Source organism: Arachis hypogaea, chromosome 20 (assembly GCF_003086295.3).
Source record: "Arachis hypogaea cultivar Tifrunner chromosome 20, arahy.Tifrunner.gnm2.J5K5, whole genome shotgun sequence".
Taxonomy (NCBI): domain Eukaryota; kingdom Viridiplantae; phylum Streptophyta; class Magnoliopsida; order Fabales; family Fabaceae; genus Arachis; species Arachis hypogaea.
Window position 1 is genome coordinate 16,063,554 of NC_092055.1, and position 72,089 is coordinate 16,135,642.

Sequence of the window (72,089 nt, forward strand, 5' to 3'; positions counted from 1 at the left end):
AACGTAAGTTTTGGCTCCGTTTTCCTCAGTGAAGATATCTCGACATCCTGCTTTTCGGGTTCCGGAGGGCATATGTAAGAAACAGAAGAGATAAAACTTACAATTAAAGCATGTAATGAAATGAAAATTATCGGAATTTGTATAAGCAGTAAAACTTACACATTAAGATGTACTTCTTCTTCCGATTGCTATGTTGTTGCTTATTTGTTGAGCAGCTGTTGCGGTTCCAGAGGGTTGCTGCATTAAATAGTAAATATTTCAATAATTATCCCAAACTATTATCATATTCCATTAAAAAAATAAAAAGTATTTTATGAGGCCACCAAATCGAATCCCATTGATGCACTGAATAAAACATGATAAATAATGAAACAACTAGAAAAGCATTGCTGCATGCAATCAGAATAACCTAAATCCTGAACACACTAGCAAGTGATTTAAAATAACCAAGCCCACTGAACCGAAACTAAACAATATGGTGAATAATGGTAAAACTTACAATTCAGGTTGTGCTTCTTGTTGTTGTTGTTTGGGATGGCTGCTGCATTAAACAAAAAAGATTTCAATAATGATACAGATTTTTCTAATAAAAAGAATTTTAATTACCAACTAGACCAAAAATTATAAAAATGATATTAATTAAAACTTACACATTAATTAAAGGTTCTGGCTCTGTATTCCTTGGTGAAGATTCCTCAGCAGCCTGCTTTTGTTGTTCAGTTTGTTGCGCCGCTGGTTCTTTGCTGGGTTGCTGTTGTGTTTTCTAAGGGCTGCTGCATTAAAGAGGAAGCAGTTCAATCATGATCCCAAACTATTATCATATTCTATTAAAAATAATAAAAAGTATTTTATGAGCCTACCGAACCGAACAAGATTCATGTGGTGAATAAATATTTATAAACTTGCTCTTCATTGAAGGTTTGTTGTGTTTGACTTTCTGGAGGGACATAGATAAAGTCATCATTGATCAACTCTTCCTGAAGAGAACTTGGAAGAGACAACGCAAGAGAATTTCTAAGGAATGTAAACAAGGAAGAAGTTAATGTTGAATAATTAGAATTTGTTCTAAGAAACGAGAATCTGCACATTCAAAAACTCACATTTTCAAAGGTTCAGAATGAGTTTCTTGTTGAACCTCAATGATTTGTAGCTTAGAATTGGGTGTAGCGCTAGTGACATTTAAACACATTTTCCGTGAGATTAATTAAACAAAATATAATTACCTAAATCTAAAAGAGTAACATAAATATTTTTAACTTACACTGGAGAACTTTTAAAAGTCTTTCTTGGATGGATTTTCTTTTTTCTAAAATATTTTACCGTGATTTTCAAGGTATTTTTCCTAAAAAAAAAGATAACAAATTAAAATTAGAAACCAAGATTAAAAGCAGAGTTCTAGAAACACATGAAATTCATTTTTGAAAACCACCGAACCGAAAATAAAGAGTATAACGAACCAATTTACCAATTTTTGGAAACCTTTCGAATTTTCCTTAATCATAATTGAATCCAGAGGAATTAGAAAAGGTTCTATCAATAGTTAGCAAAGAAAGAAAAATAACTCGGTAAAAGAAGCCGAATCTTACGTCTCAGACAAATCATTTTGTGGCTCCATCGAGTCAAACTGATCCGGAGCAACCTTCGCTGTCTAAGCTCCATCATTTCTTTTCTTTGACCTCTTTTCTCTTATTGTCTCCAATGTTTGTCATCTTCTTTCTACAGCGCTGTCTTTTATTTGTTCATATTTGAAAGTCCATAAAAAAAGTTTGAAGGAACCTAGAACGAAAGCATCAATAAAGTAAAAGAAAATATGATTCGAGAAACTTACTGCTTGTCAGATTGTATTTGCTTTTTTGCCACCCTTTACGGTTGTTTTCTTTTTATTATGGGTATTTTCTCAATTTCTTTTTCTCTGCAACACAAACAAAGACATTGAATTTATACCGAAGAAAAATATAAGCAAGAAAAAGACACTAACAATCAAGTGAACGAAACTAACAGACACCATCGAACCGAAAGAAATTCATACGCTGAACAAAACGTGATAGGCATTCAATCATCAAGAAAAATATTTCCGGATAAAAAAGAACTCAACTTGAGCAACTGCAGTGAACAATATCACATTTGTAATTTACTTTTACTTAACTAGCATACATAAACAATTTTAAGTAAGGAAATGCAAAAAATAAACCAGATGAATATCATACAATCATATAAATGAACATCACCTAATACTTTCTGGCTTTCAGATTTGCTTGTGCCCTCTGAATCTGTCGGTACATGCCTTCTTTTTTTGCTTTGTTTTTTAACCACCTTTTGTGGTTGTTTTCTTTTCTTAGTGCCAGTTTTTTCAATTTCTTCTTCTCTGTAATACATAAGAACAAATACATAAGAACAACTTTAAGCAAATACAAGTTAAATGAAATCAATATGAAGATCAAACTTACTGGTTTTCAGATTCACTTTTGCTTTCTGAATCCGTTGGAGTGCTTTCATTTTCAGTTGTTGTTTCTGAATTTTTGTCTTGTTCTCTTTGCTGGTGGTATTTTGTCAGATTCGGATTCAGTTTCAGATTCAGAAAATCTTTCTTCTTCTGAAGAAGAATCCAGATCAACAATTTTCTTTTTTTTTTCTTTCTTTCCTTTTTCCTTCTTATCTAACTTCTTTGTTTTTTCTTCCTTCTTTATATTTTTCCTGTACAGAAGTCCCTAAAACAAAAATTTATTTAATGAGAAATACAGTAACAATCAGCTGAATCAACGTTGGCAACCAACTAAATCTAACAATAGTAATGTGCTGAATAAAATGCCATAAAACGTGATAATTATTTAACGATCAAAAAATATTTTTGCATGCATAAGAACTCAATTGAAGACACTAACAATCAGGTGAACCAAACGAATCAGACCCACCGAACCGAATAAGATTCATATGGTGAATAAAACGTGACAAATATTTAATAATGAAGAATAGTATTTTTGAATGCACAAAGATTCAAATGAACACACTAACAATTGCAAGTAGGAGAAATAAATTAATTATAACCTAAAACACAAGTTTATTTAGTTAGTAGATTATTTTAGAAGCATTTGAAATGAAATTTTAGGGGGAATTTTTTGTTTAATTTACCAATGGGTCAGTTGCTTCCCTCGAAATTCGGTCAAGCATCTTTTGCTTTGTCCAATGGGCCACCCACGGTGCTGGGGGAGCATCAGGTCCGAATGGGCGAGAGAACTTAGTTTCATGGAAGTATATCAGCATCAAAACAAAAACACAGCCATCAACGGACTGTTTCGTTCCCTTTCTCTTGTTTTCTATTCCTTTTATCAAGAAGTTGAGCACATGTTTTGCCCAATCCCACTCTTGGATGTTGTCCACGTGAAAGATAAGCGGCTTATGTATCGGGGAGGCCACGCTTACCGTGGTCGGCAACAAGAAGTACTTTTGTAAGAAGACAACAAAAGTACTTTTGAATTTTTGCCGATTCTCCTCCCCTTCAATGCTCATATCCAGCACATTCCTTGTCAAAGTCGCCAACGAAATATTTTTAACGCTGTCAAATATTTTCTTGTCTTCTGGATTTAGTTTTGTGTAATCAACCTTGTCATAAAAAAGATTCTCTACAATATTTTAATAGCAAAAAATCAGCCAAAAAGGTATAGCAATGAACGGAAAATAAGCAAGAAGTGGAAAGTGTATTACCGCCGTTGTTTATGCCTAGGGCAGCCGTTACCTTGCGAGAAGTTATTTTAATGTTCCCTTGGAAAGTTTTCAAGCATCCCTTATAGTCATCAAAGCAATCAATCAATTCTCTTAACAGGGCGTGAGAGACATTCATTTCTAGGACATGTGCCAGGGCACCAAATCCCATTTGTTCAATTATATCTCTATTTTCTTGACTCATATTCCTAAATACTATTGCTATTGCCTTTGTTTGGCATCTGCAATCATAAGTTTCTGCAAGTTTTGAAACAGAATGTGAGGATATTTTTATAATACAAAATAGATATTATTTGAACGAAAGCGGATAAATTTATTTAATGCTCTCACATCATAATGTGGCTCCTCATTTTTTGTCACCATTGTCTTGTTGTGTTTTGCTGTAATGAAAAAATTTGGTCAATACTTCAGTCAATACACTGAAAAGCACAAGCATGTAGTAAATATCAAGTTCAAATCCCTAGTTATATTGTAAAAATACAATCAGAATAAAGCCTAAATCCTTAACACACAAAATAACTAGTGAATGAGAATAACCAAGCCCATCGAACCGAATACAGTCCATGTGGTAAATAAATCATTATAAGCTTTCAATTATTATGAATAGTATTTTCTCATGCAATAGAAGTTAACTGAATAGAGTAACAATCAATTTCAAAGACCTAGTTACACTATCCACTGAATTGAATTAAATAAGAACAAATTTGATTCAAAGCCCTAGTTATATTATAAAAATACAATCAGAATAAAGACTAAACCCTTAACACACTAAATATCAAGTGAATGAGAATAACTAAGCCCACTGAACCGAATACAATCCATGTGGTGAATATATTATTATAAGCTTTCAATTATTATGAATAGTATTTCTTCAAGCAATAGAAGTAACTGAATAGAGTAACAATCAAGTTCAAAGACCTAGTTACACTATGCACTGAACTGAATAAAAATAAGAACAATTTTGATTCAAAATCCTAGTTATATTGTAAAAATATAATCAGAATAAAGCCTAAACCCTGAACACACTAAATAACTAGTGAATGAGAATAACCAAGCCCACCGAACTAAATACAATCCATGTGGTGAATAAATCATTATAAGCTTTCAATTATTATGAATAGTATTTTCTCATGCAGCAGAAGTTAACTAATAGAGTAACAATCAAGTTCAAAGACCTAGTTACACTATCCACTGAAGTGAATGAAAACAAGAACAAATTTGATTCAAATCCCTAGTTATATTGTAAAAATACAATCAGAATAAAGCCTAAACCCTGAATACACTAAATAACTAGTGAATGAAATAACCAAGCCCACCAAATCGAATACAATCCATGTGGTGAATAAATCATTATAGGCTTTCAATTATTATGAATAGTATTTCCTCATGCAATAGAAGTTAACTGAATAGAGTAACAATCAAGTTCAAAGACCTAGTTACACTATCCACTGAACTAAATGAAAATAAGAACAAATTTGATTCAAAGCCCTAGTTATGTTATAAAAATGCAATCAGAATAAAGTCTAAACCCTGAACACACTAAATAACTAGTGAATGAGAATAATCAAGCCCACCGAACCGAATACAATCCATGTGGTGAATAAATCATTATAAGCTTTCAATTATTATGAATAGTATTTCTTCATACAATAGAAGTTAACTGAATAGAGTAACAATCATGTTCAAAGACCTAGTTACACTATTCACTGAACTGAATGAAAATAAGAACAAATTTGATTCAAAGCCCTAGTTATATTGTAAAAATGCAATCAGAATAAAGCCTAAACCCTGAACACACTGAATATCAAGTGAATGAGAATAACCAGCTCACCAAACCGAATACAATCCATGTGGTGAATAAATCATTATAAGCTTTAAATTATTATGAATAGTATTTCTTCATGCAAAATCCTAGTTATACTGTAAAAATGCAATCACAATACGTTGATCTACTGAACGAAGCAAATCAATCTAGTAATCCTAAAATACAACTAGGAGAAATGCTAGATTGCAAAATTTCAAATGAACAGTAGTTTTTCTCATACCTTTAGTAGTTTTTGTTGCTGTTTTCGTTCGTTTTTGCTTGTTCGTGGCGAAATCTTGTCGCGATTTTTCTCTAGTAGTGATTTTCGCAGAGAATCTGAATGAAGTTTGAGTGATTTTGAGAGAAATTCGAAGAGAATAAGTGTTTTTGTGTAACGGTTTTGTGTTGAGGAAGAAGTAACGTTTCTTCATAATGAGCGCGAAATAACAAAGGAATTTTCGGGCGCGTATTTTCATGCTTTATTAATGCGCGTGATTCTATTTAAGTTTGAGTGAACTTAGTTATATGGTTACATAGATGTATAGCAGACCTGTTATTAATTAAGGCTAGTACTATTAATTATCCTAGTTTGATTTTGGTTTCTATAGATAGAAAGGATTAGGCTCTTGTAACGTGCATGAAAGTGCACATCTAAATTATCCATTGAAAATCAACCGCTGTGGGGATTATTTAGTAGTACATACAATATGAATAATTAATTTGTCGTTGACTTATACGCACCTTGATTTGATTGATAGAATAAATTAGTTCAACGTTTTAAAATTTGAGTAAAGTATCGTTTTTGTTTTTAACGTTTGGGGTTAGTTATAAAGTTGTCTCTAACATTTTAATCGTTCAATTTAAGTCCCTAATATCTTAAAATTGGCTCAATGTTTTGTCCTGCCATTAGGAATTCGTTAACAGAATTGACAGCGGGATAAAATTGAGACAATTTTGAAACATTAGGAACTTAAATAGAACGAAAACGTTGAGGACAAAAATGATACATAGAAATACATTTTAATTTTATCCATCAATAATATCAATTTTTTACTTAACATAGTATTCAATTATTTTTTAATTACATCTAAGTAAATTATACTTAATCACATTACTTTCATTCCAAATAAATTTATTTTTTTATAATTTTATACTTAAAAGATTTTTAGTCATCATGAAATATTTGTAAAATAACTAGTACATAAATTTGCGAAAAAATAATATATATACAATAAAATATAAATTGTAATTTTTATCTCTAATGTATCAAAATTTTTTAATGTTTAACTTAATTAAACTTTATTTTTAATTTTATTCTTTAATAATATCAAATTTTTACGATAAATAATTGTTTAATTATTTTTTAATTTTATTTCTAATCACATTATTTTTTCTAAGTGAATTTATTTTTTATTAAAAGCAAAATTAAAAAATAAATTAAGTAATTATTTGTCGTAAAAAAATTAAAATTATCGAAGAAAAACTTAAAATTTATTAAAAATTAAAATTATTGAAATTATTATCTCACATGTTTTACATATATTATATAGTTAAATATATAAGATAAAGTTTAATTTATATAGCATTTTATTAAATTTAAAATTTACAATTTGATCAATATTTTATCGATTAAATTAAATCTATCACTTCAATATTTTTCTCCAACTACAAGAAGTATGTAAATTATAATAGTACAATACAATATAGCAATCGAATCATAATAATTGCACGACGTGATTTAATTAGTTGTTATTATTACCATAATTATTTTTTCAAGTTTATTAAAAATTAAAATTATTGAAATTATTTAATTTTACTCTTAATAAAAAATAAATTTACTTTAAAAAAAATATGATTAAAAATAAAATTTAAAAAATAATTAAATAATTATCTACCGTAAAAATTTGATATCATTGAAGAATAAAATTAAAAATAAAGTTTAACTAAATTAAATATTAAAGAATTTTGATAAATTAGAGACAAAAGGTACAATTTATATTTTAATATATATATATATATATATATATATTTTTTTTTTCTTTTTCGCGAGTTTATGTACCAGTCATTCTATAAATATTTTATGATAACTAAAAATCTTTATGTTCGGTTGCTCGGGTCCGAAGCGGATCTGGTTCTACGGAATTCAAGAGTTGGTGGGTGGTTGGATGCTTGGCTTGGGCGAGCTCCGAAGGGCAGGTAGACGAGACTCTTCCGAGCTGACGAGGAGGGGATGCCACCTGCAAGGACTCTAATGCTCAAGTCAGTGTACGTACAAGAGGCGGCAATTGGGGTAATGTGAGTGATGTACCTGCGGGAGGGGTAGGACCCTCCCCTTATATAGTTTATACTCGTGTGGGTCCCACATGGGGCAGACGCTCTTTCTTGGAAGTTTTCTTTATAGCTGTCCAGGTTCATGCAGGAGGGGGTGTCGTCCGGGTCACCCCCCGGTTGGAGCTCGGTAAACCATCGGGTCAGGCGAACGCCCAAACTCAAGTCTTTGGTTAGATAGGCTGGGTCAGAACAGTGACCCCAACGTGTCAGCTATAGATGCGAGCGTCGTGGCTGGCGCGTTCTCCTCAACTCCTTTAGCGTGGTTCTCGACATGTCGGCCGCACGTGATAGGGGCGTGCCCCTACGCGCGGGTAATGTTCGTCTGTTTCTGGGGGATGTCAAACGTCGCCTCATTCTTCGCGCGGGAAATTTAATGCCTATTATGACCGATTTAAAAGGCCAGGGGGAAAGACTATTATGCCCCTGTCTTTTTGCGCTTCCCCTTTTAATGGTTATCATTCTGCTTCTCTCAAAACCTCATTTTCTTCCTTTCCTTTCTCATTTTTCACATATTCTTGTTCTTGCTTCTACTTATTGCTTCGTACCTTGGATTACTCTCGAGGAAATTCTCGCTCACATACTTCTTTCGCGTTCTTTCTGATTATCACGTTCTTTCTGCTTACTTTTCCTGTAAGTGCTTCATGTTCCTTTGCTGCTCCATCGTCTTGTTCTGTGATTGTTACTTTTGCAATGCATGCTGCTTTCCTTTTAGTTCATGCTTGTTTGAATGAACGTAATCCATGCTAGATAGTTGCTAGAGGGGGTACCATTTAGGAGTTTATTTTTTCATCCTAGGCTCTGGACATTAGCGTGATCATCGCAGATTATTAGCCATAGCTTTGTTTTGCTTATCCTCCATCTTTACGACTTCACGAATTAACTCGAGTGGTGCCCCAACTGTAGGTATGGCCCGAACACCAGCATCAAATATTGATTTTTACACTTGGGTGACCTCGGACGTGAAGGACACCCCATCTCAGGTAACCAGAGAGGATCTCCAGGCTCTTCGGGATCCTGGTTCCTGGTGCACGAATTGTGAATTACACTTTTCACAACTCGTACCACTAACCAGCAAGTGCACTGGGTCGTCCAAGTAATACCTTACGTGAGTAAGGGTCGAATCCCACGGAGATTGTTGGTTTGAAGCAATCTATGGTTACCTTGTAAATCTTAGTCAGGAAGTCAATTATGTTTATCAGTTGAGTTGCGAATAAACAGGAGAGCATGAATTAAAAGTTACTTGTTATGCAGTAATGGAGAATATGTTGGAGTTTTGGAGATGCTTTGTCTTCTGAATCTCTATTTTCCTCTGTCTTGTGATTCACGCACGCACGTCCTCCCATGGCAAGCTGTGTGTAGGTGGATCACCGTTGTCAATGGCTACCATCCATCCTTCCAGTGAAAAGATTCCAAGTGCGCTGTCACCGCACGACTAATCATCTGCAGGTTCTCAGTCATACCGGAATAGGATCTGCTATCCTTTTGCTTCTGTCACTACGCCCAGCACTCGTGAGTTTGAAGTTCGTCACAGCCATCCAATCCCAGAATCCTACTCGGAATACCACAGACAAGGTTTAGACTTTCCGGATTCTCATGAATGCCGCCATCAGTTCTAGCTTATACCACGAAGATTCTGATTAAGGAATCTAAGAGATATTCATTCAATCGGATATAGAACGGAGGTGGTTATCAGGCACACGTTCATGGTTTGAGGAAGGTGATGAGTGTCACAGATCATCACCTCCATCACAGTTAAGCGCGAATGAACATCTTAGATAGGAACAAGCGTGTTTGAATGGAAAACAGAAATACTTGCATTAATTCATCGAGACACAGCAGAGCTCCTCACCCCCAACAATGGATTTTAGAGACTCATGCCGTCAAAGAGTACAAAGTTTTGATCTAAAATGTCATGAGATACAAAACAAGTCTCTAAAAGTTGTTTAAATACTAAACTAGTAGCCTAGGTTTACAAAAAATGAGTAAACTATGATGGATGGTGCAGAGATCCACTTCTGGGGCCCACTTGGTGTGTGCTGGGGCTGAGACTTAAGCAATTCACGTGCATAAGGCCATTTTGGGCGTTCAACGCCAGGTTTGGATCCATTTCTGGCGTTGAACTCCAACTTTTAATCCTTTTCTAGCGCTGGACGCCAGAATTGGGCAGAGAACTGGCGTTGAACGCCAGTTTATGTCATCTATCCTTAAGCAAAGTATAGACTATTATATATTGATGGAAAGCCCTGGATGTCTACTTTCCAACGCAATTGGAAGCACGCCATTTAGAGTTCTGTAGCTCCAGAAAATCCACTTTGAGTGCAAGGAGGTCAGAATCCAACAGCATCAGCAGTCCTTTTTCAGCCTGAATCAGATTTTTGCTCAACTCCCTCAATTTCAGCCAGAAAAATACCTGAAATTATAGAAAAATACACAACTCATAGTAAAGTCCAGAAATATGAATTTTTCCTAAAAACTAATGAAAATAAACTAAAAACTAACCAAAACATACTAAAAACTATATGAAATTAACCCCAAAAAACGTATAAAATATCCGCTCATCAGTTCCCTTTATGGGGGAGGTCCCGAGGAGGCGAACTACCAAGTCTATGTTCCTGGTAACCAGGAGCGCGTTTGCGATAAGAACCTGGCAACACCCCGGGTAGTGGATTGGCTGTGGGTTTATAAGCCGATGTTCACTACCCTGGGGGTCCACCTTCCTTTTTCCCCTTTCGTGATAGTGTTGTTGAACCGCTGCAACGTCGCCCCTTCGCAGCTCCACCCTAACAGTTGGGCAACTATTCATTGCTTCGAGCTGGTGTGTGAGTACTTGGTGCTATCGGCTTCTATGGACGTTTTCCTTTACCTCTTTTTGTTGACAAACCCCTCTCGAGAGGGAAAAATAAAGTAAGGGTATATGTCTTTCCGATCCGTGCAGGGCCAGAGAATTTTTTTGCTCTTTGAGAATTCTTTCCATGGTTTCAAGAGTACATTCTTTAAAGTGAGTCCCATTCAAGGTCACCACCCGTTCTGGTTAATCATGGAAGGGCAAGACAGATCCTGACTTATTGGAGCTTTGGGGCCGGCACCAATTACCTGATAAAGGTAACTTATGACGGGTTACGTCAAGAGGACCGTCGAATCGTCAACATATTGTTGGCGATATTTCGGACTAGGAACTTAAACCCTCACCTGGTGATGGGGGATCGGGAGGTCGGTCGGGCCCAAATAGGTAGGTCGTTTCCTCGCTTTACGTTTTCCTTATTTTTGTTTTTCTGCATTGATGGCTCGGCTCCTGATTTCTTCTACAATTAGTTTCTTGATTTCTTGTCTTGCTTTTTTTTCGTAGTTTCCATGCCTGATGGGAAGACTACAGTAGCGGTTCTGATGGCTCACTTCCTTGCTGAGAGTGACGACGACGACTCCTTCGCAATCCATTCTAAGGGTTTTGGCCCCGAAGTCATTGGGGAGGGTAGTGGTTGGGCTGCTGCCGAGGACCAGGCTGGTTCTCAGCCTTCAGGTAGCGTTCCACCCAAGCACCCTCCGACCAATGTTACGGAAGAGGCGACTCCGGATCAAAAGGCTGGCTTGGAGGTTGACTCTGAGTTGACTATCGTCACCAACCCCAAGAAGCGAAAAATGGTTTCCGGGAAGACCCTGAATGTGATGGAGAGGAGTTTCGATGCTGGGGGCTTCATTGATTCCCATCTCCTCCCAGGAACTGAAGAATTTTTCCTGGAGGAGGATCTTGCTGCCCAGGCCAAGTGGACTTATCGTAGCCTCCTCCAAGCCACCACTATTGCTCAGAAGGTGGAACCCATCTTGGCCCAGCGTCAAACTCTGGAGGGAAAGCTTCGTGCCTCCCAAAAAGATATCGTCGACATGAGGACTCGGGAAGAGTCCCTCAAGACCTAACTTGCTGAAAAAGGAGAAAAAGGTAGAGGAGGACGCTTCTGAGATTAATCGGCTGGTGGAGCGCGACCTTCCCCTCTCCAAGGATCTGAACACTGCCCAAGCTCGGGCCGCTTCTGCTGAGGCCAAGGTTAAAAACTTAGAGGAAAGATTGAAAGAGCTAGCGGAGAAGCAGGGAGAGATTGAGAGGGCAGCCCAGGCCGCTCAGTAGGAGGTCGTCCCCCTGAAGAAGAAGAAGAAGAAGAAGAAGAAGAAGAAGGACATTGTGAGGGATGCCAAAAAATTCATCAAGGCTACCGAGGAAGGGATCAAGGCCTAACTCACCGTACTGGCTCCGGACCTCGATACTTCCTCGGTCGGGGACTTCAAGATGGTCCAGGATGGCAAAATTGTGGATATCCCGAAGAAAGCAGTGGCTCCCCAGTAGTTGTAGTCTTTGTTTTGTAACTGTTTATATTGTTAACTTGTTGGGCCGATGTGCTGCCCTGATTGTATGACTTTTGGACTTATTGGGCCGATGTGTCGCCCTTATTTTGACAATCTTATATTTAGGTCGTTCCGTTTGCCTTCTGCTTTCTAGTTTTGTCGCCTGTCCGGTATGTTTTATGTTATACGTAGGCCGATTAGTTACCTTTGGAAAATATTTGAAACTTGCTAGTTTTTAACTTTATCGTTTGGCCGGTAGGCTGTGGATTTTGCTTGCAGTATCCCTGCTCCAATCAGGGCTTCCGGGGTGATCAATCCCGGTTCGCCGCGTAATCGGAAAATAACGATATAATGGCACTTAAATGAAATTATATTTATAATGTAATGATTAGCACTTTAAATGTAATGCACCACCCATGGTATTTATAATGAAATGGGATAACGGGATAATAAAATGAAGTATCAAATGGAAAGGCAAAATAACATTACTGAATAAAAAGGGAGGGGAAACTGTTAAGTTGCTCGGTCGCTTTTTATGAGTATAATCTTTTCAAGTTCACCACATTCCACGTCCTTGGTACTTTGTTCCCGTTTAATCGTTCCAACTTGTAAGCTCCCTTGCCAAGTACTTCTCTTACCCTGTATAGGCCCTCCCAATTTGCTACCAGCTTGCCTTCTCCCGGGGTCGGTAGTTCGCTGTCGTTCCTCTGCAACACCAGGTCACCTAGTTTGAAACTCCTTTTCTGCACTTTGGCGTTGTATCTTAAAGCCATCCTTTGCTTTAGCGCCGTTTCAGTCAAATGGGGGCATCCCTCTTGTTTCATCAATTAAGTCTTTTCCTATTGCTTCTTCAACTCCCACAAGGAGCATTCTCGGGCTTGGTTCTCCGATTTCAACCAGAATGACCGCATCAACTCCGTAGATAAGCCGGAACGGGGTTTCCCTGGTAGAAGACTGAGGCGTCATCCTATATGACCAGAGAACCAAAGCGAGTTCGCCCGCCCATGAACTTTTCTTCTGGTCTAGTCGTTTCTTCAGGTCATGAATGATGACCTTATTCGCTGCTTCCACTTGGCCATTACTCTGAGGGTGTTCGACTGAAGAGAACTTTTGCAAACTTCTTGTCCAAGAACTACGTCCCGTTGTCCGAGATGACGACTTCTGGGACTCCAAACCTGGATTTCTCTTGTCTCCATATGTTTGCCGAGGATATATTGGCCAATGGTTCTGCCTCGGCCCACTTGGTGTAGTAATCTATCGCCACGATTAGGTACTTGACCTGTCAGGGACCCACTGGGAACGGTCCTAACAGGTCAACTCCCCACTGGGTGAAAGGTCGTGACGCCAGCATCGAATTAACTCCATTGCTAGGGACCTGTGGAAGTTAGCATTCTCCTAGATTTTCTTGCATTTTCTCACAAATTCTTGAGCATCTTTCATCATGGAAGGTCAGTAGTAACTAGCCCTAACGAGCTTCCTGGCCAAGGCTTTCCCCCCGATGTGGTGACCACAACACCCTTCATGGACTTCACTTAGGACGTAGTCCGTCTGGTCGGGGCGTAGGCACATTAGCAGGGGCTGGTTCAGTCCTCATTTGAACAACTGGCCTTGTATTGTCACGTACTTGGCCACTTCCTTTCTTATCATCTTCGCCATTTTCTCGTCCTTGGGGAGTTTCCCATCCTCTAAGAAGATGAGAATTGGGTCAATCCATGAGGGGATGTTCATCTCTTGGAAAACACACAGGGTCACCGTAGGTTCCTTTATGAGCCCTTGGATCAAAGATCGGTTTCCCGATCCCAGCTTCATGCTTGCTAGCTTTGACAGGAGGTCGGCCCGCGCGTTCCTTTCTCTTGGGATGTGCTACACCATGATCTCACTGCGTGTTCCTTTCTCTAGCTTGATAGGACCAATTGATTTGGGAGGTGACAATTTGAGAGTCGCTATTTACCTTAACCCTCGTTGCTCTGACTTCCTTTGCCAAGAGCAGGCCTCCTATCAGGGCCTCATACTCTGCCTGATTGTTGGAGACAAGAAACTCGAACTTGATGGATTACTCGTATACCACCCCAGTTGAGCTTTCAAGAATTATACATGCTCCCCCTAATGTTTGGTTGGAGGCTCTGTCAACATGGAGCTGCCACCGTATGTTCGGGTTCTCGTGAGGATCCCCCGTTACCTCAACTAGGAAATCAGCCATTGCCTGAGCTTTAATTACGAGCCTAGGCTCATATTGCAGATCGTATTGAGACAGCTCGACTGCCCAGGTCATCATTCGCCCGGCCAGGTCATGATTTTGTAGGACTTGGCGAATGGCTTGATCCGTCCTGACGGCAATCCGGTGCCCCTGGAAGTATTGCCTCAGCCTTCGAGACGAGATTAGGAGTGCATAGGCAAGCTTTTCCAGCTTACTGTATCTTAAATCTGCGCCTTGCAGCGCTTCGCTAACAAAATAAACCGGTTGTCGTATTTCACCCTCTTCGCGGACGAGGACGGCCGCCAAGGTCGGAGTCAGTGCCAAGTACAGAAATAGCATCTCGCGGTATTTGGGCTTGCCCAAGACCGGGGGGGCTGAGAGTATTTCCTTGAAATGGTTGAAAGCTTCTTCGCAGGCTAGGGTCCACTTGAAGGCTATCCCTTTCTTTATAAGGTTGAAGAAAGGAAGAGCCTTGGCTGCTGATGCACTGAGGAAATGGGATAGTGCTGTGAGCCTTCCGACCAATCTCTGTACGTCCTTAACACTTCCCGGCTCGTCATCCATAGAATAGCTTTACACATGTCAAGGTTGGCCTCAACCCCCTCTGGGTTATCATGAAACCCAGGAACTTCCCGGCCTCCATGGCAAAAGCGCACTTGAGGAGGTTAAGTCTCATGTTGTGTCTTCGAAGAGACATGAAGGCGGTCTCTAGGTCGCCGACTAAGTCCTCTAGTTGGCTGGTCTTAACCAGGATGTCGTCGACATAAATCTCTACCGACTTCTCGATAAGGTCACTGAAAACTCTGTTCATCAGTCTCTGATAGGTCGCTCCTACATTCTTTAGGCCAAATGGCATTACTCTATAGCAGTAAGTGCCTCCTGGCGTTATGAATGCCATTTTTTCCTCATTGAATTTCTGCATCGGTATCTGGTTATAGCCTGAGTATGCGTCCATGAAGCTTAAGAAGCGATATCCTGCCACCGCATCTACCATGGCGTCAATGTTGGGGAGAGGAAAAGAGTCTTTGGGACATGCTTTGTTAAGGTCCGAGTAATCAACACACATCCTCCACTTTCCGTTTGTCTTTTCGACGAGGACTATATTTGATAGCCACTTGTAGTACTTGAGTTCCCTGATGAACCCCGCTTCTAACAGGCTGGCTGTTTGCCTGGCCAACTCATTAGCTCTCTCTTGAGACATCTTCCTCCGCCTCTGAGCAACGGGCTTGGTATCCGACTTTACGGCAAGTCAGTGGGACAAGAAATTGAGATCCGCTCCTGGCATGTCAGCCGAGGTCCAAGCAAAGAGATCACCGTTTGCTCTAATAATCTTTATGAGAGGCTCTTTTAGATTATGGGGGAGATTTTTATTCACAAAGGTTAACTTTTTATCTGAGTCTCTAACTCGGAACTTCTCTAGGTCTCCATGCGACTCTGGCCTAGGGTTCTCGCCTAGCCTTACATCTAGATCGGCTAGAAAGACACTGGCTCCCTCTTTCCACTTCTTCCTTAGGAAAAGGCTGGTGTTGTCACAGGCGACGGCAGTTTCCACATCGCCTCTTACGAATCTGACGACCCTATCATCTGTGATGAATTTCATGACCAGAAGCTTAGTGCAGATTACCGCCGAGAACTCATTGATCGTCTTCCTCCTCAGGATGATGTTGTAGGCTGTGAAGTCCCTCAGGACGATGAACTCCACCACCACCGACTTCTTTCCTTCGGCCGAGCCTACATAGACCGGGAGGCCGATCACCCCGTCAAGCCTTATGTAGTTGTCCCCAAGGCCTATAACCCCGTGTTAGTGGACCTTGAGATCAGCTTCCCTAATCCCCAGAGCATCAAATACGTTCCTGAACATGATGTTAGAGTCGGCTCCGGTATCGACAAGGATTCATTTCACAAGGCCTATACCTATCCTTGCGGTGATCCCCATGGGCGGGTTCTCCGGGAGGTCACGCAGCCATTGGTCTTCCAGGCCGAAGGATATTCTGGGGGGTCCCGGGATTGGATCCTTGGGCTCCCTGATGACATCGCTAGGACTTTGACGTCCTTCCTCGTCACTGACTTTGACTTGGGGGGTGAGTCTCGTCCTATCACCATATTGATAACTACCATGGGGGCATTGTCAATGTTTTCTGTGGTCCCTTGCCTTTGCTTTACAACTCGGCTGCGGTCCTCCTAGAATCGTTTGCGCTCCCGCCTTCTCAGCTCCCTTATGAATTGGGAGAATTCAGCTAACTTTTTCTCATAAATAGCTTGCTCCAGGGCGTCCTTTAGGTCGAAGCAATCTTGCATCTTGTGACCGAAGCCATTGTGATAGTCGCAGTACATGCTCTTGTTCCCCTTGTCCTATCCTTCAGCTGTCGAGGTTTTGATAGGATCCCTTTGTCAGCTATTTGTTGGTATATCTCCGTTATAGGGGCTGTTATGGGGGTATAATTTGTGAACTTTCCCACCCGGGAAAACGGTTTGGGTTGCTTTGTCGATGCTCCTTCCCGGGGGGTCTCCTTTTATTTTTTGGAGTAGACGGGTTGGCGAGGAGGGGGGGTTAGCCGGCTGCCGCTTATTGGCCGCCACTACCTGACTTACTTCCTCGTCGTTGATGTATTCTTTGGCTACCTTCTGAATTTCTTGCATCGTCTAGACGGGCCTAGTGGTGAGGTGCTTTCTGAAGTCCTCATTTAGTAGGCCATTCGTCAAACACAGACTGGCCACTGAATCTGTCAGGCCATCCATTTCCAGGCATTCATCATTTAATCTATCTAGGAACTTTCTCATTGGTTCCCTAATTTTCTGGGTGATCTCTAGCGGGTTGATTGGGTGCTTTACTTTGGCAATACGTGTGGTAAATTGAGCTAAGAAGCTACGCAATTTGTCCGCAAAAGCCGTAATAGACTCTTGCAAAAGCGCGTTGAACCACCAAATTGCCGAGCCTGCCAGCGTCCCCGAGAACGCGCGACATCTCACTATGTCGCCTACCCCTTCGAGATTCATCCTGGCTTCAAAAGCCGTCAGATTTTCTTGGGGATCATTGGTCCCATCGTACTTCATGTCCGTTGGTTTGTCGAAGTGTTTGGATAGGCGAACCTTGAGGATGGAGGGATGGAAAGGGGTCGCCCCCACGATGATGGGGTCCCATTTTTTTCCTTCCTCCATTTCAACGGGTTTCCCCGTGGCCTTCGGTCCTTTCAGGCGTGCGGGAACAGGTCCGAGCATTGGTCTCGGCTCGTCTATCATCTCCCTCTCGACTTCTCTCACTACCCTCTGCCCTCCTAAGTGGGGATCGGGTGCGCGACATGCTCAGCCGAGAGTCCCTGCTACGGGAGGGGAGATATCAATCTCGTGCCGCTAGCTCGCGTTCGAGATTCTGCACCCTATGTCTGAGCTCCTGCATGATCCTTGCGTTGTTGTCTCCTGTTCCTCCGAAAGGACACCTCTCGGAAGATCAGGAGCGTTGGTTTTCTCTTTGTGTCACGGCTCTCGACTGCTCACGGGAGGCGCCTGCAGAGCTCACCCTACTCCTCAGGCGGGCTCCTCCTTCTTTGCGAAGCTCGTCTGGAGGGCAGGTGGACGAGACTCTTCCGAGCTGACGAGGAGGGGGATGCCACCTGCAAGGACTCCAACGCTCCAGTCAGTGTCCGTACAAGAGGCGGCATTTAGTGAGTGACGTACCCGGCGGAGGGGTAGGATCCTCCCCTTATATAGTCTGTACTAGTGTGGGTCCCACATGGGCAGACCCCCTTTCTTGGAAGTTTCCTTTATAGCTGTCCAGGTTCACGCAGGAAGGGGTGTCGTCCGGGTCACCCCCCGGTTGGAGCTCGGTAACCCATCGCGCAAGTCTTTGGTTTGATGGGCTGGGCTGGAACACTTTAAGACTAAAATTAATTTATTTAGAATGAAAGTAATGTGATTAAGTAAAATTTACTTAGATGTGATTAAAAAATAATTGAATACTATACACAGTAAAAAATTGATATTATTGAAAGATAAAATTAAAATTTATTTCTATGTGTCGTTTTTGTTCCCAACGTTTTTGTCCTATTTAAATCCCTAACGTTTCAAAATCGTCTCAATTTTGTCCCACCATCAATTCTATTAACGGATCCCTAACAACAGGACAACATTGAGTCAATTTTGAAATGTTAGGGACTTAAATAGGACGATTGAAACGTTAGGGACAACTTTGAGACTTACCCCAAATGTTAGGGACAAAAACGATATTTTACTCTTAAAATTTTTTATACTAAGACAAGAATTAAATTTTTGACACTTAGTTTAAGAGAGTTATTTCTGTTTAACTAAATATCTAAATATTATCTATTCTTTTTAATAATATTTTAAAAACAAAAAATATTAAAAATAAAGAAAAAACAAAAATACAAATCAAATACACCTTAATATCTGTCTCCAAGCACTTCTCTTCTGTTTTTAAATTTTTTACTCACCTACATCACCTGATGCTATCCCTTCCTTCTTTTTTTGCTGGGCTCATTATCATGTGAACGCCCAATTCTCTAACAAAAATATGTAAAAATATTATTTACACATTAAATTAGGCACTATATATTTATGTATAAATATATGTATAGTTAAACTCATTTCTAATATATATTTTATATTCTAACGTATATGTTATTCTAATGGTTAATTTGATAGCTTATTTTTATTAGATTTTTTAAATCTCTTCCTATATAAAGAAAAAGTCCTAATATCACTACAGGACGCACGGAGATTAGCGGCGGTTTAATTGCCGAATTGCGGCGGTTTTAAACCGCCGCTAAACAGATTGTCAGCGAAATAGGAACCGCAAGGCATAAGGGCGCGGCAATTATACTTTGCGGCGGTTTCCAGCAACCGCTGGCATAACCGCAGCAAATCATGAATTTTGCGGCGATTGGTTTTGCGGCGGTTTATGACCGCCGCTATATCAGCCGCCAAATTTAAAACGGTCATTTATTCGCAGCGGTTTAAAACCGCCGCTAGTTGCTATATTGTTTTTTAGAGATGTTATTCGCGGTGCTTGAAAACCGCAGCTAGTCTGAATAATTTTATTTAATAATTTACTTTGCTTGATTTTACAAACCTGGATAATTTTTTTATATATTTGAATTTATCTAAACAATGTTATCGTTATTTAATTTTTTTAAACTTTTTATTTATATTTTATTAATTTTTTCTTTCATCCTTTTTATTTAAATATTATTATACCTTTTTTTATATCTAAAATTCTGCACTATGGAAATATAGCTCATGAATATTTAACTGCGAAGCAAATTAACATATATATTTTAATAATCTCAATAGAGTATTTTAATAGTCACCCAAAAAGGTAAAGTTCTTGGCTAATAATTAATGCTGCATACTTAACATAAACTAAACATATACTGAAAGACAGAGTATCACATAAAGCCTAATCTCTATTTTCTGCCATGTCCGTCCAAACAATTCATCCGTGCAGCGATGTCCGGAGGCAGCTCCCCACAATGCTGTTGGACCAGATAACTCAGCACACTCTCTATTGCCTGCCTCTTCGTTTTCTCAGCTGCTAATTCATCCTCCATTGCTTTTTGCTTCAATTCTGCCGTTGTCACCTCCGCTTGTAGTTCACACAGCATCCTTTGGGTCTCTTCTACTTGAGCTCTATCCATAGGCGGCTGCGAATTCGGACGGAAGAGTTGACTTGGTGTCGGCCCGTGTCCTATCCCACGCACTCTACCCGGGTGCTCTTTACCGAGAGCTTGGGCAAGGGAATCATTTTGTGACAATAATCTTGTAGATTCATCCAGATGCTCAATCTCATGTATTTTTTCCTGCCAGCATAAATAAAATTACACAATCTCACTAGGCTAATAGCATTCTCAAGACATTCTAATAACTAAATCCAACATGATACAGCATAAATGATTAACTGTACTTACACCAATCTTCCGAGCTTCTTCATGTATATAACTTCCATCAGATCTTTTGTGCTTTAGGATAAATATTTCTCCTCTACCAACTTTCCTCCCTTGCTTTTCTGACTGTGACAATACAAACTATGCCATGAATATTACTTCTTTAGAGTTTTCCAATAATTCTATGTTGTTTTACTATATAAATAAATCAACACTAAATGCCAGTTATACTTGACTACAAATTTATATTACCTCTTCTTCTCTTGCCCTAGCCAAGCTTTTAGAACCGCCAGTGTGCGTGTAAAGTTGCTTCTTTCGATTCAGCCTGTTTTGCTTGCACTTCGCCTATTAAAAATCAACAATATGCTGCTGTTCACTAAAGTAATAAATATAACTATGTAGCATATATGTATCCTACGTTGCAATAGACTCAAAATCAGGAGGCAATAAGCATGAAAGTGTGGAAATTGAATAAACTGTACGTAGTCTTAACATAAGTATTGCTGTACCAAGAACAATAGGTATATGCATGCGGGCCCTATTTACATATAAGAAGCTAACAATGTTATTGTATTTCTAATATGCAAATACAACCCCTATAAAAAAAGCTTTACCAGGCATCTGTGACATAGCCCAATAACAATTATAATATTGCATAAATTATAATAATAGGGGTACTCACATTAAAACAAAAGTCCTATACGGTAACATACAAACAACAAGGTTGGACTAATGAAATGTGGTGTACATCAATCTCATCATCATGGAAGTTTATATTATGATTTTAGCCAAACATTCTTACTGGACCGTGACATGTGCTGAGTATATATGTTTATATTAAATTTAATTACACATGTATATTAAATAACAGGGTTCAAATTCAAATCAATTGTAATAAAAATTATTTTTATATATCAGATCATATCAAAAAATGATCAAAATTGCATGTTCAGACTTGAAAGGATTTCATTATTTAAATAATTACATATATTAGATCAGATTTTGGATCAATAGTTATTAGAATTGAACCGCTTAAATCACTCAATCAGATTGAATATGTGTGTTACAGATTGAATTGGCCTGATCATAACTAAATTAATAGGGTACCTTTGTTCCAGGATCATTACGATAGTCAATGAACCACCTCCAGTGCTCTCTAGGAATTCCCTCCGGGCGCTTCTCAAGATTCTGCTCAAGTGTCCATAATGGTTTGTAATGCGAGTTATACAGCCTCCCCCTTGTGTCCTTCCAGGACTTTCCCATTTGCTGTAAAAGTGTTTTCTTGATTATTCCATTGCTATCCTAAAAGTGGAACATCTCCTGCGACGACAATGTTCAGCTATAAGTAGTTGCAAGTTCTAAGGTTAGATATTATTAAACAACGCCGAAAGTCATTACCTTTATGCAATCATCATAAACTCTATCTTTGCCCCGGACCTTTGCCCAACTCTTTTCACAGATAGAAAATTTGCTGTAATCAGAACCCAGTGCTCCTAGAATGCCACTCAACAGGCCAGCTCCATCTCCGACTGCTTGCAGTTCTTCATTGAACATCAGTATGATCTTGCTACCATTAAGAGACCGCTCCATAGCCTCTCTCACACTCATTTTAGCTGGCTTGACAATTCCTTCAGAATCTATAAAAAAAATTAAAAAAATGGTATTTACGTGTTCAACTTGCCCAACATGTAAGCCATACATACACATATCATTAGCTAAGCAATTAAAAAGTTTAATGGTTCAACACCGATTACCAATGAGATCAACATTCCAAAACTCAGTGGTCTTTCGTCCTTTGCGCTTTTCAGCATCAGAATTCTCTAGAATCCTTTCAATTTGTTCCTCAGACGAATCTACCTCTTGCGCCTCCCGGTCAATGTCTTCATTGCACGGTTCCGTCACTTGTGAACCGCTAGCGGCATGTGTCCCAGGTCTTGGTTCGCTCCTGGGTGGACGAAAGGGTTGCAGAATAGCCCCACTGGAGACACCACCATTACTGGGGGGTGGAGGGATGAGCCAGTCATCGTCATCGGATGGTGGAGACACAGGAGGTGCAGCTGTAGGCTGCTGACGTGGTGGCGACACTCTTGCGTTTTTCTTGAAACGAGCTTTCTTGGGCATCTTAAAATCCTAATGTAAACACATGTAGCATACCAACATAAATTTTTATCTCATTTTAAAATTATCTACCTCAACAGGCTGGTAAAGGAACCATCGCGTCTTAGGCTAATAGCATTACGCCCAATATATATACCCGTATATATACGTACATATATTAATTACATTAATATAATCTCTTTTTCCAAATGATCCAGCCATTGCATAAATAAATTACTAGTTTTCTTAATTCTATTGGGACAATGAAACCCAGTACACATAGCATAAATAAATTACTAGTTTTCTTAATTCTTGAATTGTATAAGCCAGGTCCAGTACATTAGATTATTAATTACAATTATTAATATTCCTATTTATTACAGGTGTACTCATTACAGATATTTTTAACTAAGAAACTATACTTAAAATTAACTGCCATCATTAATATTCAGCAAAAGAATTAAATAACGTAAATTTCCATAAAGTTATTATTCACTCTTTGCATTAGCACCACTTACTCCATTAGAATGACCATTACCATTACGATTTTTTAGTCATGAAAATAGGCCTAAAATGTGAAAAATTAAATTAGAAATAAGATCAAACTAACAAAGGCTAATTATTTAACCCCTTTTTATAATGACATTGAAGATATGAACATGCAATCCCCCCTCCCCCCAAAACCAATTATAATTTATCTGTGAATATTCGTACCCACATAGAAGGGGAGGTAGTGGTAAGTTGAAAAAAATTAAATACAATGGACTGGTTGCATGCGAATAGAAAGGGTCAGAATCTCAACGATCATAAGGACTGATCCACTATTAGGCACATAAGTATTAGCATGATAGAGGTGGAAGTTGTTACCTTAACGAGGACGACAACCGTGTGGAAGACGAGTTGACTGACGGTACCGTGAGGGAGCTAAGGGCGCAACAATGCCGACTATGCTGCTCTGATCCGACGACTTGGGTAGTGAAAATAAGGATTCAGTTAGCGTGGGAGTGGGGTTGAGGAGTGGCTAGCTATTTAAATATTTAGAATAAGTGGGGTTGAGGAGTGACTAGGTATTTAAATATTTAGAATAAGTGTGGGCCTTGAGATATGGAAAGAATGAGATCCTCCGGATATGGGTCAAAGATAGTATAATACTATACTAGTATATTCAAACCAGTTTGACTAGTTATAAAAAAAAGGAATGAATGGATTCAATTATAATACTACTACTCCAATTTCAGTGGTTTCATAATAATAATATATTAATGGTATTCTTTCTTTGGTTATTCAAGAAAAAAATATATAAAATAAATAGCTAGAATGATGCTATTGGGAACTCCAAAATAAAAGGTTGTAACATTTATCTGTGGATTTATCTATCTATGAAAAAATAGAGCTGTGTTTGGTTTCAAAATGGGCCCAACCAAAATGGAAAGTTATCAATGTGCCTAAGTTATAGTATTGCTATCAGTATGATTTATTTACCTTTGATCCACGAAAGAGATAATGATTCATTTTCTATCCTCTTTAAGTGCGTGTGTTGAGGAAGCAGGAGGCACTAACACATACTTGATTCATTTTCCATGGCATAATTCGATATATTGGGGGATGAGACCCCTTAAACTGCTTATTTGAATTATGTAAGTGAATATTGGAATTCAAATCTAAAAATGAAATTCTACACCTAATATTTGTTGTGAAAACAATTTTCAACATGTAAAATTCATTATTGCCGGATGGTATATAGTCTAATTATGTTAAATATTCAAATCAATTACTCAACACACTTATGTTATATAACTGCTACAAATTTTTAAATGGTTCTCTTTGAATAGCTGGCTCAAATAAGCCAAAAAATTCATAATGATAGACAGAGTAATAATGAACTACAAAATAAATTATCACGTTAGTTAAATTTCTTTGTATAATAATCTTTAAATAAATATTTAAAACATGGTATCACCAAAATCCGTGTCTTCATCTAAATGACATGTGCACAGCCTTGAAAAAAAAAGAATGAGGAGGGAATCTTCAAGATAGTGGTAGAAATAACATCCAAGACATAACAGGCCCTTAGGGAAATAGACACTGAGAAATATCATTCGACAAGACACCATCACAAGAATACAAACTAGAGATGAATCATAGTCTCTCGTTCTCGTCTGGTATCTTATTGAGGTCATAATCTCTCAAACAAGCCTTTTGACCGGTCGAAGCAACCTCATCAGAACTCTTGCTGGGCAGTAGTTCTTCTTCCATTGAGTCTTGAACTATCTCCCCTATGTCGTCTGTGTCCTCTTGAAGCTTCTCTTCAGATAGTCCTGAAAGATAGAGCATAACAAACCGATTGGAATAAGATTACACATTTTATAGAGAACAGGGTCAGGTTACTATATTATGCAAGGCTTGTTTGACTTACGTTCCCAGAGTTTAGTAAGTTGTCTTTCTATGAAAATGAATTCCTGTTTGGATGCAATATCCAGTTCAACCAGGAGATTGTTCTCGCATCGGGCCTATATCAGAACAAAGTGATATTCAAAACAATGGGGCAATCCAAGAGCTAGGGAGACAGTGCCTATGAAATCTGAACTATGGTAACAATTCTCAAAGTTGCTAGAAAGAAGTAGACAAGAAACAAAGATTTTGCATCTAAATGATTCCCCATTTTCACAACACACCAGCATAAACTCAGACCATTGACATCATTAGTACAATTTGGCAATTCAAGTGATAGGAAGGAGCAATAAAAAATGTGATTCGTGTAATTGAATGAGCAAGAGAGCCTGATCGATATGCCAGAACTCCAAAAGAATGCAAATCAGCAAGTATGACCAAGAAGGAGACAAGAAAAACAGATTTCTATTTAAATAATGAGTTTTTTGAAAAGAGTCAATTAATAGCATGACAGCACAAAACAGCTGTTGATCAACCTGTTCTGTTGTATTTTTTTAGAAATTTACCGTTTTGACAACGCACAAGCCTAGATCCAGAAAAGATTGTTGTACCTGAGAAAGCAGTGGTGAAGAAAAGAATTGATGGCATATGTCTAAATATCACATATAAATATAATATAAGTGGTTCCATCTGGGCAAATCATAGATTTAATGTGTAAACTGACTTTTTACCTTCACCTCCGCTAATATCCTATGCGAATGTCTCATATCTGTAGTTGTAAAGAATTCGAAGCCAAATTTCTTCCGGTACTTTGCTCCGAGTTGATTCAAATCCTACAACATTACAGGTCATACAAATCATAAGATATTTTGCTTTGTATTATGTTTACAAGATACTAAATCCACTCAAATAGTTGTCGCCGGTAGACGATGTAAAAGGACTCATGAGCGGTGGGCCAGGTTGACCACGTACCGATATTAGTTCAGTAGGCCCTCTACTAATAGCAACTCCTATGTGCCTGTGTGCGGAGAATGCATCCAACCATGATCTAATAGGCGAATTGTTGAACCATAACTCCCGAGCGAAAGAAGTTGCGTGCTCAAGGGAAGAGAACGGAGATGCCTCTTGCATCGAGTGGATGAAGTGAAAGCTGCTTGCACACATAAAGAGCTCGTTCTCCTCCAATTTCCCTGTTAGGTCCCAACACATAAAAGTTGAGCAAGAGAACTCTAAGTATAAGGGTCAAGGATATCAATTTTGAAGGTACAAACCCATAAAAAAAAACCAAAATTAAATAAAAAACAATTAAATAACTCTCTTTATATTGGTGTGCACGTCATATATTGCAAGCCAAATTTATCTATAAATCAGCAGCCTCTTCTCCGGTATCAATGGCGTCAGTCGTGGGTTCTTCCAAGTCGCCATCTTTGGTCAACGAAATACCGTCAACATCATGCTTAGACAAATCAGTCGGATTTGGTTGGAGGGAAAGTTCGACCTCACAGTGTTCATTGTATTCACCCATGTCAAACAAATCTCTCGGCTTCACATGGATTACTACACTCCAGTCCTTATCGACTTCATCGTCCACATAGTATACTAGGCGAGCCTCGGATGCGAGAATGTATGGCTCGTCATCTTCACGATCACCAGTGTGTATCGGATTACTAAAGTTGACACAGGTGTGGCCCAAAATGTCTTGTTTTATGCCTCTACCAGACGTGGTGTCTACCCATATGCATCTAAACAAGGCCACGGAAAACTGACCACTGTAATTCAGCTCAATGATGTCTACCAATCTTCCGTAATACACGACGCCACCAACAGCCATGTTACTGTCACGAGCGCTTGCATAACTTCTAGTGTCAGAAGTGACACAAACCCCGCTATTTTGGGTTCTCATTCCATCCTCTCTTGATAGGGTCCTAAACCTGAATCCATTGACATTGTACGCCGTAAAGCGCCTTGCCTGAATATTGGGGCCACATGCGAGCCACTGCATTTCTCTCGGGTGCATAGTACTTCCCAATGGTATCTACCAATGAAATATACTTTTTTTTTAGTTAAGTAAAAGAAGGCAAGATACCATCGAAACTAAAAATGGATTAGCCATGCAGAAGATTTACCTCATGCTTGAACCACTCGGCGAATTCTCTGTGGACAACCTTGTCAATGTAGGCTTCATTTCTTTTCCCAATACTTCGTAGCTGTCTTTTTCTGCTAGCCCTAAACTCCCTGGACATACCACATGGATTTATTGTCAAATGGTTTAACAGATATTGCCTTGGGGTACATCATCGGCCGAGCTGAAATAACTACACTTACTCTAAGAAATTCTCCACTGCTGTGCAATTAACCAATACGTGACGATGTGCTTGGAGTCTCTCGGTTGGTGAAAGATTCATACATGCTGAAGCCCCCACCGCTTTGCCAATCGATGGGAACATGCTTGTAACGGTAACAGTCACATCTTCGCTCGGTCGATCATCAACACGTAATGGTCGATTGATCCTGCTCTCAACATTATCCAGGTATCGTGAACAGAAAGTGAGAATCTCATCGGATAAGTAGCCCTCGGCAATCGATCCTTCCGGTGCTGCCCTATTACGCACGTACTGCTTGAGACGACATAGGTACCTTTACCAGCAAGATATGGATGTTAGGTTGTTCGCTTTCAATATAATTGCATTGTAAAATTAGTCATTTAGTTACCTTTCAATTGGATACATCCACCTATAATGCACCGGGCCCCCTAGGCGTACCTCTTCAACCAAATGCACGGTTAGGTGTACCATGACTGTGAAGAAAGATGGTGGAAAAATTATCTCCAGTTGACAAAGAGTGATGACAACATGTTCCTGTAGGAGAGGAAGTTGTTGAGGGTCTATAGATTTACTGCATAGTCGTCGAAAGAAAGTTGAGAAATCAGCCAAGACGACTGCCACTGGGGCTTCCAATACATTCCTTATAGCAATTGGGAGAAGATGTTCCATAAGCGTGTGGTTGTCGTGACTTTTCAAGCCGGATAGTTTTCGCTGCTGTAGGTCAACACAGCGAGATATGTTGCTCGAATGGCCATCTGGGAAGACCACGTTCTTTAAATTCCTAAGAAAGACGTCTTTCTGTGAATTCGACATGGAGAATATTGCAGTGGGATACTTTCCATCTTCTCGAGGCCAGAGTTCATGCCTAATTCCCATCAGTTGGAGGTCTTTTCGAGCTTTGAGGTTGTCCTTGGATTTACCACTGTCGTTCAGTATCGTGTTCAGTATGTTGTCACACACATTTTTCTCTATGTGCATCACGTCCAGATTGTGACGCAATAAATTATATTCCCAATACGGTAGTTCAAAGAATATACTCCTCTTTTTCCAAAGAGATTCATCTTGTAATGCAACCTGTTGTCCGCGTGCTCTTCTACCGATAACCGTTTGCCTCTTGCCATGCTTGGCATGCACATTATCCAACTGTCTCAAAATATCTCCACCCGAACATGTTACGGGGGGACGTCTGACCTCTACATTGCCATCAAATCTGACCCGGTCCTGCCGAAATCTGTGACCTTGACTCAGAAATCGCCGATGACCCATGAAACACCATTTCTGACTGAAGGTGAGTCGTTTAGGCTCAGCATCTAAGTTGCACGTAGGACAAGCTCTCCCACCGTACGTATTCCACCCAGATAAGTTGCCCAACCCTGAAAAATCACTGATTGTCCACATCAACGCAGCATGCATCTTGAATGTTTTTTTCTCGCTAGCGTCGTACGTATCAACACCACCCCACAACTGCTTCAACTCATCTATCAAGGGCTGTAGGTAGACATCTATGTCATTACCAGGCATCTTGGGACCGGGAATAATCATAGACAGCAAGAAAGAGCTGGGTTTCATACAAATTCATGGGGGTAGGTTGTAGGGGATCAGGATCACGGGCCAGATCGAGTACCTTGAGCTGAGATTTCCGAAGGGGTTGAAGCCATCGCTAGCCAAGGCTAAGCGAACGTTGCGCGGATCACCACTGAAGTCAGTATATCTTCTATCAAATGCCTTCCATGCCTCTCCGTCCCTTGGATGTCTCAAAAAACCATCTGAGTTAGAACCTTTCTTATGCCACAACATGTCAGTCGATGTCTTACTAGACATGAACATCCGCTGCAGTCGTGGAATAAGGGGAAAGTAACGAAGAACCTTCGCCGCCTGGGGCTTCCTATTCTTCTTAACAACTACATTGATCCAGACAATGGAATTCCTCCTAGTCTTTTGCTTCCACCTCGACGTCCCACATTCCTTGCACCTAGATAGTTCTTGGTCGCTGCCTTGATATAGCATGCAGTCATTCGGACATGCATCTATCTTCTTGTACGCAATGCCGAGCTTTCGTATGGTCCTCTTCGCATCGTGGAGTGAGGCCGGAATCTTTGCATGCTCAAAGGCCTCACCTAGTAGCTCTAGTATCATTCCGAAAGCCTTGTCGCTCACTCCGCACAGGCACTTTATATGGTATAGCCTCACCAAGAATGCCAGCTTTGAGAATTTTGTGCATCCCGGATACAACTCCTGCTCTCCATCCTGAAGCAGCTCATCAAAATTACGGGCCGCTTGACTAGGTTCACTGTACAGATACGGCAACTCTTCGGCGTCCCCTCCAGAATCCATGTTGCCTGATTCTTCTTCATTGGGAATGAAACCTGGCAGGTTGAATGCCTCATGAAGCATGTCGCGCATTGGATCTTGGCAGACGCTATCCGGGTCAGCTTCTTGTGTCTCAGTAGATCTCTCTCCTACGCGTCTCTCGCCGTGATGTAACCAAAAGGTATACTTAGCAGGAAACGGTCTTAACAGCAGATGATCGTAGGCATCCTCTCTAGATTGGAAAATCCGAAACCCACACGAAGGACATGGACAATGTATCATCCCATCGGATGATGCATTCGCAAATGCGAAGTCCAAAAATTTGTCCAAGCCAGCCCTATAATCGATACTACCTCGAGGCTTCGAGATCCAACTCTTGTCTATATCTACTTTAACGATATCGTATAAACGAATGATAAGTAATCCGAAGGCATAAATTAAATTTATCACAGTTATTTAATGGGAGAGTAACACCATATTTTAATTCAATAAGTAATCCCATAGAGAGAATGGGAGCATAACTTGGGAATGAAACAGAGATAAAGGTACTTGTATTCGGGATAATAGATAGCATATAAATGGTAGATGGAAGGTTGCTTACTCATGTTCTAATTCTGCACTGGTAAAAAAGTACTGGAAGAAAGAATTTCTGGTTCCAAAGCGAAAAATTGAAATGGAAAAGAAGAGCTTCCTTTATAAAAAAAAAAAAGAGAAGGAGGGGGGGAACAGAAGTTAGAGTGTAAAAATACAAAAAACAAAAAATATAAATAACAGAAAAAATTGAACAAAAAAATACTGCACTATCGTCTTCCTGAAACGTCATTAGCTAGTCTAAACAATTTAAAATAGTTAGTATTAACTTCCAGCCATTGTTTCCCATCTTCCATATTGCCTTTTCATATTGCGGTATCCTTGTTTATTAGATGTTCAGGAATACACCCTTGCTAATTAAACTTCTCTATTATGAAATATAAGTTAATATATAGTAAGTTAACTTCACGGCATAGTTGGAAAATCATATATCTATCCTCAACACAACTCACACTGCTTGATTATAAATAAATAAAACTAAATATAAACCACTAAGCTAGCTGAATGTTACAGAGTGTAACTTATTAACAGCATAAGAAGTTCCGTTGGATAAGAATAATCACCAGCCAAGATAAACATAAATACATGTACAATCAAAGAATATTGCCAAGAATCAGACTTTAGGAGAGTTGATGATTGACATGACGCAATCACACATTGCTAGGATTTCTATTCATTCCCAATAAGCAAACCAAGCTATAGTACAACATAGAAAGTGGAAATCCTAAAGCCAATTTATTATCAGATGAATCAGGAAGTATGAGGCAGGGGAAGAAAATGATGTAATTTTCTATTAATAATGTACCTGCGTCCTCTTTCGTGCACTCACGCAGGAGGGATTCCAAGTGTTCTCTTCGGTCCTCAACAGAAGCTTTGAATCGTTCTTCAACAGTCTTGACCTTTTTATACCAAATGCGGAATTAGATACCTTGGTAAACATGACAAGTTGGCATAATATATTACTTGAGTTCTTTGCAAAGATAACAGTCCTACACATATCAAACTTTAGAACTGAAACTTTATCTTCACTTCATTTGGTGAGCTTCTCCATTTACCAATCTCAGTTTATATTGTGATTAACTTTTGTTATGTTAACACTAAACAGAATTCTTGCTTCCTGAATCTTGATTTGCAATAACTTATTAACCAGCCAGTGTTTCTTATTGGTCTAATCTTTACCATTCCATTAAATATGCAGCTGCTGCTCATCCAGCCATGCCAGTCTCGACGTTCATGCAATCTGACATGGCCAGTGTTAACCACCACCACCATGAGACAAACTCTTATATGACCAAGTCAATCATTAGAATGAATAAAAAAATAAATACACATTAATGGCATTCGACCAACATCTTAATTAAATTGACAGCAACTTATACATCTGATCTTCACTATCACCCCATGATTTAATTCTCTATTAAATAATTACTCATTCTTTGATCACACCATAATGTTGAAGGTTTAGGTGACACGTATTATAATAAATCATGTGAGGTTTTCTAATTAAAAGAAATAAGGAAGGGAAATTCTATAGAAACAGAACAATATATTGAAGTGGCGGAAAGAGAGTAAAATCACCTTAGAAATTATACAAAATCATAATATTGTACTGCATGTATGATTCACTTTTAGATTGCAAATTAAATGGGGGTTGGTTCTATGTTTGTTAATGCACGAGTTTGGAATTGGAAGACATATAAAAATGGTTGGAATAGAAGTTCACTTTCTTGAGTTTGTAGTTTCAAATATGCAAGAGAACAAGACACTGCAGAAGATAATAGACAATGTGATTCTAAGAGTAGTTGCAACCGTGACAATGTTATTAGTGATTCTCTGAATGAACACGCAATACATACATCAAGTAGGCTGATTTGATGTCACAACCAATTATAGGAAAGAACCTTCTCAACTTATTAATTACTCTTGCTTTTCTTCACTTAAAATTTTCTGTTTTAATGCTTGATACTCTATGAAGTTTTGAACTAGATTTATAAATGGCCATTTTGTCAAATTGTTAACTTCAATGGCTAAACACTTTTACTGAGCAAAATACATTATACAGTAACCAGGACATAATTATGAATTAACAAGATTATCTATAATTATATGAACTTTACTGCGCTTGTACAAAAAAAAACAAAAAAGCAATAATAACAAGATTATTTTATGCTATAACCTCTCATCTACTGCATCAATTCTGCTGAACCCATTAGTCTTCTTAACCTTATGCAGTTTCATTATTTGAAATTCTATGGCACCAATGAACAGGTTTTTTATTGAATGCTAATTTGTGTAAAGTTCTTAATTAGTCCCACTAAATGAGCTTCGAATCGATAGAGTATATACTCAAATTCAAACCAATCTGTTATTTCATTGATATTTGATAACAGGATTCATTATTTTGGACTATAATTGTAGATATAATTGATAGAAATTATCTACTTCTAGTTTTAGGGCTCATACAACCTCATTAACATTAACAATTCATATGCGAGACAGAGCTAACAAGCAAAGAACAAACTAGAACCTTACAAGAAAAGAGGGGTTTTCTACATACCAGAATTGTAAACCACGATGCTGGTCGACGATGGATCCACCGGCAACGAGAAGCAAGATTCAGCCTGTAGTTGTGTTCTTTGTTTGAACGGCAGCAAGGATGGGCGCGGGGAGATGTGTTTCGTGCCTCTGCCCCTTATGTGTTCGCGCGATGAAGAGCTGAACTGCGGATCTGATTCCGGACAGGGTCGACGGCAGGAGGGAGAGGGCTGGATGGACATGCACGAGACTCCACGGTCACAGATTGGGCCACGGTAGATTAGGGAAGAGTTTCGCGCGCTCTGCTTTCTCCTTTGGCGGGTTTCTAAGATACTTGATTTTGGGTATAATGAGGCGCGGTTGGGTTAGAAAATCGGTTGGGGTTAGCAGCGGGCTTGGTGGGTTCGATGCAAAAGCAGAAGGAATTGGTGTCGGAAGGCTAATTTGGAGATGAATCGCAGCAATCCACCCTTAGTTGCTGCGTCTTGTGAAACCGCAGGAAATTCGGCGCAGGGAACCACCGCGTGTGTTGTAGTGTATTGGTATGTAAATTCTTAGTTGCTCTTTGCTGTAAGAGAGTGGTCTCATTTGAGAGAGAACATCAAACACTAGAGAGAAGAAAAGAGAAAAGAGAAAGTATTTTCGCATATACACAAAGTTGTCTTTATAAATGAGTTGTTGTAGATTTGTTAACCGTTGGGTCGAGCTCAAATTTGGACAGTGTGTTCTAAATACCTAGTTCTTTATTTTTACTGTTCGGATCTTCAATAAGAGGTCTATAGTTGGAGATATTGGCCACACAATAACGACTATATTTTTGTGGTATTTTATCTTCTTGGTTCTTGTTTTTATAAGCTTTGATGCTTGGATTATTTGGCTTGTCGTATGCATGTTTTGTGCAGAGATTTGTGACTCCTTTGTACTCTATTTTTATCATAGTGAAACAAATTTTCTGGTCTTGGTGACTCGTGATTTTTACTTCTCACGTTGAAGAGGTTTTTCATGTTAAAAAATCTTGGTGTGTTCTTGTCTCTATTTCTAATATTTTTTTGTGCTTTTTTCGCTGCAATTGGTGTATTATTGCTACTGTTATTTATTTATGAGTGGTTGTTATTTTTTCTTTAATTCTTGCAAGTAGAGTATTGTATATTTTTTTCTATAATTTGATATCAAAGCTCAATTTTAAAGATTTGGTTATAACTTGTTTGCAAGATGGAGGCAAATAATTCTATTAGGATGATAAGTTTGAATGGTATTAATTACCATCTATGAAAAAATAAAATGAAAGATTTGTTGTTTATAAAAAATCTATGAGTGCTTGCTACACTAAAACCAGAGTCTAAAACAGATGAAAAATGTGAGTTTGAACATCAAGTTTGTGATTTTATTAGGCGATGGGTGAATGATAATATTTATAATCATATTGCTAATGAGACTCATGCTAGGACTTTATGGAATCAAATTGAATCCTCATATCATATGCTTCCAAGTCCGGCAATAATAAATTGTACTTGTTGAATATGTTGATGAATTTTGAGATACAATGAATCAGTTACTAGTATTAGATCACTTGAATAAATTTCAAGGGGTTCTTGATCAGTTGTCAAGCTTGAGAATTAAGTTTGAAGATGAGGTTCAAGAATTGTGATTGCTAAATACCAAGGTTGTAAGAACCGAACCGATCAATAAATTAGTAAGGTGACTAGTTCAACGGTTTAGTGGTCCAATCGAAATTCAACCGGAGTTCAATCGGTTTAGTTAAATATTAAATAAAATTATTAAAAATTTAATATATAATTTTAAATATATAAATTCAACTATTTCTAAACTAATATAATTTAAAATTTTACAATTTTACATAATAGCTTGTTCATAATTTATCATTAAAAATTCACAAAATAAAATTTTTTTAATTAACTCCTAAGGTTTAATAAAATAATCAATAAAAAGATATTAATACTCATTACAGCAGATAAAAATTTAGAATCAAAAACAAAATTCAACAATATATTCTATTAATCAACTTATACAAAACTTATACATAGAGATTAACTTTACATTAATGAACAGCAATGAACTTACACCATGAAAAATACAAACTTATAAAAAGAAATGTTAACAAAGACTTCTAGTTAAGTAATCAGTAATAAAAAAAATTTAGAATCTAAAAATAAAGAATCTAAAAATAAAAAAATTAAACAAAGAATCCAAACTCAGCATTCAATAACCCCAACTCAAAACATAATCCCAACTTAGAATCTAGTACACAAACTTAGCTCAGAATCTTAGGAATTAAAACTAAAGAAGTAGTGGCTTACCAGAGACACAAATGTGAAAGGACAGTAACATAGTGAGCTCGAATAGAGAGTAAACTCGAAAGAGGATCAGTTCGCGACGACAAGGCTCTGAGAAGTGATTCCACAAAGAGAAAGGATGCGCTTGAAGGGGATCGAGAAACCGTTCGCGACCGAGCAGCTATTTGCGATGGCGATGGCGACGCCAAGACCTCCGATCAGTCTATCACGCGATGTAAGGAGATGAGAGGATCGAGAAGAGCGCCGACTTCCAGAGGCGACGGCGACACCCTCTAGCCGAGGAGAAGAGTTCGGCGACGATAAGGATGCTGAGCGCTACCATTAGCTACTGCTACTGAAGTTTGAATTTGGGACTTTCCTGCTTCTGATTTCTAAGGTTAAATGGGTTTAGGGTTAGGTTATTATTGGTTGAGAGAGAGAGAGAGAGAGCGGGGAATCTGTTCATTTATATATTTAAAAAAAAAACACTCCTAAAACGACATCATCTAGTAGTTAGGGCTGAACTAAAAACCGTAAAAAAAAAATTTGTCTGATTCAAATGGTTCACCAGTTAACCACCGATTCGACCAGTTTTTTTACTATCTTTTTGTTACGCAGTTTTTTACTTCAACTGATCCAGCTAGGAGGCCGGTTCTTGATTAACCCAGTTGAATCGACCGGTCTGATTTGATTTTCAGAACCATGCTAAATACTCTACCGGATTTTTGGGAGATATTTCGTATATCTCTTTCTAATTTTGCTCCAAATGGTAAAGTGATTATGCAACTTGTTAAAGATAACATTTTAAATGAAGAGATGAGAAGAAAGACGCAAATTTTTTTGTCACAATATGAAATGTTATTCACTGAAAACAGAGGGAGAAATTAGAGCAAAGGTCAAAAGAATAGAGGTAAAAGCAGGAGTAAATCCAAGTCAAGATACAAAAATGTTGAGTGTCATTACTGTCATAAAATGGGTCACGTCTAAAATATTATTTTGTTTGAAAAAAGGAGAACAAAAGTAAGCAAGAAAAGAAGAAAGATGGTGGTAATAATCGTGTATCTACTATTCAGATGATCTTATTATTGACATTGTTGATTATGAGAATAAGATCAATCTTGTTTCTGATGATGTGTTTAGATAGGTAATTGACAGTAGTGCCTTAATACATGTTATATCAAAGAAGGAGTTGTTCACTTCTTATACTCCAGAAAATTTTAGAGTGCTTAAGATGGATAATGATGGCTTGGCCAACGTGATCAGTATAGGAGATATTTGTCTTGAGACTAATATGAGAATGAAGTTGCTACTCAAAGATGTTAGACATGCTCCAGATATTCACTTGAATTTGGTTTCAGTTAAAAAATTTGATAATGAAGGCTTTATAAATACTTTCGGCTTTGGACAATGGAAGCAGACAACTTGGTGGTAGCTTGAAAAAAAAGGTACTTCAAATTTGTATAGGATGCATGCCATGATTGCAAAAAGTAGTGTGTATGCGATTGAAAATAAAAAAGTTTGTATCTTGTGGCATAGAAGACTTGGTCATATTAGTGAAAAAGAACTTAATTGTTTGGCTCGAAAGGATGTTCTTTCCAGTTTGAAGAATGCAAAGTTGGAGAAATGTTCTCATTTCATGGTTGGCAAACAAAGAAGATTATTCTTCAAGAAGCATCAACCTTCAAGAAAATCAAACTTCTTAGAATTTATGCACTCTGATATTTGTGGTCCTTTGAAGGTATAGTCTTTTAGTGGAGTTGTTTACTTTATTACTTTTATTGATGATCATTTAAGAAAACTTTGGACTTATGCTTTGAAGACAAAGAACCATGCTTTGAAAAAGTTCAAACAATTTCAAGCTTTGGTTGAGAAGTAGATAGATGAAAAGCTTAAATGTATTCACACTAACAATGGTGGTGAGTATTGTGTACCATTTGATGAGTATTGCAAGCAGCAAGACATTAGGCATGAAAGAACACCTCTTAAAACATCTGAGTTGAACAGTTTAGCAAAAACGATGAATAGAATACTGATTGAAAAAATTAGGTGTATGCTTACTGAAACTAAGCTATCTAAAGTCTTTTAGGGTGAAGTATTACTTACAGCGACTAATGTGATTAATTTGTGTCCTACAATTGCTTTGGACAATAATGTTTCAAATTATTTTTGGTCTTGGAAAGATGTCACGTATGATCACTTGAGAGTCTTTGGATGCAAAGTATTTGCTCATTATTTAAAAGGATGAGAAGTCCATGTTAGATGTGAAAATAAGGCAGTTCATTTTTATTGGGTTTGGTCAGGATGAGTTTGGTTATAAGCTTTATGATTCAGTTGAAAAGAAGCTTGTAAGAAGTCGTATATGGAGTTTATTGAAGACCATACCATTAAGAACATTGATAAGATAAAGAATAATCCATCACAAAAGAATTGTGATTTGACTGATGTAGATCCAGTTCAACCACCTCCTTCACCAGAACTTGTAGGAATCAAGCTCAGGATCATATGCAGCAAAATGAGCATTTAGTTCCTGATGATCAGCAGATGAGAGATCCACTTGAGGCTTCAGTTGATGATGATGTCGACAATCAACCTGAGTTACCTGAAAATCCACCATGTTTCCATCCTAGGAGGTCTACTAGAGAGTGATGACCTTCAATGAGGTATCCTCCTAATGAGTATGTGACATTTACTAATAGGTATGTGACTTTGACTGATGGGGAATGATGAGGGAAAATTGATTTCACACAAACTCACCGGCAAGTGTACCAGGTCACATCAAGTAGTAATAACTCACAAGAGTGAGGTCGATCCCACAGGGATTGATGGATCAAGCAACTTTAGTGAGGTGATTAGTCTAGTCAAGCTAATAGTGGTGAATTGGGTGAAATTGAAGCAGCAGAAAGTAAATTGCAGTGAATTTAAAGTGCAGAATGTAAATCATCAGAAGCTTAAAGAGCAAGAAAAATAAATTGCATCAAATGTAAAGGGAATTGGGTGCAGGAAAATTAAAGCAGTAAATCAGAACTCAGAACAATTGCAGAAGATTTAAATTGCATGAAAAGTAAATTCAGATCACAGCAAACTCAAATGTAAAGTTGTAGAAAGTAAATTTACAGAAGAAACTTATCAGAAACTGAAATTTGCATAAGCCAAATTGAATTCAACACTGAAATGTAGAAAGTGCAGAAAAATAAAAGTGTTTCAAGAGAGCCTTCTATTCTACTCCTACTCCTACTCCTACTCCTACTACTGCCTACTACTACTGCAGCCTACTCCAGCGCTCTACTTTCCTAACAGAACTAAAGCCTTTTTATAGGCATTTCTAAATTACAAATGAAATTAAAATTGAAAACAAATTACAACTCAAATGAAATTCCTATTCTAACTATTTCTTGTGCCTTTGAGTGATATCAATGGGCTCTGCTTGCTTTTAATTTTCGATGGGCTTTGAATCAGATTAATTGAGGCAGAGTTGCACTTCAAGGAGAACGGAGCATTTTCAAATTGAGTGCAGTGTTCATTTACCCATGCGTACGCGTCCTGCACGCCTATGCGTGCTTTTGCGTTTTCGCCTATCGACGCGTACGCGTCACTTACGCGTACGCGTGACCTTCAGATTTTGAGCTTGTGACGCGTACGCGTGCTATACGCGTGCGCGTCCATATCAGCGTTCACTTTGTGAATGTAGCGCTCGCTTTGACAACGCTGTCCCATGCGTACGCATCACCTACGCGAACGTATGGTCTTCTGAAATGCCACTTCACACGCTGCCGCTCAGCCCACGCTTGCGCGTCCTTCTTCAGATAAGTCACACCCACGCGTACGCGTTATGCACGCGTACGCGTCGATAGATGAACTTCCATTCCCAATTCAAATTTTGCTTGAAAACGCTCACTCATGCAACGTAGCGCTTTCTTTGCAAATGAGCGCTAATTACTTCCACGCGTACGCGTGGGTCTTCAAAATTTCTTTCCCGACGCGTGCGCGCCCTGTACGCATGCGCGTCGTAGCGTTTTCACGCCAAGAGCCTTTTCTTTGTTTAAATCATGGGCCACGCTTAAAAGCGTAGCCTAAGACTCCAAGCGTGCTCAAACTTCAAAAATATGTCCAGAATTCTTCCTTTGAGCTTATTTTGTACTTTCTGCTTTTTTTCCTTCATCTTTTCACCTATGATCAACCAAATAGATACATCAAAGCCTTGGCATAATCATCAAATCTTCCATCATTCATATTATCAACTAAATCTTGCTAGAAATCTAATAAAAATGCATAAAATTACCAATGTTTGATGAATCAAGACAAGCATGAAATTCTCACTCAAACACTTATTTTTTGCCTAAAAATGCATGAAAACCAAATAAAAATTAATGAAATAGGCTTGTGAAACTAACCTAAGATGACTTGTCATTAGGGGAGAACCTAAATGTTATGAGTAAGCTATGGAAGGTAATGACAATAAGAAATGGTTTGATGCAATGCAAGATGAAATGAAATTCTTGTATATAATCAAATATTTGAGCTTGTGAAGTTGCCAAAAGGGAAGAAAGCTTTGCAGAACAGGTGGATTTGTAGGTTGAAGCATGAAAAAAAATTCAGTCTCCAAGGTACAAGGCTAGAATGGTGGTCAAAGGCTACAGACAGAAAAGAAAATTGACTATAATGAAATATTTTAACTAGTTGTGAGAAGATCTTCTATTAGAACTTTTTTTAGTCTGGTTACAAGTCTTGATTTAGAGATAGAGTAGGTAGATGTGAAAACTACTTTCCTTCATGGTGATCTTAAGAATAAAATTTACATGGAATAACTTGAAGGTTTCATGGTAAAAGGAAAAAAGGATCATGTTTGCAAACTAAAGAAGAGTGTATATGGTTTGAAGCAAGCTCCGAGACAATGGTACAAGAAGTTTAAGTCTGTTATGGCAGAATAAGGCTACAAAAAGACTATTTCTGATAATTGTATATTTGTTAAATAGTTTGCTAGTAATGATTTTATTATCCTTTTGATATATATTGATAAAATACATATTGTTTGTCAAAATATTTCTAGGATTGACATGTTGAAGAAGCAACTTGCAATGTCATTTGTAATGAAGGACATTGGATCAGCAAAGAAGATTCTTGGTATAAGAATCAAGCATGATGAAAGGAGAAAAAACTTTGGTTGTCACAGGAGAAATGCATAGAGACGATGTTGCACAGGTTCCAAATGGAGAAAGCAAAGGTTGTTAGTACTCCTCTTGCTACACACTTCAAATTGAGTTGCAAGAAAAATCCATCAACTGAAGAAGAGATGAAAATACGAAAAAAGTTCCATATGCATCAGCCGTGAGTAGTTTAATGTATGCTATGGTGTGCACAAGACCGAATATAGCTCATGCTATTGATTGTGTTAGCCATTTTGTTTCAATCCCAGGAAGATAGCATTGAAATACTATAAAATGGATAATGAGATATCTTTGTGGTACTTCTAGCATGAAGTTGTGTTATGAAAGTGAGAAATCTATTCTAGTTGGTTATACTAATTCAGACATAGCAGGAGATATTAATTTTAGAAGGTCCATTTCAACCCTCTTGATCAATTTTTCAGGTGGAGCTGTGTCTTAGCAATCTAGATTGCAAAAATGTGTTACTTGTCTACTACAGAGGTTGAATTTATTACCATTATCGAAGCGTGAAAAGAGATGCTTTGGATGAAGAAATTTTTGAAGGAACTCATATTTGCTTAAGAGAGGTATGTGTTCTTTTGTGATAGTCACAGTGCTATATATCTTGGTAAAAATTCTACCTTTTATTCTCGATCCAAACATATTGATGTGAGGTATCATTAGATACGTGAGATTTTGGATGCTGAGTTGTTAGAACTTGAAAAGGTCGACATTAATGAGAAAGATTCTAATATGATGACCAATGCATTACTAAGGTGGAAGTTTGAAGCTTGTTGTTTAATTGCCACATTGGCGGTTACCTCCACATAGTTGTGAGGGGGAGATTTGTTGGGTTTTTGGGCTCCTTTCCTATGTGGAGAAAAATCTCAAATGTTAGTATCCAAATTCATGGTTGCTTTTTGCTGAGAGTGAAGTGGTTGAGGTGAGTTAGGATTGTAAGATAAAATTCTCATTTGAGAGAGAACACCAACCACTAGAGAGAAGAAAAGAGAGAAAATATTTTCGCACACACACAAAGTTATCTCTGTAAATTGGTCGTTGCAGATTTATTAACTGATGGATCAAGCTCAAATTTGGACAACGTGTTTCAGACACTTAGTTCTTCGTTTTCACATTTGGATCTCCAATATAAAGTCTATAATTAGAGATATTAGTCATGTAGTAGCAGTTCTGTTTTTGTGATATTTTTATCTTTTTTATTCTTGTTTTTCTGCAGTAATTTATGACTCTTTTATACTCTATCTTAATCATAGTGAAGTTATTTTTCTAATCTTGGTTGTCCGTAATTTTTGTTTTTCATATTGAAGGGGTTTTTAACGTTAAAAATTTTGGTATATTTTTATCTCTACTTATAATTTTTTTGTATTTTTTTAAGCTACTATTGCTTGTTTTCAAACAATTGTGTTTTATTCCTATTAAATTTAGTATACACCAAATACAGTTATTCTCTAATTATATTTCATTGATTGCTCTATCATCATTAAAATTCATTGTGTATCAGACTGGTCCATCTCTTCCATATTTAAGAACTCAATATAACCTACAATTTATCTCGATAAAATAGTACAACTTCGTGTTTTTCTCTTTTTGAGTAATATTCTAAATTTTTCTATAATAATGTTTGTGTGAAATAAATTAATTTTTAACAAAGAAAAATGATAAATTAGTTTCTAATTTTAAAAATTAAACAAATTTTATCTATAATAAAATAAAAAATAAATTAATATTTGATCTTTTAAAATTTCAAACAGTCTAATTGATTTGCTATATTATATTTTAGAAAACAAAAGACTAATTCAACATATATAAAAATTATTAGAGATTGATTTATCTTTCTATTTATTTGAGGTTAATTGATCTAATATTAAAAAAATATGAAAAACTTTTTTTTTGGGCGGGGGGGGGGGGGGGGGGGGGGTAATTGGGGATGAACATGAATAACATAAGATGAATAGATGTGCGGGAGGTAGGAGCAGTTTGCGGCATCTAATCAACAAAATCTAAAACGAAACCAACCAAACCAACCAAACAAATCAAATTCAAAACAAAACAACCTCTAAACCACAGCTTCCGCAATGACGCTAGAGTGCTATACCACGGCTTCTGTTTTTTATAGAAAAAATGTTGTTGAAAACTGAAAAGTAACATTTACACTACAAAAAAATAAATAAATAAATAAATAAATAATAAAAATAAAAATAAATAAATACCTAAATTTTTCAAAAATTTCAAATTAGGTCCTAAATTTAGTATATATTGTTTTACATATTTTTTAAAAAAATAATCAGTTATCAAAATATCAAACCTTGTAATAATAGAAGAATCATACTTTTCATAATAAAAAAGTTGTTACAACATATAATAAAAATAATTTTAAACACCAAATATATAGTTCTATACAATAACTTGTTGAGTCACCAAAAAAAAAAAATACAATAACTTATTAATAACTAATTTTTAGTATACATATAATATATTTGATAAATTATAATTCTTATTCCTTAGACCATAATTTGTATTGTATTGAAATAATAAAAAAGTATTATATAATATTATATATAACAACTTTTAAAATTATAAATAAACTTTTATAGATCATTTTAGCTCATCTATCTCTTTGATAATTCTAAAGTGTAACATCTTTTTTAAAATCTGAAATAATTCTCAATCATCATCAAGTCGAGTCTTTAGGACTTTAGATATTCTATCTTGAACCTGGTTTTTAGTATTAGACTTAGAGATAAACTTTTAGAACTTAATTAACAATGAATAAAATACGAAAAAATATTAGAATATACTAAATGAGAAATAAGAATATTTTTAATGTCTTAATAATAATCCACTTAAAGATACTTGATAAGAATTTTAAAATAATTTTTTTCGTTAAAAACTTAAAATTACAAAAAGTGCAAAAACCCATATTTTAATTTTAACAATAAAATAGCTGTTAACGTGAGTTTTATACTTTTATTCCTCGCATACAGAGATCTTAAGCCAACCTTTTTAGCCAGTGTAAACCAATCTTTATTGCATGCTGTTTGTTGTCCTTGTCCCCAAACTCCTCGTTGACTCCGCTTCGCCCCCATACTATTTATTCCCAACACACAATTCATTGATACCGCAGCTGCCTCTGCCCGCAGTAAAACCCCAAACATTTAATAATCACTCACCCAACCCCACCTTTAATTCTGGTAGTTTTCCGCTCATCTAACTCTACCCATATACACATGCATACTCTTCTTCCTCTCTCTCCATAAAATCCAACTCAACTCAACTCAACAAAACATAACACTTTCATTTCATCAATATGGAGTGCTGCATACTTAACCGCCTTAAAACCCAACCGCTCTGGTTCGCACTCTTTTTCGGCCTCGGCGCCCTCACCCTCCTCCGTTTCCTCTTCCTCTTCCTCAGATGGGCCTACGTCAACTTCCTCAGGCCCGCTAAGAATCTCAAGAAATACGGATCCTGGGCCCTAGTAACCGGCCCAACCGACGGAATCGGAAAAGCCTTCGCCTTCCAGCTGGCACGTAACGGCCTCAACCTCGTCCTTGTCGGCCGAAGCCCTGACAAGCTCGCTGATGTCTCCGCCGCCATCACCGCCAAGTTCCCCAAAATCGATGTCAGAACCGTCGTTGTCGACTTCGCCGGCGATCTCGACGACGGCATGAGGAGGATCCAAGATGCAATTGAAGGATTGGACGTTGGTGTTCTTATCAACAACGTTGGGGTTTCTTACCCTTACGCTAGATTCTTCCACGAAGTGGATGAGGGGCTTTTGAGGAATTTGATTAGGGTTAACATTGAAGGAACCACTAAGGTTACGCAGACGGTTATTCCTGGCATGCTGAAGAGGAAGAAGGGTGCCATTGTTAATATTGGTTCTGGTGCCGCCATTGTTATACCTTCGGATCCGCTTTACGCTGTTTACGCTGCTTCCAAAGCGTGAGTTTCTTTCCTTTTTTTTTTTTTCTTTTTTTTTTTAAGTCTTTTTTCCTGTTCTGTTTTTTATGTGCTAGACGTTAGTGTTTTAATTATTATTATTATTATTATTATTATTATTATTATTATTATTATTATGCTGTCACATTTTTTATGTGATATTTGGTTTTGTAACTTGTAACTTCCTTTGACTAGATTGGAATTTTAGTACCATAGTTGCTTCAGTAAATGCTTGTTTGAGAACCCTTAAGCATGGTCTCGAGAGACGAGAGTCGAGATCGAACCTTATGGATTGGTAAAATAAAAAGAAAATGAAAAAAATCCATTTGCAGAAGTAGTCCTACCATAATATGAATATTATATGTATTGTATGATATGTTAACTTATATGGGTTAAAAGGAGGTTTTTTATTGTCTTGGTGCAGGTACATTGATCAATTTTCCAGATCTTTGTATGTGGAGTACAAGAAGAGTGGAATTGATGTTCAGTGTCAGGTATTGAGTTCTTGTTTTTTAGTACGTTTTGATTTCTTGTTTGCTTGAAAGTGGTGTTCTTAGCCTAAACTGAATTCAATTCAATTTCATTATTGTACAAAATTGAAGCAAAAGATGGTTTGACTTCTTCCTTGTATAAACCATAGATGGAGAAAACTGAGAACTTCCTTCACTTGTATGTTATTTATTTATTGAGTTGAAATAACTGTGGCTATTAAAATTTGCTGCAAGCAGAGGACTTCATGTCATCTTGTGTTATGATTAATTCTGTTTAGTATTCGATCCTTGTGTGGAACTTGTTTTATGAAAAGATGACAAGAAAGCAGCAAATGTTAAACCATTTTAGCCACTGTTGGAACATTTTTGTTTCATAAATTTCTTTATTATTCACATGAAGTTGCTATGGTGCTCTGTTTTTGTCCTATGCTCTTAGAAATTGACATGTTGCATATGATTCCGTCGTCAATGGGATTTAGAAACTGGAAAACGTTGTCGACGATCGCGAATCTTATTAGGTTGATGCATAGTGCAATTCAATATTCTTGGATGCCTTTGTTATTTTCATCTTTTCCTTTCCCTCACTCCACCCTTTTTTTCTTGTTAACTTCTAAAAGTTGGAAACCTGTCTACCTAACTAATTTATTTATGAAATATTTCAGTTGACTCTCATATTGAAATGGGTTGGTTTGCTTTTACGGCTAAGATCTTTTCCTGTGAATTTTTTTCCATTTCTGATTTGAGATTTTTCTGATGCAGGTTCCATTATATGTGGCAACAAAGATGGCATCAATTAGAAGATCTTCATTCTTCGTCCCGTCAACTGATGGATATGCCAAAGCTGGTGTGAGATGGATAGGCTATGAACCTCGCTGCACACCATACTGGCCTCACACCATTCTCTGGGCCTTAGCATACTCATTGCCTGAGTCCATTGTTGATGCTTGGCGCCTGCGGTTTTGCCTCGGAATCCGAAAGAGGGGACAACAGAAAGATTCACAAAAGAAGAAGGAATAGAAAGAAGGGTATTGCTTCTTTTGTGGTGTGTAACCATAATAGATGCAACCCCATATATGCTAAAGTTCTAGTATCTTTAGATTCCAAGTGTCTTTTTTTATTTTCATCATGATGCTGCTAATAGTCCTTATGAGTTTCAAATGGCATGGTCTATTTTTTTTTTCCTTCCCCCATCTTTTGGCTGTGATGTTAAACTGATATATTGGTGGATGGCCAGACTCTTCTGTTGCGCTTTGTAAGAAGTCGTCTTTTTAGTTGAAGGCGAATTGGAAAATTTTGAAATTAACTATACAAATGATTAGGGACATAATAGGGGGATTAAATTTACTTGATTAAATTTAAGGGGATTAAATTTTGAACTGATATATTAGTGTTACTAATGTTAGTCAAAACCTGTCTTTCAAATCCATCCTTATATGAGTTATATATCGACGATAAATAGAGTACCTTCTGATTTCTGAATGTTGCGTGAACTATCCTGGTAGTTAAGGATGGGATTAGATAAAAGATAAGTGGGTGTTAAAATTTAAGCCTTTTTGATAAATGTGCTCTTTAAAATTGGCTCATCAACACTACTAAAGAGACAAAACCATCAGTGCCTCCAACTAGAAAACCTTAAAAAAAAGACATGCTCCAAGTGCCTCCAAGTTTAATCTTCTCCAACTGCCTCTAAGTTTATTCCCTGCGACATGGCCATTAGGATCGAAGCAGGAAGGATAGGAAGATACCCTTCAATGTTCAATCGATATTAACTTATTTGCTTCATTACTTGGCAAATCTTGATCGTTAGTCTTTCCAAGCCCAAGATATTCCAAAGTACAAAACGATGAGACCTAATTAGACTTTTAGTAAACTCTAAATGATTGGTAAAATGACGAAGTAATTCTATAATAACTCTTAAATTAAGGTAATAGGAGAACAGAACTGTTTTTTCACTCAGTTCTTCAACTATGCCACATCTCTCTTGATAGCTCTGTAATTCTCGCTCTTGTGTCACATTAGTGCTACCTACATAAATTCTACCCAATGGCCAAGATGGTAAGTGGCATCCCATAACATATGAAACGTATGCGACCCACGATACCCTATCTCCATCAAAGTTGACAATAACACACAGCCAAAGTGAAACTCCTCTGCTTTAACATGAGAGTAACTTGCCTTTTAAGGGGAAGGTACTAGTGCATCAGGTGACCGCTCAAACGAACCCATGTTCCTCCTTGAAACCAAGACCCTCTCGTTCTGTACATAATTTTGTATAAAAAAAGAGTAAATATCTTGACACTTACAAAAATGACCCCTAATTTTGTTATTGGAAAAAACATCTTTAATACGTTTAAAAATGTACCAAGAATACTCGTCCGTAAAAATAAATGTCCCTCAAATAAATTATTTTGTTTATTGTTTATTGTAAGCATTACAACAATTTCAAGATATTTGAATGCAATGCATCTTGTTGTAACATCAAAGTTACTTCTTCAGCAGTCAAGAGATAATGGATGGTGTAGTTTAATTCGTAATGTTAAACAACTTTGTGAAAAACATGATATTGAGATTCCTAGTATACAAAGTACATCCTTAAAAGAGGCTAATCTCCTCAACCAAATTTAACAATTAAGCATCATTATCGAGTATATATTTTCTTTATAACAATTGATTCTTAAATATAGGAATCAAAAAGTAAATTCAATAACCAATCAATAAAGCTCTTGACTTTAAGTTTTACTTTGGATGCTATGGACAATTTCAAATTATTCAATATTGCGGATCTTCATACCTTGGCTGAAGACAGTCCAATCAAGACACGACTAAATAGTGCCTTGCTTAGATTGGGCCACTATCCAGTAGCTCGGCCCAACAATGGTGAGTCTAGATTATTGGGCTTTATTCATATAAGTCAGGCCGACTAAGATACGAGTCCCCACAACTCGTATTCGACCTGACTTGGGGAGCAAGTTAGATGTTTTCCCCTCTACTTCGGTTATCACTTTAAACATGGGTCTAACTTTCTACTCCATAAGGGAAAAATCACCATGATCATCTAAAGTCATTTTCAAGGAATGACTCCGTCGTATTTATAACTCTACAAAAACTCCAATACTCAAGTTTCTTTTTCCAATCTAATTTTAATCTAAGCATGTTAAAACTCTTACTAACTGAAATCCATTACATATATCCCCCACCGTCTACGCAAGGGCGTCGAAGAACCCACCAGACATTTAGATCTCACGTCCAACTTCAAAACACTCAACCGTTTTAGGTAAACACCTCATAATAGAGGAGATATACAAGTTTACAAAAGAAATTTTATCCTCGTAATTTCCTTAAACATGAATTACTTCTTTTGAAGTCTCAACCGCAATATTATGGGATTGATGTGCCAAATTTTCTCAAAGATCTTGGAAGTTGGGACACATTTTGAGTTATTTTAGAAAGGAAAAATCTAGGGGGTCAGCAATTTTATTAAATTCTGGCCAGCATGTAACCAACAAAAGAAAAATGAATAATTCCACATCATTTGATGAAATCTCACACCATTAAAAATATCATCGATGGCTACTTGATTGCTATAAATTACAAAAGTTGCTGACTCCTAGCACTCCTCATTTTAAAAATTGAAAGAAATGGCAAAATCAATAACTTATCAATTAGTTGACCGATTGATATACATTGTCTTGACTCTTTCAATATCATCAGCAACAATGTAAAGAACATTTTTGACAATGAAAAAATAAGACTTCGAAGTGAGATGGATAATAGATTCTTTGTAGATAATTTAGTTATTTATATTGAAAAAGTGGCTGCTACTTTCAGTACATAATTTATAAATTATAATAGACAACTTTGATTTTTCAAAAAAGCGCCAATCACAATTTTCGGCATAACGAGTTGTATGTTATATAGCCTTTAACATAATTTAAGTTGTCATTACTTTATTATTTTTACTAGTTTGCTTGCATGGGTTATGATATGTCTTAATGCAAATTATTTATCTTGCAGAGAAAGTGAAACTGGATGCTACGTTACAACTACAATTCTAATATTTGAGGGTAAGTTCATGTAAATTTTTTGCAAAACTAAATTCATTTGTTGATTAATTAGATGTTTGAATAACTCAATATTTACTTTAACTTTGTATTATGTGAATTTTGTTTTAGTAAATATATTATTGTTTATATTATATTAATAGTGATTATTGGTCCCCTTAGAGAAGGAGCCTAGCTCCGGCCTGTACTCATCCAAACTCTTCAAGAACTGCATGACTCGATCCTCGGCATGATATGTACGGACAAAACATCTACATGGCTTTAATAGATATAATTTCTGAGTTTCTCCCGTTAGGTTTTGGAGATCAGTGTAGTATTGAGTTACAGATCTAGTTTCATGTTTGAGAGAGTAAAATTCGTCCTAATTTAAAATATGTGATGCAAATCTAGTCACTTTGTGGGAAGCATTCATGTAAATCAATCCACATATGAGAAACATTATCAAGGTAACGAATACTTTGAGTTGAAAATAATGTCCAAATTTAGGCCAATTCTTAAGTGTAATTAGAGAAGACAAATCTACATGTGTAGATTTGTTCTGGAAGCTTGTGATTTTGACAAGTGTCCGATGAAGAAGGGACAAGATCTGAGTCTCCAGGAGCCGTAATAGTACTTGTTAGGGGTGGCAAATAGATCAAAACTCTGCGCATAACTTGCTAAAAAAGACAAGGTCAGACTGAAAATTTAAACCGTCATAATTAAAAAGCTCACCTAATCCGTGGGTTTTGGTGGGTTTCGACGGGGCGGGCCTGTCGTCTTTTTTTTGTTGTAATTGAAGATAATAATTGAAAATGTTATAAGTTATAATTTGGATTATGTTCTATGTTTAATTGAGTAAAAACTTTTAATTATATGTTTTGGACAAAATTTGTTTTATTTTTTATAATATTAGTTTTATTATTTTGTTTCAAAAGACTTAGTTAATGATTATGTTTATTACATATTTAGAATTATAAAGACTTTAATATTTATAAATTTAGAAATTATAATTTTTTTTTATGTCTTTATAAATTATAAATTTATTGAAATGGTTGTGAAATTATATATATTATTTAATATTTAATGGTTTATTAATAAAAAAAAAAAAAAGAAAATTGTCGGACTTAGTCCGCCAATAAACAGGATGGAAGAGGAATTCCTCGAAACTGCGACCTCTTATGTGAATATAGAGACTATCATTTGAGTTATAACATTAACAAGAATGTGTTAAGGTTAATTAATTAAGTAATGTGCAGTTGCATAGTATCATGGCTCCCAAGGTGATTTATGGCCCGGATTCATATATTGGGCTTGTGAACCCACGAAAAATTTAAAGCCATGCTATCGAAAATTTTCAAGCTTTTTGTAAGAACTTTCAGGTTTTTTACAATTGGAGTAATATATAATTTGAATAATATAAGTCATCTTTTTTGTTAATAATTTTTTGAATATCTGAATAAATTTGTAAAAAAATATAGAATAATTCCCTAGATCCTTAAAAAGTTATTAGTCAAACATTTTAATCATTAACAAATTTCAGTAGTTGAATCAACTCCTAAAATAATATTATATCTGATAAATTAGTTTTTACAACAAACAATTTAACTATGTAGAGAAGTTGAAATAAAATTTATAAAAAAAATCTAAAAATTATTATATGTTTATTAAATAACGATAGAGACAGTTTTATTTTATTTTTTTACAAAAATTGAAATTGAGAATTAAGTTGTATAACAAAATAAAAGATCATATAGGCTAATTTAATGATTAAAATTTGTTCAAAATTAAGTTGTTCGATTAAATATTTTTAAAGAATTGAATTGTGATATCACTAAAAAATATAAAATAGAAAAATTGTGTAAATAGTATTAAAAAAAATAGTGATTGTATTATTTTTCTATTAAGTTATATTATTAACATTAATATTGTTAATAATCTTATGACTTTTATTATTAATAATAATATTATAATGAATTGAATTACTATTAATTACTAATAACATTAGTATTAATATTATAGTAATAATTAATGCTATTAAATATCAATAGTATGTAATATTAACATTGTAATTATTTATTATTAGTGAATAATGTAATTATTTACTACTACTACTATTATTTGTACCTGTAGTAGTAGTTGTGGGTCTTAAGGTCGATTTTTTTGGATATTGGAACAAAGTGTGAGTTATGCTTAGATATTAGGATATGTGTGTATTTTTTATTGGTGTGGTTGAATGTTTTTTTTTTTTAAATGTTTATAATGAAATCGGATCTTTAAGTTTGAGCGTATCTGCTGTGGTACAAATCGAATGGATTTGGATTTTCTAAATTTTAAATTTTATTTTAGAGAGTAAAGTGTAATTTTTTACTATTTATTTTATAAATGGAACTAAAAATAAATATGAGAGAAAAACTAGATTAATTACCCAAATCAGTCTCCAAGGATTTTAGAATCGGACATTTTAGTCCCCAAGAAAAATTAATACACAGATCAATTCCAAGGTTTTACTCCGGCAGACAAATCAGTCCCCAATTCATTTTCCGGCAGAGTAATTATCCAGATCAGTCTCCAAAGACTTTAAAAACGGACATTTTAGTCCCCAAGAAAAACTAATGTACAAATCAATCCCCAACATTTCTCTCTGTTAAACATAATAGTCCTCCATCCAAAAATAAAATAAAATAAAATAATAATTATTATTATTAATTACACAATAATATTGTACTATATCTTTTATATTTTTTGGACAAAATAATGATAAATTTATTCATTAAATTCTTATATATATAGTCACTCAATAATAATAATAATAATAATAATAATAATAATAATAATTATTATTATTATTATTATTATTATTATTATTATTATTATTATTATTAGAGATTATTTTATAAGAAATTCAAGGTTAAAACTATTTGATGTTTTTGTATTTAATATAATCAAAAGATGTCCTATGTAAAAAAAATATATATTTGTATTAAAAAATATGTATTAAAAGAAAGTATTTTAATTTGTATTTATATTAAATACATATTTTTTTAAGACAAACATATTTTTTAAAATAATACATTTTTTGATTATATTAAATACAAAAATATCAAATAATTTTAACTTTGAATTTCTTGTAAAATAATCTCTAATAATTTTTTTATTATTATTATTATTATTATTATTATTATTGAGTGACTATATATATATAAGAATCTAATGAATAAATTTATCATTATTTCTATCTAGAAAATACAAAAAATCATGGTATAATATTATTATGAGATTAATAATAATAATAATAATAATAATCAATAAAATTATTAGAGATTATTTTATAAAAAATTCAAGATTAAAACTATTTGATATTTTTGTATTTAATATAATCAAAAGATGTACTATTTTAAAAAATATGTTTGTATTAAAAAATATGTATTTAATATAAATTTAAATTAAAATATTTTCTTTTAATACATATTTTTAATACAAACGTATATTTTTTTTACCTAGGACATCTTTTGATTATATTAAATACAAAAATATCAAATAGTTTTAATTTTAATTTTTTTGTAAAATAATCTCTAATTATTATTATTATTATTATTATTATTATTATTATTATTATTATTGAGTGACTATATATATATAAGAATTTAATGAATAAATGTATCATTATTTTTGTCCAAAAAATACAAAAAAATATAGTACAATATTATTGTGCAATTAATAATAATAATAATAATTATTATTATTATTTTATTTTATTTTTGGACGAAGAACTATTATGTCTAACAGAGAGAAACGTTGGAAATTGATTTGTACATTAGTTTTTTTGGGGACTAAAATGTCCATTTTTAAAATCTTTGGGGACTGATCTGGGTAATTACTCTGCCAAAAAATGAACTGGGGACTAATTTGTCTGTCGGAGTAAAACCTTGGGGATTAATCTATGTATTAATTTTTTTTGGGACTAAAATGTCCGATTCTAAAATCTTCGGGGACTGATTTGGGTAATTACTCGAAAAATTATTTAATGATAGAAAATTACACTTTACCATTTAAAATAAAAATTCAAAACTTAGAGGATTCAAATTTAAAACGAACCGTCTGTTTTTTTTTTTTTTATTGCAAGTTTTTAAAATTTTGGAGTGCCAAAAATCGAATTGTCTGATTACACTTGGAGAAAATTTATTTTTTCGAACGTGGAAGTCCAAATGAGATCATCCGAGCAGTGGGAGTTCAAATATTTTTAAAAGATATAACAAAACCCTGGTTCCGTTTTTTGGGCTAACAAAATTTAAAAAATGATATAACAAAACTTTGGGTCCGATTTAAATGCATATATATGACCCACCAGCGTTCAGTCGTTGCAACTCAGTCTTCTTCGTCTCTAGTCCTCACAATTTCTTTTTATCTGTTCTTCTCTTTTTCGTTACTCGTATTTCAAATGAATGAAAACAAATTACAGTGAGAGAAGAAATTAAAATGGATGATAAATAATATGATAAATAAATTAAAATATAACTAATATTATTGTTACCGTAATTAATTCATTAATTATTCATATACTAAATCTCATAAATACTGCTACAAATAATATTATTTTCAAACATGAAATTATAATTAGCTTCTAGATAAGTATTAAGGGTGTGTTTGAAAACTCGTTGAAAGAGAAGAAGCACGTTTAGACTTCTTGAAAGCTTCAACTTTTGGTTTGGCAAATTTTTTTTCATGAACGCAGAAGTGATTTTGCTACCAAAACCAACGTTTACAAGAAGCAACTATTTTTAGCTTCTGCGTTTTCCTAACGAGCTTTTAGCCATGGATATTAACCATTTATTTATTTTTACCAACTTTATCTTTCATATATGTTATTATATTATTTATAAAATTCTTATTATTTCTATTTATATGAGTTCTATTTTTTTATTATTTATTATTTTTATTTTTTTCAACTATTTATTTGATATTATATACTTTTATAATTGTGATTTTTGTGTATTATGTTTGTTATTATCTTTTTATAATATGATTTATTGATTCTATTAGGTAAAGTAAATTAAAAAAAAGTTAACTATAAATAATAATAATAATAGTAAAAAATTATAGCATACTAAAAAAGAGTACTAAAAATACTAAAAATATACTATATAAAAAGATCATAAAAAATTTTCAGATTTGTTTCGATTACTATAAAGTAAATATTTAATTTTTTATTATTTTTAGTACTCTCTTTTATAATGGTAATTCTCATATACTATGTTTTAGTGTAATTTTTTATAACATATATTATAATTCTATTAAAAAAATAAATTAAATAAAAAAATTAATCATAAATAATAATAAAATCATAAATGTTGGATTCCAAATTAATATTAAGAATAAGATTATTGAGAGTATTGGAATAAGAGTACGATATAAAAAAATACTAAAGTAACATTCTTAGTTAATACTTAAAAAAAATGTAACATAATATATATATATATATATATATATATATATATATTGTTTTATTTTTATTTAAAAATATATTTTATCTATTTTTATATGTTATTTTTATTTTAGTAAGTAAATATTAAATTTATTATAAAATTAATTAATAAGATCTATTTAAATATCTAAATTAAAATGATAGGATAATATAAAAAAAATTATTTAAGTTGAGGTCTATTTTAGTAATTTTTTATCTAAAAGTGATTTTGAATGGTATAAGCCAAACAACATTTATTTTACTATAATCAATTTTGATACAAAAACTACCAAACATAAATCACTTTAACACAAACTTACTTTTTATCAAAATTAAGTTTGTAAAATCAATTTTATGCAAACTCCCGTTTACAAACTGTAATCCAAACACACACTAAGTATTAAAAATATCTAACATATAAATCAAGTTTTCGCTAAACAACATGCAATTAAAAGATTTCGTTTATTGCACGGAACTATACAATTAACTAACTATTTATGTTTATTCAAACTAACACTAATATATTATCTCTGTTTACTAAGACAGACTAAGTAACTAACTAATTCACTAATATATATTTGGGCTTGCTACACATACAAGCTTACAAGTTTACAAGTTGGCCCAGCCCAAATACAAGTCACGCACATCAAGAGAGATTACATGGAGCGTTACCTTCACGCGCTCAACACTCAAACGGTTACGTATGGCAAACTCTTCCACTTCTTCCACTTCTCAAAACGCTTCGAAAACAAGGAAACCCTTCCATTTTCGAGCGAAAATCAAAGTTCAAAATATACAAGTCATTGTTCGAAACCTCCGTCAAAACACCATCAAACTCTCCATCAAGAATCTGAAGAGAAAACAAAGCAACAATACTCAACGTAAGTTCATTAAGATTCCTGTATATTTTTCATATTACAAACTACGTTTTGCTTTCCTTCTACGTCGTTGTTCTAGGGTTTACTGTTACTCTTGCTTCTTTGTTACACTGTTCTTCTACGTTGTGGTTCTAAGTTATCCTGTTATTCTTGTTGTTCTAGATCTTCTGGTAAATGATTTTTGGGGGTTTATTCCGTAGATTGGGGGGTGTATACTGCTTGAACTTGTAATGTGGCTTGATATTGAAGCATGTTTGAGTGATATCTGACTGATATATATGGATACTATATCTGAATCATATCTATGGGAGTATCTCACTGTTATCAATGGGGGTATCTGATTCTTACATGTGGGTGTATCTTACTGTTATCAATGGGTGTATCTGACTCATATATGCGTGTATCTTACTGATATCTCAATTAATTTGATATTGAAGCATGTTTGAGTGATACCTGACTGATATATATGGATACTATATCTGTGTCATATCTATGGGAGTATCTCACTGTTATCAATGGGGGTATCTGATTCTTACATGTGGGTGTATCTTACTGTTATCAATGGGTGTATCTGACTCATATATGCGTGTATCTTACTGATATCTCAATTAATTTGATATTGAAGCATGTTTGAGTGATACCTGACTGATATATATGGATTTATCTGAATCATATCTATGGGTGTATCTCACTGTTATCAATGAGTGTATCTGAATCATATCTATGGGTGTATCTTACTGTTATAAATGGGTGTATCTGACTCATATATATGGGTGTATCGTACTGATGTCTTTGCGTGTATTTTTCATTTCAGAGAAAATGGCAGCAAGAAAACAAACAAAAGACCTTAAGTGTGCCACACATCTCCTAAGTGATAAGTTCAGAAACATGAGTGAGGAGAAGAAGGCGATTGTGAGGGATCTCGGATTCGGTGGGTTGATGCACATCCCACCACTGAGGGTGGATCACCAACTATTAAGAGAGCTGGCAAACAACTTCAAACTTGGGGACAACAGACTGAAAACAGGATATGGTTCTTTCCAAATAACACCAAAAACAATAGGTCATGCGCTTGGCATCAATGCAACAGGTAACTAGCTTAAAAATATAGGTGTATATTAAGTTGTTGCTTCGGTGTATTTAAGATGATGATTGGGTGTATTTGAACCGACTTGAATACTTTGTTGTTTTTCTTTTTGTAAGAGATCTGTTTCCTGAGAAAGTTGAGTATAAGAAACTTTCTGATGATGACAAAATAATTTTTAGAAGATTCCAGGGTAAGACCCTCAAAAGTCTTACCGATGAAATGATGGAAATCGGCGTTGGCAACGAAGAGGAACGCCTGATGTTCAAGAGGATATTCATCCTCTATATACAGATGGCGTTCCTTTTGTCAACGACGATAAACAAAATATCGCCTGTGCACTTGGCCCCAATTTTTAAGATGGACGGCATATCGGAGAGAAACTGGGGGGGGGGGCATGTTTTGACCTTCATGATCAAGGGCATCACAGACTACAAGGAGAAAAAGAAGAAGGCAATTGATGGCTGCCTCTTCGCCCTGATGATAATTTACTTTCATCTTTCAAAAAACAAAGGCAAGAAGAGGGCTGAAAGACCACCAAAGCCCTGGATTGCCAACTGGACTAAGGAGCAGTTGGTGGAAAGAATGACTGCAGAAAGAGAGGAAATTTTGGTAAGTAAACATAATATGTTGGTTGTATTTTATTTACCTGAATGCTGCTAGCTAAAATATCTAATGTTTCAGGGGATTGTGAAGATGGCGGAGACAAGAGCAAGAGAAAAAATGAAAAAAAAAAAGAAAAAAAAGAAAAAAAACAAGAAATCAAAAAAACAAAAAAGGAAGGCGAGTTCAACATCATCTTCAGAGAAAGAAGCTACTGACAGTGACACTTCTACCTCTGAGTCTGAGACTCAAGAAGACTCAGAGGATTCAGGAACAAAACACCGCAGCAAAAAGGGGAAAAAGTAAGTACCATACTTGGGTGTAATTTTTTTTTCGAGTTGGGTATATTTTGTTGATCACGTTGGGTGTATGTAGTTTATTAAGCTGGGTGTGTCTTGTGCATTCATTTGGGTGTATTTTTTAGTATGTTCTAAATAATATTTGTTTGCCTTCCAGAATGGATTCTAGAAAAAGAAAGAAGAGTCAAGAGAAGTCAGATTCTGATTCAGAATCTGAATCTGAATCAAGTGATGAGTAATGTCCTGAAATTATTACTCCTTTCTTTTGGCTTCATTATAAAGATTTTATTAACTTAACTGAAGTGTCTCTTATTAACTTATAGGAGCGAAGAAACATCACCGGTGGAGAAGGAAAAGAAAAAGAAAAAGACAAAAACATCACCAAAAAAGTAAGCACTTCTTTGGATAATATTCTGTGATAAAATTAATTTTTTATTTCTGATTGGTACTCTTTTTTTTTCCACCCAGAACACAATCAAAAAAGAAAAAAGTTATTGTGGAGGATTCACCTCCTGAAGAAGATCAATACTTTGATGGGTACAGTACCTCGTAAGCTATATTACCGTCTATCATCGTAATTATTTTTGTTAACATCTTCTTTTATGAATGTAGTGAGAGATATGAAATATCAAGTGACGAACTGGATGAATGGCTAAGGCAAAACGTTGATAAATCTGCTGCAGAGGGGTATGTCTTGGTGGGGTGTCTACTTCAGATTTTGGTGTGTTTTGTATGCCTATAATTGTTTCTTGTTTCGCAGGGAGAACCAAGCTGACCTGCGATCGACAGAAGGTCGCTATGTGTCCTCTGAAACGTAAGAAGCTTTATTTAATAAAATTTTGTTATCATGATTTGGGTGTATTTTGTGGAACCATTTCGGTGTATTGTGTTGATCAAGTTGGGTGTATGTTGTTTATTAAGTTGGGATATTAAGTTTGTTGTGTTGGGTGTATATTGTCCATTCGGTTGGTTGTATCTTGTGCATTCATTTGAGTGTATTTTATACCTGTATCCTATTTTGTCTGAATAACATCAAATCTGTTTTAGAATACCGGCTGTGAACTTGGGAAGTGATGATCCTTCCTCTCAAGGACGCACAGAACAGAGTAGTGTAAACCAGCCGTCACAGAGCATGTAATTTCTCTTTCAAATAACCGTTACTTTTGTTCTTCTATTACCCTTCTACTTCTAATTATGTATATATTTTTTTTAGAAAAAAAAAGCCCTTTATTATTTTATTCAAGAAAAAAAAGGCAGGGAAAAAAAGCAAAAACTGCAAGTATGTAAGTTCTCAAAAAACAAAGTCTGTCTTCTTTTTGAATTATTCGGGTGTATTTTTTGACCTTCTTTGGGTGTATTTTAGGTTGAGTCCGACTGATTCGAATGTGATGGTTGTGAGGGAACAGGCACCGTCGGATGCGCTTGCAATGTGAGTTTTTCAAGAATATTTAAACCTTATAACCTTATTATTTTCAAAAGCGTTGTTAACCCTTCTTTTTTCTTCTTGTTTAGAGTCCCGATTCAGGTTTTTGTGCCAGCATCCCAAACAACCACTGAGACAGATTTTGAACCAACCCCTATGCTACAGATTGAAGGGACTACAGAAACGTAAGAAATAGTATTGGGTGTATATTTGTTTAGAGTTTGAGTGTATATTTGCTAACAGTTTGGGTGTATATTGTTCCTGATTAATTTCTTTTGACGCCATGATTAATTTTGTGTAACTGTGCAGCACTCTTGAAACCCCCAAACAACTTCAAGAAACCACACCCACGCTTCCCCCTGCTCCAACTAAAATGTAAGTTCATCAGACTAAAATCAATCTTTGCTTATCATCCGTATATTCTTATTCTTATTCTTATACATGATGACGCAGTCATCCAGCCGCAGAAGACGCTGCTGCCCTGTTGATGATGGCACGAACAGCAACCTATGTTCCTAAAACAGATCCAGGGGTGCCATCATTCAGCCTTGGATTGACTGATTCAAGCCAGGAGGGGGCATCAACGCAGGAGACAGAAAGGGCAAAATCTCTAGAAGTTGCAAATTTGATAGAACAATTGGACGATTTGGTCTAAAAAATAGCAAGCAGTGCGGCGAAGGGAAAAAACAAAAGTCCACAAATTCAGAGGGAGACTGGGGGAGAAAGTTCTGGGAAGTTTGAAACTCCTGGGGCAACAAATCAGATTACGGATGATATGAAACAAAAGTGCTACATCTGGGAGATGAGATTGAAGGAAGACGCAGATGGCAATACTAACGAGTATGAGGAGATGTGCACTCTCATTGCCCAAGATGAATACATTTTGATGAGAATGCACCTTGCATCCCTCCAGGCAAAAAGTGATATAGAATCTCAGGTAATATTAGAATAACATTAATGTTTTTACACTAAAGTCAACTGCAATGTTTATTAATGTAAAATTGATTTCGGCATATATTTCTAGATTGTATCTGCCATCTGCCTCATCCTCAACCAGAAAAATGAAAAGAGGTTTCAAGAACAAATATACTGTCCCCCCCCCCCGATATTGTGGTAAGTGTTACTTCTTCGATGTTTGGGTGTATTTTCTGTATTGAATTGGGTGTATTTTTTACGTTCGATTGGGTGTAAGTTGTGTATTTTCACTATTTCACTTCTTGTTTCACAATTCTTGCAGAGCATGGCACTTTCGGATCACCCAGATGGGGAATTCATATCACTGAAAACGAATAAGGAATTCAGGGTGGAAGACTACCCGAGTTTTATTCCCTTCATAGATAGAAAAAAATTAACTTCGCATCCATATGTAAGTTTTCGTTTGCTAAATTTGTTAGTACGCTTATTTACTTATATGCCAAATAAAATAACGCACTGTTGAAATGTGGCAATCCTTCAGATTTTTGCACCTGTTTGCTACTCGGGGCATTGGTGGTTATGGCTGATAAATTCAACGAAGCGGAAATGTCATATACTTGACCCGCTACACAAAAAAGCTCCAAGCGATGAGAGAAAGAAGATTAATAAATTCATTGTAAGTTGCCTCTGTCTTCTTTACTTTAATAGATAGGTCTATTTCGTTAGTTGTGTTGGGTGTATGTTGTCCATTCAGTTGGGTGTATTAATGATTTGTTTTGGTATTTAAGGGTGGTGCACGAATTGTGAATCACACTTTTCACAACTCGTACCACTAACCAGCAAGTGCACTGGGTCGTCCAAGTAATACCTTACGTGAGTAAGGGTCGAATCCCACGGAGATTGTTGGTTTGAAGCAATCTATGGTTATCTTGTAAATCTTAGTCAGGAAGTCAATTATGTTTATCAGTTGAATTGTGAATAACCAAGAGAGCATAAAGTAAAGGTTACTTGTTGTGCAGTGATGGAGAATATGTTGGAGTTTTGGAGATGCTTTGTCTTCTGAATCTCTGCTTTCCTCTGTCTTCTGATTCACGCACGCACGTCCTCCTATGGCAAGCTGTGTGTTGGTGGATCACCGTTGTCAATGGCTACCTTCCATCCTTCCAGTGAAAACTACGCTCACGTGCTCTGTCACAGCACGGCTAATCACCGGTTGGTTCTCGATCCGGTTGGAATAGGATTTACTATCCTTTTGCGTCTGTCACTAACGCCCAGCCTTCAGGAGTTTGAAGCTCGTCACAGTCATTCAATCCTTGAATCCTACTCGGAATACCACAGACAAGGTTTAGACTTTCCGGATTCTCATGAATGCTGCCATCAGTTCTAGCTTATACCACGGAGATTCTGATTAAGGAATCTAAGAGATACTCATTTAATCGTATATAGAACGGAGGTGGTTGTCAGGTACACGTTCATGATTTGAGGAAGGTGATGAGTGTCACAGCTCATCACCTCCATCACAGTTAAGCGCGAATGAACATCTTAGATAGGAACAAGCGTGTTTGAATGGAAAACAGAAATACTTGCATTAATTCATCGAGATACAGCAGAGCTCCTCACCCCCAACAATGGGGTTTAGAGACTCATGCCGTCAGAGAATACAAAGTTTAGATCTGAAAATCATGAGATGCAAAATAAGTCTCTAAAAGTTGTTTAAATACTAAACTAGTAGCCTAGGTTTACAAAAATTGGATAAACTATGATGGATGATGCAGAGATCCACTTCTGGGGCCCACTTGGTGTGTGCTGGGGCCCACTTAGTGTGTGCTGGGGCTGAGACTTAAGCAATTCACGTGCAGAGGCCATTTGTGGAGTTGAACGCCAGTTTTTATGCCAGTTTGGGCGTTCAACTCCAGCTTTTGATCCTTTTCTGGCGCTGGACGCCAGAATTGGGCAGAGGACTGGCGTTGAATGCCAGTTTACGTCGTCTATCCTTGTGCAAAGTATGGACTATTATATATTGCTGGAAAGCCCTGGATGTCTACTTTCCAACGCAATTGGAAGCACGCCATTTCGAGTTCTGTAGCTCCAGAAAATCCACTTTGAGTGCAGGGAGGTCAGAATCCAACAGCATCAGCAGTCCTTTTTCAGCCTGAATCAGATTTTTGCTCAGCTCCTTCAATTTCAGCCAGAAAAATACCTGAAATTACAGAAAAACACACAACTCATAGTAAAGTCCAGAAATATGAAGTTTTCCTAAAAACTAATGAAAATATAATAAAAACTAACTAAAATATACTTAAAACTATATGAAATTAACCCCAAAAAGCGTATAAAATATCCGCTCATCAAAGGGATATGTATTTTCAAGATTGAGAGCATATGCCGGCGGGGAACCTCTTCAGAAAGTCGAGAAGGAGAAGGAAATTAAAGCATCATATGTTAAAATATCAGGCCAAAAAATAAGGTATAAATTTGTGACTCTGAACATTAAACTTTCGTAAATGAGATTTGTAATTTATTTTCTTCGTTTTCAGCTATGACTGCGCTATCTACGTTATGAAGTGGCTTGAGTTAATTGAGCCGAAAAACATTAAAAAGGGGAAGTATGAATGGGATAATTGGCCACAGATAACTGTCTTTAGAACTATATAACTCTGTATTACTTTACTGAATTAATATTGCTGTTTAAACAGAATATACTTTTTAATTGTAGGAGGAGGTGGACCACTATAGAGTGGAGTATGCTTCCCGGATACTGTTCAGTGAGATGAATAAACAGAGAGATCGGGCAATTAGAGAGAGTAGTGCTATAAGGCTGTCGAAGCCATCCTCTGTATTATTGAGTCCGTTTTGTCAAATAAATTCTGCTGATATAGAAACTGCGTAATCCAACTGCTGGGTAGTTTGTAAATTGAACAAATGATGTAAATATTTGCCATTTATCAACAACTTCTATTCCATGTATATTTTTTTTCATAGTTAAACTATCTGTACTGTTAAACTGTCTGTGCTGTATTCAAAAGCTGTATTACAGGTGGTAAAATATGAAGGAAAAAATCAAGGCATATATAAACACAAATTATAAACTGTTACACCCAACGCAAGTCTAATAATACACCCAAGATTGCATAAAATATACACCCAAACTGTATGTGCTGTATTCAAAATGTATGAATTACATGTACTAAAATATGAAGAAAAACATCAAATCAAATATACACCCATAACCTGCAAATTTTTACAGCTTTTGTTCTATATGTATCTATATATGTATCTATATGTAAATTGTCAATGAACAACGATACACCCAAAAGAACAGTGCTATTACACCCATATTCTATAAAACTATACACCCAAAGAGTTATCGCCCGCTGCTGGTACCTTGAACTGATAATTCATAACGTGTCCTTGATATTGGCTGGAATTTGAATGCACCGCTGATGCAGCATCAAACAGGTTTATCTGAATATAACACTCACACATTAGCTAAACTATTAACGAGAAAAATAAACTCAATCGCCACAAATTTAAAGAACATTACTTTTACCTCGCTTAAAACTTTCGTCTTCTTCTTCTCTGTGGCATTTGCGATTTGTTTCTCCAGCTTTGAACCTAGCCTATTTTTTGGACGTCCTCTTGTTTGAATCCTTGGCGGGCTTTGAAGCTCGTTAACGGATTCCAAGTTGGCGTCTTCGTGGGATAAAGAAGATGTCCCCTTCCTTTTGGCTTTTAATGATTCCATCTCGGCCATGACGTTATCGTACACACGGTGCAGAATTGCAGTCAGCTCATCCGATTCGGAGGCAAATTCGCAAATATTTTGCGAACGAAAAACCAATTGGTCGAACCTCTTGCTTCTTGGCTCCATTAGTGGCTCGTCGTGGCTGCTCTTGATGTGTGTGTGTCGCCTCTTTACCTTCTTGCTCCATCGTTCCAGTATATATCTAGGTGACACTTGGCTTACTTGTTCGAAGCTTAACACGCTTAGTGCGTGACGGCACAGTATCCCTCTCGACTCGAATAATAAGCATTGGCATTTTACCTCGGCTGCAACTGAGTCGTAAGTAACCACGAACTTGTTGAATATTGAGCTGGAAACTTGTTCTCCGACTTCTATACTGAATAGCCTAAAGCGGAATTCTTTAATCTGGTGATGCAATTTGCCTTTCCTCTGAATTGCACTTGGACTTCCCTAAACTTTGCATGAGTGTACGCCTCTTGAAACTGAGCTTCAATGGAGGATTTGGTTGCACACGGTATGACCGTATGAAAATCTGCAGCATCTGATTCTCTCTCTGCTTGCTCCCTGCTTCCGAGGCAATTATCGTATTGTTTGACGAACTGAATAAGCGAGCTGTTCCGGGTGATATACTTGTTAAAAAATGAATGCATGCTCTCGCTCCTTTGTGTGCTTCTCATCCCTGCCCAGAAGTGGTGATCCAGATAGATAGGAACCCATATGTGACGGTCTTCGTACAGATCTGCATAATACACCCAAACACAAACTATAAATACACCCGAGAGAACATGCAATATACACCTCTGCTGCAGATTTTAAAAAGACATTACCTGAAAGCCACTTGTTGTCCGCAAGACCAAAATTCAGCAGAAAATCATTCCAATTCCTATCGAATGAGTCTTTGCTCTGAGAGTTCCAAACAACTTGGCTCATTTCTTGTTCAATATCGGCATGTCCCTTGTACCCGTTTAATTTGCTTGGAATCTTCTTCATGATGTGCCAAATACACCAACGGTGAATTGTCGTTGGCATACAGGCCTCTAAAGCCCTTTTCATTGATGCGCACTGATCGGTGAGAAACCATTTCGGAGCGTTTCCTCCCATGCAACGAAGCCAGCATTGAAATAACCATTTGAATGAATCAATTTCTTCGTTCTTCATCAAAGAGCATCCGAGAAGTGTTGACTGACCGTGGTGATTCACCCCGACAAAAGAACCACAGACCAAATTATACCTGAAACAAATTACCATAGTCCAGAATGCAAAATCATTAGGTACACCCCAACAAATGCTTCGTATACACCCAATGGAACAGCCAATATACACCTCTGCTGCGGATTCGTAAAATTACATTAATTTAGCATCATAAACAGGGGCAGTTTGTTACCTGTTTATATTGTAGGTGGTGTCGAATGAAATGACGTCTCCGAAATACTCAAAGGCAGCTCTGCTTCTTGCATCGGCCCAAAAAGCTAGCTTAATCGATTGATCCTCTTCGAGTTGGAGCTCAAAAAAGAAATTCTGATTCTTCTCTTTCATTCTTAACAAATATTTCCCGAATTCCTTTGCATCTTCTTGTTCGGAAACATTCCGCACTTCCCTGGTAATATAATTCCTCACATCCTTTTTGATAAAATTTAACTCACGGTGACCCCCGGCAGCCGCAACAAATGATTGGTATGTTTTGCTTGGTCTGATACCGGCCTCCTCGTTATTCTCAATTGTACGACGAATGGACATGCTTAGTTCCCTGTGCTGTTTGAGCATCTCTGCTTTGCTTGGACAGCAGGGGTGTGAATGATCGAGCACAACCTTTGAAATGATCCAAGCACCGACATCCTTCAATGTGTGTATATAAATTCTTGCAGGACAGTTTAAACCGACTGTCGGATTGGTCTTCTCGGTCGGAAATATTTTAGATTTCCATTTTCCCTCTCTGCTACATGTAATCAGTTGATTCTTAATCTCGTTTCCCTTCCTATTTGTGCACCGAACTCTTGTAGAGAAACCTGCAGCCTTGGCGTAGTTCCTGTAAAATTTTCTGGCATCTTCAAGGGTGGTAAAGGTCATTCCAACCTTCGGAACAAGCTCGTCATCAACAACCGAGAGAGGCTGCACAATACACCGTGTCAGAAACTGTGAATACACCCATAGATATGATTCAAATACACCCAATCATGCCTAATATGATACACCCGAACCGCAATAACTCAACTACACAATGACCTTTAAAGCCATAAACTATAAATACACAGGCTGCAGAATACACCATATCAAAAACTAAAAACACACCCAATCATGTCTGATATAATACACCTGAACAACAACAACTCAATTAAAATAACAAAACCAGTAGTGTAGATACACCCACACTTCTAGCAAAAATACACCCAAAAAAGACCTGATCTACACCCGAGCGTCTGCTATAAATTCCAGGTAATTAATCACAACTAATACATTTAATCGACAAATTCATGTTAACGTGTTAGTTTCACAGTCAATGTTCAGCAATTTTTCAACTACACAATGCTATACAAATTACTGAAAGAAAATTCATTATGTAAATCAAACCTCAGGAACTTCGTTAGATTCAAATTCATAATCCACTTCGCCTGGATTCAGCTGACAATCTGAGGTTGAATGATCCATTATCTTCAAAACGAGTTCAAACTTTGATTTCAGAAAACAACAAATCAAAATAGAAAACGAAGCTCGAGTTGCAGAGAGAGAAAAAAGTAACGTAAACGAAGAACATACCAGTGAGAAAAGGAGAGGAAAAGAATGATGGAGAAGAACAAGGGAAGACGCGCGAGAAGAAGAACAACCAAATATCAAAATAACGAAAACGAAAAACAACAACAACAACAACAACAAAGCCTTGTCCCACTAAGTGGGGTCGGCTACATGAATCAAACGACGCCATTGTGCTCTGTCATGTATCATGTCTACAGAAAGACCGTTTACATGTAGATCTCGTTTGACCACCTCATGGATGGTCTTCTTAGGTCTTCCTCTGCCTTTCGCCCTTTGTCCATCTTCCATCTCATCCACCCTCCTGACTGGATGTTCTATCGGTCTTCTTCCCACATGTCCAAACCACCTGAGACGCGATTCAACCATCTTTTCCACAATGAGTGCTACTCCAACTTTCTCCCTTATATCTTCATTCCTTATTTTATCCAAACGCGTATAACGAAAACGAAAAAGAAAACAAATATTTTAAATTTGGTAGTTAGATATACGCGGGATCTTATATAGCGCGTGTAATCAACGTATGTGGAGCAGCGCGTATTTTAGTTTTATTGTTTAATGAACTTGTAAAACATACAAGCCCTAATGGCTTGTATGCAGAGCTTTTCCGATATATATTATATTATCTACACAAGATCTCTAACTAATAAATAATAATTAAGAACTTTTATACTCACAGATAAAATAAAATAAAAAATAATTACTTACATAATTAAGTTGACTGAGATAATCAATAATGTAAAAATTAGGACGATCAACATATTTGATTTTGAATTTTAGGCATTATAAAAAGGGTAATTTTCTGGTGGCCAAACTTGTTGTGGCTAAGGTGGCTAAATTTCAAAAACAAATCAAATTTAGACATGTGACCCATGTGGAGTTACAAAAATCATATTTTGACAAGGGTAAAGATTATAATTGCACAAATGAAGCATGGTGAAATTTTTCAATCAATAAACAAGGGAGTCAACAATTTATTTGAACCTATTGACAAATCATCGGAGACAAATTTGTAGATTTTCAACATCCAAACTGAGAAATATTGGACATCATCAATATAGCAATGGATCCAAAAAATGAAAATTTTTCGAATTTAATGTCGTAAAGAGTCGTGTTATGAAGACATAGACCATGGTGGTTACATGATTGGAGAGGCTTCAGGAGAGAACGTTAACCCTCTTCCATTGCTGATGCTGCTACCGACATAGATATCAGTGCCATATGGATCGTGATGCTGCATCTGCTATTGGAGGAATAATTGTTCTTGGTAGCTTTGGATGGTGTTATGGATTCTTCCTTTTTTATCTTCCCAATCGAAACTTCAAGCCTTAGTGATATATATGTATATGAAATTTGAGATTCTCACAGAGAGGAAGTGATGAGGTTGAAATTTCAGAGGTTTGAATATGTTTTTTTCCTCTTGATAATGTCTTTTGTCTTATACAGAGAAGAGGGGAAAAAAAGTATCTGGAACCAACTTGTCAGGTGTCATTTATTAAGTGGATGGTCAACTCTTAGCCATTTGCCAAACCAAATTTGGCCATCAGAGAATCGCCCTTATAAAAACTTGTAGTTCTTTTTTGTTTTTCTTCAAAAATCCAGAGAAATTTGTTTGAGATTAGATAGATTTAAAGTGTAATGTGTTAATGTGCTGCTCGAGTGAAGGGAGATAGAGACTTGAGAGAGAGAGAGAGTAAACCATTGTTGCAAGCTCCAGTCCCTGACGCATCATGTGTCCTTAGTACATAAATCGAACGATCCAATTTACGTATCTCATACAGACCATCCAATTTCTTGCAAAGTCAACTCGGACCGTTCGATTTCAAACAAACTGTCTTTCCCAGCATATAATGTTGCAAACACTTTTCCTCCAATATTAAAATTAAAAAGTGGAGTCTTAACTCTCTCATTGGTTATTTTATGAACGGTACACTCAACGGGTCTTAACTCACATTCACATCAAGGTTCTGAAAATCGAACCGATCATCGAACTGCTCTAGCTACTGGTTCACTAGTTTACAGGTTCAACCGGTTCAACCGTGGTTGAATTGAAAAAATTTTTTTATAATAAAATAATAAATAAAATATAAATAAACACACCAAAACTATATGATCTTATCAATTTATAAACTCAAAAAAATTTTTAAAACACTCTTAAAATATATGTTTCCAAGCACTTTTGTCATCATCATCTTCAACTTTACACTCATCACTCAATTAAAAAATCCACAACCCTAATCTTTCTATGATTTCTTTTGGAAAAATAAAATCTCATTCAAGAAGGAAATCATAGCTGTAAGTAATTGAGAATATTTGTGAGACTTAGCACCAAGACATAGAACAAGTATACATATAGAGAAGTACCAACAATCCAATTCTCAATTTCATGAATCACCCTAAACTCTGAAATCAATAAATCTAACAACAAAAATTCAAAAATAGCATACTCATAAATTAAAAACAGCAGCAGGGTTTAGAACAAACATTTAATCACTAACAATACAGAACCTTGTGTATTATTAGTTGATATGATGCAGGGTGCTTTTCTGGATTTTTATTCTCCCCCTCTGAAAATGACAGTTTTCCATACGAAATTGCCCCTAACAATACAGAACCTTGTGTAGAATTCTGCACAAATATTATAAACAGGATTATATATTATCAGTGGCAATATCCAAAAGTTTAACAAAGGAGAATATACCTTGGGAAGCTTATCTTTCGGTAGTGGACCCAGATAAAATCCTTCTTTTATACTATCAATAAACAAAAAATCAACATGACAACAAAAGAAAACATACAAATGTAGGTAGTTACGAAGGAATAGAAACTCATTCATACCCTGGAAATAAGAATGACGATTTAAAGGACCCATTTCCAATCATTGGGCCATCAGGTTGAAAGAAAAGGATAGTTGAATGATTTCTTGGAAACAGAGACGAGAAAAAAAAATCTATCAACAATTAATCATGCTTCACCCTTCAAGCAATCAGCTTCAAGCCTTCAACAATTAATCATGCTTCAACAACCAATCATTTGAAGCAGAATTAGTTTCAGCATTATTATTCCTAGGTAGTTCTTGGTTGATACTTTCATCCATACCTAAACATTACCAGCAATCCAACCCAATAATCTCAACTCTAAAGTTCACAACAAACAACATCCAAAATTATTCAAAATTATTAATTATTCAACAAACAACAAAATCCAGTTCAGAAAACAAACCAAAATCAGTTCAGTTTTAGTAATCAGTAAACAACAATTATTAACCAAAGTTCACAGTTCAGTTTAGCAGGATCAGTTGAATCAGTTCACAGAGTTTCACACTACACAGTTCAAAGAAAAATAAAATAGGGAGACATAGTTTCAAAGTTTATAGTTTCGTGTTCATCATGTGACTGTCACAGAGCTTCACAAAATCAAAGATTCAAAGAAATACTCAATCAAACTCATCAGGAATCAAACAACCATAACTAAAAAAATATTAGCTGGAACTCTGGAAGCTCGAAGGCACCTTCAAGGCTTCAACAGAACATGCAATAGGGAGAGTGGGAGACAGCAAAGGGACGACGGTGAGAGTGAGGCGTTCTCAGTTCTCGACGGTGAGAGTGAGGCGTTCTCAGTTCTTGACGGCTGCTGCGGTGGCTCGACGGCGGTGGCTCGACCCGTGTGAGAGTGAGGCATTGAGGCGTTCTCACCTCTGAAGCAGCTTCATTGAAGCTCGATGAATGAGAACTGAGAAGGGAATTATGGATTTGGTAATTGATTTAGCCATTTAGGGTTTCAGAACCTTGGAAACGGCAGCGTTTTGTTGACAGCCAAAAAACCGGCCGGGTCACGGTTCGATTCGACCGACCGGTTACCAGCCGATTCATCGGTTCAATTCCGGTTTTCAAATTTTACAGTTATACTGATTGACCGAATCGTTTTTGGATCCGGTTCATGATTTGACCGGTTTGACCAGCCAGTTCGAACCGATTTTCAGAACATTGATTCACATATACACTAACATGTTTGGGTGTGACAAAAAGGCCATATATCTTACTTAATTAACCTTCTTGTTAATTAAATGCAACATAATCTTAATGTCACTACTAAAGTGATAAGACAAATTCAGTTAACCTTTTCAGCGTGTTTTCTATTGCAGCAAAAGCTATCACCACAAACTTGTTCCTTACCAGGGATACTTGTTCTTTCAATCCTCTTCCAGCCTAAGACCATCTCTAATAGGGAACTCATCCCAATTCTTATTTATGTCCCACCTGTCATATAAAGTAACTCCACATCAGCTTTTGCGTCATAAACAGTAAATAGGAACTCAAAGCATCTCTCTCTTCTCCATTAGGAGGAACTAACTTTAGTCCCTGTTGTGGTTCCACTTAATTAATTAATTAAAATACTTAAAATTAATGTAATTATTTTTTTTAATAATATTATTTTAATTTATAAATTTAAAAATAATTCACTATTAAAATATATTAATATTAAAAATTTCATATATAACAATAATACAAAATATATAATTAAGGATTACACTAATTTGTAAAATTACTTAATACAAAGAAAACCATAATTAAGCTCTATAGTTGACGACAAGCATTGTGAAAGTGCCATATGTGTTCAATCAAGTCCTTTTTCAATTGTCTATGCTGCTGTCTATTTCAAAGTTGGGCATTTCTTTGGAGAAATTGATGGTATGGTGCAAAATCTTCCTCTCCCAACTGAGGTTGTGATAAGTCATTTTCGACATCGTCATACTCTAAGTCTTGAGCAAAATTTTCTGCATAAGTGTTTCTTTCATCCTCAACAATCATATTATGTAATATAATACAAACTCTCATTATGTTGGCAAGCTTCTTCTTTTTCCAAAAGTGAGCTGGACCACGTATAATTACAAAGCGTGCTTGCAACACTCCAAATGATCGCTCCACATCTTTTCTTTGCCCTTTTTGGTATTGTGCAAATAACTTGTGTTTCTCCCCTTGTGGCTTTGAGATTGATTTGACAAATGTGACCCATTCAGGATAAATCCCATCTGCTAAATAGTATCCCATAGTATAATTATTACCATTAATAGTATAATGAGTAAAGTGACGTTTTTGTCCCCAACGTTTGGGGTAAATCCTATTTGTGCCCTAACGTTTAAATCGTCCTATTTGTATCCCTAACGTTTGTAAAAGTGATTCAATGTTATCCTGCTATCAATTACACATCATGAGCGCTTTAGTTTGAGTTTTAAAGATCTCTTCTTGAAGTTAGAATACAAATGTCTGGGATAGAATCGATGATCTACTCCGAAAAATAGCTTATCAAATGTTGAAACTAATTCCTACAACATTTACATAATTCACTTTTCTAGGGACATAATTGAATCTAAATACAAATAGTGGGTATAATATTAAAGTCGAACACATCCAAGTGAGACCTAATTGAGAATAATACATCCAAGTGAGAATAATTGAAAAATATAATCTGATTTGTTAGTATAATTGATAGTAGGATAATATTGAATCACTTTAATAAACGTTAAGGATACAAATAGGACGATTTAAACGTTAGGGACACAAATAGGACTTACCCAAAATGTTGGGGATAAAAACGATACTTTACTCTAGTATAATTTACCTCCGAAACACGGTCATTTAGAATATCATCAAAAACGGAAGAACGATCTAACACATTGATATTTTTATTTGAACCAGAAACTCCAAAGAATGCATCCATATCCAAAGGTCTGAAGATGCTACAACCTCAAGTATTATGGTTGCAACACCACGATAACCACTCATGTACAGTACCTTTCCACGCCTTTGGACAATTTTTCCATTGCCAATGCATGCAGTCAATGCTACCCAACATGCTAGGAAAGCCATGACTCTCCGCCATTAGTAGCAGGCGTCGTACATCATTTGGATTTGGTTTTCGCAAGTATTCACCCTCGAACACCAAAATGACACCTTCAACAAATTTTTTCAAGCATTCAATTGTAGTGTTCTCGCTTATGCGCACATAATCATCAACAGCATTAGCTGCTACGTCATATGCTAACATCCGTATCGCAGCGGTGCATTTTTGGAGTGGTGACAAGCCTCTTCTTCCAGTTGCATCAACCCTCTGTTGAAAATACGGATAGACGTTTGAGAGAGCATCTACTATCCGAAGGAACACATGTCTTCTCATTCGAAGTCTCGGTCGAAAAATGTCAGCATTATACACCGGTTCATCTGCAAAGTAATCTTGGAAAAGGCGATCATGTCCTGCTTCTCGATCTCTGTTGATCCATCTACGAGGAGTTGGGATAGAGCTTCTATTGATATCTTCTTCTTCTGAATCTTCGAATAAACACTTATCGATCTAATTATCTATGAGTGTTATCTTGCCGTCTTCTTTTGCCATACAAAGTCTCATTAAACATATCATCAAAATTTATAGCCATATCTTGAAATGTAATTTTTAGTACTCTTTCAAGGTG

The 72,089-nt window shown here is 36.2% G+C and overlaps 2 protein-coding genes and 1 long non-coding RNA gene across 6 annotated transcripts; 1 reads left to right on the top strand and 2 right to left on the bottom strand.

The window, feature by feature from the left end:
* Positions 1-19,681: 19,681 nt before the first annotated feature.
* On the bottom strand, positions 19,682-32,887 carry LOC112784983 (uncharacterized). 4 transcript variants are annotated; one of them, XM_072230302.1, is made up of 8 exons: positions 32,555-32,887; positions 30,803-30,896; positions 22,039-22,414; positions 21,683-21,921; positions 21,392-21,604; positions 20,537-20,629; positions 20,309-20,410; positions 19,682-20,200 (listed from the first exon to the last, which is right to left on the bottom strand). In XM_072230302.1, exons 3-5 carry the CDS (start codon positions 22,403-22,405, stop codon positions 21,587-21,589), a joined length of 624 nt encoding a protein of 207 aa, XP_072086403.1. In that variant the 5' UTR covers positions 22,406-22,414; positions 30,803-30,896; positions 32,555-32,887; the 3' UTR covers positions 19,682-20,200; positions 20,309-20,410; positions 20,537-20,629; positions 21,392-21,586. The 4 variants fall into 4 exon arrangements, with proteins under 4 accessions (XP_072086403.1, XP_025684163.1, XP_025684164.1 ...); XM_025828378.2 differs by lacking the exon at positions 32,555-32,887 and adding an exon at positions 31,177-31,263; XM_025828379.3 differs by lacking the exons at positions 30,803-30,896; positions 32,555-32,887 and adding an exon at positions 23,249-23,391.
* A 10,095-nt stretch (positions 32,888-42,982) lies between these two features.
* LOC112782541 (very-long-chain 3-oxoacyl-CoA reductase 1) lies at positions 42,983-45,804 on the top strand. Its single transcript, XM_025824972.3, has 3 exons — positions 42,983-43,936; positions 44,358-44,427; positions 45,184-45,804. The coding sequence occupies exons 1-3, from the start codon at positions 43,299-43,301 to the stop codon at positions 45,439-45,441; spliced, it is 966 nt and encodes a 321-aa protein (XP_025680757.1). The 5' UTR covers positions 42,983-43,298; the 3' UTR covers positions 45,442-45,804.
* Positions 45,805-68,104: 22,300 nt separating this feature from the next.
* On the bottom strand, positions 68,105-68,525 carry LOC112782420 (uncharacterized). Its single transcript, XR_003192980.2, has 3 exons — positions 68,459-68,525; positions 68,322-68,373; positions 68,105-68,248 (listed from the first exon to the last, which is right to left on the bottom strand). It is a non-coding gene; the product is annotated as an uncharacterized lncRNA (long non-coding RNA).
* Positions 68,526-72,089: the final 3,564 nt, after the last annotated feature.

Coding starts and splice junctions, on each gene's coding strand:
- LOC112782541 (XM_025824972.3), top strand. CDS start 43,299: ATGGAGTGCTGCATACTTAACCGCCTTAAAACCCAACCGCTCTGGTTC. Junction 43,937..44,357: donor GTTTACGCTGCTTCCAAAGC/GTGAGTTTCTTT, acceptor GTCTTGGTGCAG/GTACATTGATCAATTTTCCA. Junction 44,428..45,183: donor GAATTGATGTTCAGTGTCAG/GTATTGAGTTCT, acceptor TTTCTGATGCAG/GTTCCATTATATGTGGCAAC.
- LOC112784983 (XM_025828377.3), bottom strand. CDS start 21,547: ATGGGAAAGTCCTGGAAGGACACAAGGGGGAGGCTGTATAACTCGCAT. Junction 20,411..20,536: donor CTAGGGCAAGAGAAGAAGAG/GTAATATAAATT, acceptor GTATTGTCACAG/TCAGAAAAGCAAGGGAGGAA. Junction 20,201..20,308: donor AAGAAGCTCGGAAGATTGGT/GTAAGTACAGTT, acceptor TTATGCTGGCAG/GAAAAAATACATGAGATTGA.